This window comes from Orbicella faveolata, unplaced genomic scaffold (genome assembly GCF_042242905.1).
Source record: "Orbicella faveolata isolate gen_17 unplaced genomic scaffold, um_ofav_v1 contig_25, whole genome shotgun sequence".
Classification (NCBI taxonomy): Eukaryota; Metazoa; Cnidaria; class Anthozoa; order Scleractinia; family Merulinidae; genus Orbicella; species Orbicella faveolata.
In genome coordinates, this window is record NW_028301553.1 from 4190848 (window position 1) to 4250263 (window position 59416).

Consider the following 59416-nt stretch of genomic DNA (forward strand, 5'->3'; position numbering starts at 1 on the left):
CAGTTAGATCTTGCCGCGGACTTCCATTCGATGAGTCTGATTTTTTCAATAAATCAAAGCTATGACTACTTTTTTTTAAAGAGAGATCGTTGATGATGATCAATATTTCTCAATTAAGGTAAGAAGAGCTATGTGGATATATAACTATTGACGTTTACACCCTGTCACACCCAAAATACTAATTCCCATCACTGGTTTTCTCATATTGCTTTTATTTTATTTTATGTTGATTCTGAGAATTTGGTTCTTCATAAAAACAAAAACCTCAGGGACTTTCCTGGATTTTGATCATTCTCTCACTTAGACCGCTATCTGGTTAACGAGAGTAGAAATAATGTACTTAACTGAAATTTGGCGATTCCAGTAGTCAACTTGTGCCAGAGTCCAAGAGTATACTGCAATCCAAGATGGCTTTACTTTCTTTCAATACTGATCTGTTTCCAGCCAAAGAAGAAAAGGATCAATAATGACCAACAATAATTAACAATGTGTCAATTCAGTCAGTTGGCTGATATATTTATACTCGTGTTAGATAGTCTGATAATTTCATACATTTTCAGAAAGCTAGTAGTCATTTGCTGTGGTTTTGCATTTGCTTAAGAGATCTCGAAGAAAAGGGAATATACCTTATGGTATCTACCCTACACCCGCCCCCATCTTGTACCTTAACTGATTGTCAAGTGGTTTGAAATTCGAATATTAGTAACACCCTCTAAAAACACTTCCTTTCCTATTTAGATACAATACCTTTTTTAATAATAAACTCCCTCCCTCCTTCACTGACATATGAAATCTAAAATTGATGTCCAAATAATGACTAAATTATCAACATTTTGGGCCTTGCTGATACAAACCATCTTGTAAGAACCGTGGACTTTCATTCGATAATTCAGATCCTTTCAATAAATCAAAGCTATAACTGCCTTCTTTTTTGTAAAAGATGCTTGATGATGATGATCAAGGTTTTTTAAGTTAAACAGAGAACTGTGGAAATGGAGAGATATATTTCTATCATCTTGAAAACTGAATAAGGATAAACTAAACTTTGGTAGAAAAACCTCATTTCACGGAAAATTTATACAAGAGTCAATATAAACACTCCCGTTTTAGAATGTTAAACTTATAAAATCGAGGCAAGATGCGAAACATAACAATGTGTTCGTCTTTTACAAACAGGCTCTTAAATTATCAATGTACCCTTTAACTGAACTCAAGAGCTAGCAGACATCTTATTTCTCCCTGTGATATCAATACTTAATCAAGTAGACAGGTTATGAGAATAAAGAAAGTCATCAACTCGTGGATACGGTCTTGCTTTCCATTAAAATATCTTATTTAACACTTAAAATATTTATATAAAAAACAAAACACTTAAAATATAACAACAGAAATCAAGCCGCCTTGAGAAATAAAAGTTCGAAAACAAAATATTGAGTTGGAACTATAGTGTTCCTTGTGGACCATTTAAAAAAAACTTTTAATTAGCATTTTTTAAAATATATCTGGATGAATATCAATTAGACACTTTGATGTTGTTTCCAGGTACTTTAGCCCTGCCTAACTCTTTAAAATTCAATATCGTGAAATTGTAACTATTCAGCCGCAAAGTTGTCTAAGAACTACCAGTCCACTTTGGGGACTGGTTCCGAAATCAGCCTCCATGTGACGTCAAAACGTTTACAAACATCACTGTAAACGTAAATTGAATTACTGACATTTTTGACGATATTTTCATTTTGCTAACGTTCTCAAAGGAAACATTACTTCGGTTACTGGACTAAACTTCAAAAGTATATTTGTTGGCTTTATCCAGTGAGTAGCTTTGTAGAGGAATTTACTCCTTCTGAAGCTGAATTTTTGAAACGCCCGCGACCTTCAAGCAGCTACCTATTGAAACTATATATCAAACACTCGAGACAGTGTTTGACCACATTTCCAAACAACTCAAAGTTTGTCAAAAATACTACGCAAAGTGTTGTATCTTTAACGCTCTTTTTGGTGTTTCGAAATGTAGTCAAGCAATGTCTTTTCTGTTTGATATATTAGCTGAAAATTCGTTTGGAAATTTATTGGAAAATTCTTTGGAAATTGTGCACCATCAGAGCGGTTAACTCCGATATGCCTATCAAAAGAGAGATGCTCTGAGCGGGATTCGAACCCACGACATTCCGATCTCATGGAAGGTGCTCTGACCACTGAGCTACCGAGGTAAACACAGTGGATGCATTCGAATATCAGCTACAAAGGAAACATCCATATACTCAGTAGTTAGAGCACCATCCATAAGATTAAGACGTGGTGGGTTGGAATCCCACTCGGTACACCTGAAATTTTCCTGCATTTGTTCTATCAGAGTTCAGCTCTCTGATGATACAAATTTGTTCCAAATATGCCGTATTACTTTCTTTGACAAATCTTTGACCATTCTTAGATCATTTTTAACAATTCTTTGATAATATTTGGACAATTATTTGAAATTTTTTAAAAATTCTTTGACAATTTTTGACGATTCTTGGACACTTCATTGGGAATTCTTTGACAATTCTTTGATAATTCTTTGGCAATTCTTTGAGACGTCTTTGACGAGTCCATGACAATTCTTTAAAAGTTATTTGGAAAATGTTTGACAATCCTTTGACAAGTTTTGACGATTCCTTGACAATTCTTTGACAATTCCTTCAAAATTCTTTGACAATTCTTTGATAATTCTTTGAAATTTATTATCCAGCTTGAAAAAGACAAATGACTTGACGTGACTATGTTGCCCTTCACCCCAGCTATATACATTTGTACAAAGCTAGAGAGACATTGTCTGTAATATTTATTATCGTGTACATTACGTACCATTTTTCATTAAGAATATTATCAGTTGTAACAACCCTCCTTTTTTGTACTAGTTTTGTAATTTGTTGCAATATTGTGATATGTTTGTATCAATAAAATAAACTATCAAAAACAAAACAAAACAAAATTCTTTGACAATGTTTGACAATTCTCTGAAAATTTTTTTTTGACAACTTTTGACAAATCCTTGACCATTCTTTAATAATTCTTTGACAATTGCTTAAAAATTCTTTGAAAATTCTTTAGCAATTCTTTGACTTTTCTTTGACATTCTTTGAAAATGTTTGACAATTTTTCACAATTGTTTCACAATTCCTTGACAATTCTTTGACAATTTTTTACAATTGTTTGACAAATTTTGACGATTCTTTGACAATTCATCGACAATTTGTTGACAACTTTCTAAAAATTCTTTGAAAATTCTTTGAAATTTTTTTACTTTTCTTTGACAATTTTGGACGATTCTTTGACAATTTTTTGAAAATTGACCCATGAAGACAATACACCCTAAGTATTATTTCTTCAACACAAGCCACCGTATACGCAGAAAAAATTAGGATACTTCATGTGTACGAAATGATCTTTGTAGTGTACAGCGTCTAAGGAACAAATGATCTGGTGAAGAGTCTTTATAAAATTCCTCTTGAAATGACACCAGTTTTTATTTACGGCACAAGTTTTCGTTAACTGTAGATATTTTCACTTGTAACGTATTTGCAGCATTTTCAAAGTTTCTAGCCATTTTAATCAATTCTCTAACTAATCTATTTAACTGTTAATCGTATTAAATGTTTAGTTTGTTTCGGGACCTTCTCGAACAACTCTTTGGTAAATATAGTCTCCTGTTTTGAATATTGTTATTGAATCATTTGACCTTTAAATTTTATAATGTTTATTCAATAAAATAATATCTCGCGGTTTCACGTTGACCAAGAAAATAACTCAATGGATTTTATTCTTGTCGGAATTTTAGGATTATCCATTTATGTTAATTCTGATAATTTGGCAACACATCAACCTCGCGGAATACATAATGAAATTCTTTGTGTGTGTGACTCTCGATAATAAATAAATTTTCACAGGAAAGCTACATTTTAATTACTTTGAGTTGAAACCATTAAGTGCTTAATGACAGAAGGGACAAAAACAATGAATAGAATTCCATTTGGGCACTAATGCAAATTCTGCAATCTGTTAGGGTTAAAATGGCGACGTTTTCCTCGTTCTTCCGAAGTTTCAGAAAATACGAAAACAGAGACATTCACTGTAACTCGACTTTAAAAGCTGGAAATTGCGGTCAAAATGCTGACAAGCGTGTGAATACAGCTGCAAGCTTCAAAGAACCTTTCAGTGTGCACGATTTTGCTTTAATTAAGCATGCAAACAATCACCCCCAAAGAACCTTGAGCTCATAATCTAATTGTAAATTAAACTGGACTTATCTCAAATATGATGTTTCCAATATTCAACTTGCACTAGAGTCCAAGAGCTGCACGTGTCATCACTTTCATCCAACGGGTTGCACTATAGGAGCACTTGCCTCTTTATTTAGTACATCTGTTTTTGACCGTGAGAAAAACAAAGGAGACTTCAATATAACCTAAGCCTATTTTGCGTAAAAGTAAAGAGCTAATTTCAAATTCCTGAAATTTTGAGGTAGGGTCAAACCCTTAGCTGAAATTTATTCAATTTAGTTTTTGGTGTCGGCGTAAAACATCGGCCCTCAGTTGATTGTGTAGTCTGCCAGGAATCATTAGGGTTTGTTTCACCCATGATGCATTGGCATCTTTGCTATATTGAGCCTTGGAAATGAACTCACCTGCAAACTGATTGATCATTATTTTTTGTAAGAATTTGTTGGTCGAAAACATATTTCTCGTTACTTTGCTCACCAACGCAATTGACTTGAAAGAAAAAATAACCACTCGAAAGTTCGCTTCAACGACCAAAATCAACTTTCAGTCCTAGGCTCGACAAATATCAGTTCTCTCTACTAACTAAGAATTTGATACTACATCAAGATCGTCTTTCATTCCCCGGTTGATGTTTTTTTTTCCCAAGATACTTAACAATTTATGCATTGATATGGCAAAGGGACTTGAAGTTGAGACAGTGTAACAGTATATGACAACAGAAACATGAAACTACCATTCACTTATCTGAAATAATAAGATGTTTTCAATGGCTACCTGAGACGTCATATTGCACACTTTGATCCAAAAACTGATGGTTGTACTCAATCACGAGTCCGCAAAATTTGATACACGACAACAGCACACCACGGCTCAACCTGGAAAATAGGAAAACATCAATAAACAAACCAAATCCTTACTGAGCTTTTCACTACAGACTGAGGTACTTCCAAAAACGCCCTAGAATACCAATGGACACATGTCACAGTGATTTTCGATTCGCGCGAATAAAAGCGCTCCAAAGTCTTCAAAGTGCTTAGGAATGAAAACTCACCTTCATGTAATTGAGACGCCATTAACAAACAAATCCACTGCTATATATAGTCGAACTCCAGAGTGGCTGGACAGCATCTCAAAGCATGTATGCTGCAACTAAAACAGTAAGAGAAAGCATGTTACCATTGTCACTGTCATTAGTACAGCAATTTTTAAAAAATTTAGGTCAATCTACCAAATTTTATTTGAATGTCCAGCGAAGAATCGAAAATCCCTATCGCCCCTTTGGACCGGTTCAGGCTATTGTCCAATACAATGAACAAGACAACACTTCAACAAGACAAGGGGATAAAAATCTGAAAAACAACGCAATTAACTTATCTAAAATTGCAGTGGCTTGCATCACTAAGATGTTGATAAGGAGTGGCTTGTTTTGCTGAAAGAGACTGCTCCAACACAATTCCTTTGGACACGTCTCTGCTGCTCTGTTCCGCTGGATTGTGAAAACAACAACAAAAAATACTTTAGGCCATTTTCATTTAAAGCCTAGCAAAACACGATTGTTAACCTTTAATGAGACTTTTTCACTGTTATTATTGATCTTCTTGGCAGGCAAGGATCTGTACAAACCGTGCTGCTTATGATATAAGCTTATATGAAAAATGAAAAAAAAAAAAAAAAAAATAATAATAAAATAAAACCCTCCTAACTCAGATTCATTCAATCAATCAATTTCAGCTAACGTCCAGAGCTTGTTTGGTAGATTTTCTAGTCTTTGGATCAATGAATCTTGCATGATTTAGTTTAAAGCAGCTTGAAAGAAATAATTCACCATCATAAGGACGCAAACACTGTATTTATGGCTGTGTCTGTACTTGAATCAAAATTTCAGAGAAAATAGGGAAAAATCAAAAGCCTAAAAGCCTAGAGTGTGACCACAAAGTACTTCTGTGAAATCTTGCTTGGAATTAGCAAATATATATACCTGATATACGCTCCTCCTTCATGTCTGGTGTAAAGCACATTTTCAAACCGTTACTGTCAGGAAGGACGGCTGAAGTGACAGCAACAGCGCAGTGAATTCAAAAACTGAGGCAACACTGGCACGGTGCAACGAAAGAAGCACGAAGCAAAAAATATATAAACATCAGCTAACTGCAACACTTACTCGTTCGGAATGTAATTTTTAAGCAACTGCAAATAGTGCTAACTGTGGAAACTGGCAACAGTTCTGATAGAATTGCTTAGAAAATTGAAAATTCATTTCCTAATCATCTCAGAAAAATGCGGTTTGACCGTCAAAGTTTTCATTTATACAAGAATAAAAATAAAATTTCATTTTAACCTACTGGTCGAATTTGGCAGGAAACCAAGCAGAGTCATACAATAATTACTCACTAGAAAAAAAGCATTTGCTAACCCAGTATTGCAACAACCTAAAACAAGTTATCTTCGACGATTCCAGCGGCGCGACCGAAGGACAACTCGCAATGAACTTCACGGCGCGGTCACAAGTCTGTTTAGAGGACAAAATTGGAAAGCTAGGGAAATTTAGAAATAAAACTGAAGCTATAGAACAATTGAATGAATAGATATGATACAAAGAAGATAGAAAAGATAAACTTTTCTGAAGAAAGAACATGAAAGATGTCCGCGCGGCTTTGCTTCACAGTACAACGATGATCAACATCTAAACTAAGGGTGTGTCAGTTGTCGCCTCTTTATATACGTGATTAAAATTCATTCCACGCTGCTTCGCGAAAAAACTTTGAATCAAACACAATGCATTATAAGGCGTCTTCAGAATTTTGTCGTCAGTATTTTTGAGCCTTTAATCACTTCAACAATGCCTTGAGAAAAGCACGCACTCCGATTATTTCATCAATTCGGAATGCAATTTTTGTCGGAATAAGCGCGTCGCTGACATTTAGTTTGCAAGCTTTTAACATCAGTGTGTATTTAGAATTCTCACATGAGATGGATTCTTATTGAATTTTTTTCAAGAAAAGCAAACGAATGAATATTACTGTAACATCATGAATAGATGCAAAATTTCTGAGCGTTGAACATTTTGTTTTATAGCACTCAGCTAACTTCAGCACTTGAAACGGGTGCAGTATTCAGATATCGGAAAAACGCACTGCGTAGCTTTCTGCGCGGTACGTGAGGATGCCGCTCGGTCTATTTTTTTTTATATTTGGGCAAGGCATTTCACCGTTAAGAAAACAAGGCTCCCCTGCATTATCAGAGGTTCTCTTGCTTATATATTCAGTGGTGTGCTTATATGGATGCAATATGTAAAGAGGGTTTGGGGGTAAAATGTGTCTACGCACCGAAATTTCTTGTATACCGCGGGGAAATAAAGGATTCGGTAACCTTCTATAATTTTTTTTTTTTTTGCCCAAAAAATTGATTCCGACGAAACAATACACCAGCTTTCCGTTAGTGACGTGAAAATGTGGCTGTTTACCAGGAGCCATAATCGATTGTGGCTCCTGGGTTTAGCAAGAAAATTAAGAAAGCATGTAAAATTAGTTTACTACAATCAGCCAATAAATCAAGTGCTAAGAAAAAAAAACTTTTGCATGGTCTATCACCTAAGTACTTTTCAGATTTAACTAGTATTCAACAGCCTTCGTCCTACCATTTGAGGCGCAACGACAATGGTCGTTTGTTGGAAAGACCAAGTGTGAAAGCCAAGAAAACATTGGGAGACAGAGCTTTCCAGGTAGCTGCTCCTTTCCTATGGAATAAGCTGCCAAGGTCCGCGCGCGAAGCAACGAACTTAGAATCTTTTAAGACTTTAATTAAGACATTTTTATTTAAGGAATCATTTCAGTTATCTTAGCATATCTATATCTTTATTTGTAATTATCTTTTACCCATTTAATGTAAATATTTTTTATGATTTTGATAGGAAGATTTGTAAAATTTTAGTTATTAATTATTGTTGTGATGCGCTTTTGAATATTTTATAGAAAAGGCGCAATACAAATAATAAATGTTATTGTTATTGTTATTAAAATAAACAAGATAGCTTCACTGGGGATTCACGAGAGGAATGGGAAAGAGCCTTCAAAGAGGTGCCTTTCTCCTTCCCATTCCTCTCGCTTTTTCTGTCCTTTCCTCGCTCTTCTCGCTCGCAGTTTTCCAGTTTCAGCTGAAGTTTATTCCCTGTTATTTTGGTTTTGGTTTCGGCCAAAGCTTTTGTCCGTTTCATAATCAAAAATGTCCTGTCGATAACAATTGACTTAAGCACATCCTTTAGCAACTTAATTAAAATATTACATGCAAAATAGGTCAAAAAGGTCAGTGGCAAATGTCGTTCTGGAGTTGAATACAGTGATGTAATTCGGCTGGAACTTTTGCCGCTTAAAACTTAAACCAAAAGCTTCAAATAAAATAAAAATGGTTACAATACCCGAGTCTCTCCCCAGTGGCTTTTTTCCGGTCGCAGCTATCTCACTGTTAGGGATTTTATCACTACCAACGTCCTTGCTGCTCGTTCGTTCGATCGAAATCGGAATCCGGGATAGCGGCTTGTTTTGACTTTTTCCACCCGACTCCTCAGAATGTGCTGCTTAATATTAACTTCGTCTTTAGAAGAGAAACGTTTTCCGCTGTTGTTGTTCGTTCAAACGAGTTACCCCTCGGAAAACTTTTCGTGTACTTTGTTGTTAGGTTTTCTTCTGTTTTGGAAATTTTCTCTTCGGTTTGACTGTGAAAATCATCGCAATTCCCTTGCTTCGAATCTCAATGCTGACCGCACCGATAGCTAAAGCAAATTATTGAGTTTTGTCACAATTGCCTGGAAACCGTCTTCGATCGTTTCGTCATAAACAACCTGACATATCATACTTGCTGGATTGCACGCGCACAGATTTTTGTAGATTTGACTTCATGATTTAGTTTTAAACACGTCTAAATCTGGCAAAATCAACAAATAGCAATTGTTTCTAGATGCAAAGAATGAATGGCAAATTGGCGAATTTGCTGAAAACGAGATAAACTGCAATTTTATTCATCACTGTATTCAAGTACTGCATGTGCAAAGTCCTTAGCATAAACCAACTGTCTCTTTAGTGTACCTCTGCAACTTACATAAGGTATGAAGAAAGGCAACTGTCCTGTATTGAGCACAATTTTCATCAAGCACAATTCAGACCAAAATGAAAATGAATGAAAGAATTCACAAAATCACCGCTTGAAAGCGGCGATTTGTGCTCTATGGAGATTCGTCCAATTCCATACTTGCTCAGTGTGTAAATGATCGCATTTATATTTTTGATCACCTCAGCAGCTCTTCTTGAAGACTCGCCGAAAGTATGAATTGAACAAACCCTACTAAGTTCGTGGCTGTGACGCTTCAGCCAAAGACTTTTACCAAAGCAAAGGGAAGTTCTTGGCCAAGTTCATTCAAGTTTTCAGAGACAAAGTCTTTTGAGACTCTGGCTCAATTTCATGCAACTGGACACGAAGCAACCGTAGATAAAATTCCAAACACACTCGTCTTCATTTGATAATATTGTTCTTTGCCTTTCACTGATCATTTTCAAACTTTGCAAACCCGATTTTCAAGCCAACTCAGTGCATGTAACGCGGAAACAGCCAATTATTTAGTTTGCTGTCAATCATCGCAGGAAACTTACAAAAATGATAAAAAATGACTGACTTGTCGCCAGCTGATTCCTTCGCAAGTCCAAATGAGTCGTAGCAACTCAAAAAGGGGGCAATAAATCGAAAGAGAACTTACCTTTTCTGTTTTGTTCGAGATGTGAAGTGAGAAGAAGCAGTTTATTGAGGTTACAACAGGCTGCTCTCACAAGTGAAAATGCAAACTTTGATTGAACGGCGAAATTGTCAGTTGCTGTCAGTCAGTCAGTCAGGCCTTGTTAATGGATTGTGCATGTTTTGGAATTGATCATGAAATCAATTAACGAATACATATCACGGGCGTTAAAACACTGGTTTCAAGTTCTTGGCGGTTAGAGAATCCGCTTTTTGGTAATCGGAACAAAAACCCCGCGTTTGAGTACGAATTGCGGGCCTACGTTGCTAGCTCGACAGATGATGCTTCATGTATGCTTGCCCTGACCTGTGCAATGCTGTGATGATTTCGGGTCATCCGACATTCCATGATGTCTAACCTTGTTAACTTTCTCGCCACTCAAAGAGATCGATTTCTTCAGGGATTGAGTGTAATAGTTTTCTACGTCATACTTTCATCTGGGACACTGTTCATTTTTGGACCAATCATCTTCTACGTACTTTATCGTTGTTGTCATTTTATTTGGCCGCTTGTCGTAGCATACTTAACGTGGATATATTTTGTGGATCTGGAGACTTATAACCGTGGAGGCAGAAGAGTGGAGTTTGTGAGAAATAATGGCTTTTTCAGATACATGGGAGATTATTATCCAGTCTCCTTTGTGAAGACATCTGAACTAGACCCTTCGAGGAACTATCTCTTTGGTTATCATCCCCATGGTATGATCCCGGAGGGACTTACTATAAGTTTTGCATCAGAAGCTTTACAGTTCAGTAAAACATTCCCGGGAATTGTACCATACATTGGAGCACATGCATGTAAGCTATTTCCTGATCATTCAACAATATATCTACTTATTATAAGGTAAGGTAGTCTTGAGGTAGATTTGAGCATCCAGATTGGTTCTATCTTGGTTGGCATTTTGCCACACAGGCCGTTTCCATGGAAACAGTTATAAGCCATGTAGTCTTTAATTTCGAAAGTTGGTAAATTCAATTAACAAGCGTGGCCCGAGTGCATACAATAAACTACTTACTAACCTAGTTAACTTGCTCTAGCCATACTTTGTACGGACCTAGCTTGCTGCACTCAGTCTGTACTGTCACAACTTCGGGCCAACATTCCCAAGAAAGGCCCTCGCACTTGGTTAGTAAGAGGTTATTTGAGGGAATATTATTTAATATTAGAGGGAAATACATAGCCATGTACAGTGCTCTCTGAGTTTGTCAAGCAATCTTTTGTTGAGGGGGAAAGATTGTGTGACAAACGCAAAGAGTTTGTGGATAGAGGCTAGAGTTTACTATTTTTCAATTTTTTTAGGGTCTGGAAGTCCCTCACATCCCTGATCTGTACATAACCAACATCATGCAATATATAGACCTTGCGAAGATTCAAATATACCTCGCCAAGATTTGTCTGACCTCTTGACTGCTTGCAATCACTCTTTTTTCTTAAAATGAGACACTTGTTTATCTTTGGGAGTGCAACAACAAGAGGGGGTTGGCTGGAATTCTGTTGTGTCGGTTCCTTCTCAATCACTTCTCTCAGCATCTGATTTAAAGACAAGGACAGACTGCATCTATGCAATATCTTGCCGTTGAAGAACGACCCTTTGTATTAATTGTTATAAAGCCTCATTTTGTTGACAATTTGTTGAACAACAAAAAAGTTGCACATGTTCAGTGTTGCATCTGACCCTAGCTGACTCAGCCCATCACCTCACCATTTTTGATGTTCCAGGTTTATGATGTTGTTCCTGAAATCTCCTGAGAAGTGGGGTGTTCAAACCAGAAAACTTCCATAAAAGGGTATGGATATTTTCTGGAATGATGCAATGTCCCCTTAAAGTTACCATACTATGTAGCCACCTTCAAGTAGTGGAAGGTGCAGGGGCTTCATGGTTAGTGCACCCGACTAACCACATGGTTTGTGCACTCATGTATTGAGCAGTCCAGGTTCAAGTCCTGACGTTGTTTGACATTGTGTTAGTGTTCTTATGGGCAGGACACTTAACTCTCACAGTACCTCTTTCCACCCAGGTGTATAAATGGGTACCAGCCAATATAATGCTAAGGCCTTATGCATCCCATGGTGCAATAAGGTCAAATGATGATGATGATGAATATAATGCTAGGGTTAACTGTGCGATGGACTAACATCCCATCCAGGGGGGAGTAGAAATACTCTTAGTTGCTTCATGCTACAGAAATGGGAATAAGCTCTTGCCTGTTGGGCCACTTGGCTCGTATGCAGACTTAACCTTTTTTTGGAACAAAGTGAAGTGGAAAATGCTTGTAAAGTAGAATTATCCTTAAAAGAAAAACAACAACAACAACCACCTTTATTTGTACTCATTGTTGCAAAAAACATTGATTTTATGGAGAGAAAAAATAAATTAAACAGAGCACTAGCCGCCTGGAATAGCCATAGGGGCCAGTGAAGCAGGGTGCATGGAAAAAACTCTAAGTCATTCTTGACCTCATGTCAAATTCTCCTTTTTTTGTTGTAAAGCAATTTACTAGAAGAATCTTGTAGTCTATCAGACGTAACTATCAAATGGGCCTTTTTTCATGCACTCCTCAAGGTATTATAAAGATAGATAAACTGAAATAAAGGTCACTGTGTATTGATTTTATTCAATTTTTAGTCATGAGATGGTCTCCAATCTTCCGTGATATTGTCATGGCCCTTGGTGTTGTAAATGTACATCGTGACAGCTGCAAGTTTGTGCTAACTCAACAAGGCCCCGGTCATTCCGTTGCCATAGTTATTGGTGGTGTTTGTGATGTCCTGGATACATGCGCCAACTCTTACAACATTACCCTAGAAAGAAGGAAGGGCTTTGTCAAGCTGGCATTGGAAACTGGGTAATATGAAATAAATATCCTCAATATTTTTAAGCAGATTTAGGCCCTTGGAGGGCCAAGGGAGCCTAGCTGTCCCGTTATGTTGGACAAATTTAAAATCTGTCATTTGGACCCTTAACATTTTTTTTTAATGTGCAGTTCCAGAAAATATCCATACTCCCACCACAGAAGGGATTGGAATTTGCTGGTTGGTTAGGAGTTCTCTGAGACAAAAACATTTAAAAAATGTATCAAGTTTAAATGGAATTTCCAGAGGGGTGGTGGGTCGTGGATATAATGCCTTCCGTGGGGGAGTTATGGATATTTTCTGAAACATTACTACACAATCACAACTGCGATCAGAATGTAAGAAATGGTATCTCAGGTAAATTATATACATTTTATGGGAGGCATCCACAAGGTTGTCACTTCAACTGATCAACTGTTTTCGCTCCCTAGATCTGAATTTCCTGAATCTGCCTTTGTTTGTATGATATAACTTTCTAAAATTAATATTTTGTTTAGATACGCATTAAGGATTGTAATTTATCCTTCGTGTTTTGAAGGTCGGAATACAAATCTGTTCTTAACCTTGTGTATAGGCCTGTGTTACAGCCACCCTCCCTGAAAGAAAATGTCTGGGAGAATGACACTCTCTAAATTTCTTCTTTCAGAGAGGGTGGCTTTCTGGGGGTCAAAAGATTTTTAGGGTAGGAAAATGAGACAATTTTATATGCAGGGGGTGGCTTGATTTAATTAGAGATTTTTTTTGGGGGGGGGAGGGGTTTCAAAACAATCTGAAGATTGGTGGTAGTGCCCCTGACACACAGGTCTACAAATAAAGTACATGCACAACCAAACCTTATACAATTTTATTCGTACTGTAAATTTTTAAGACTAGGAAATTTGGCATGGGATTTTGGTAAGTTTAATTTTTAGTTCAGAGATTTTCTTGGGTTTTGTTAAAAGCCCTAGGGTTTTTTTTGCCCCCATCGGATCCTCCCCATCACTTAAAATCTGGGGTATCTCCAGGGTGTAGCTGTAACACAGGCTACCTTGAGTAGGAATGTCATACAAAAAAACTAACAACATTGTTTGTCTTTTCTATAGATCACATTTGGTTCCAGTTTTTGGATTTGGTCAAAACGATGTATTCAGTAGACAGCCTAAAATTAGATGCCTTCAGAGTTATCAAACTGGTTGCAGTAAATGGAAGAAATGGGCAAAAGTATTCATCAAGGGCTGTCTACTGGTTCCATTTGCACGGTTTTGTATAATGCCTGATCCAAGACCTATAACCGTTGTTGGTGAGTTTTTTTTTTTAATTTAGTCCCTTTGTAAGTATTTTTGCTATCAGAGAATATTTATTACCACTTCTGGCAAATCTTCTCAGAATACCCCAGCAAATTGAACTTATTATAGAAAACATACCATTGCAGAAGCCGTTCTCAGAAGGCAATTAATGGTATAGGTTGAGCAGCATTTTTTGTTATCATTTTAAGCGCCCTGGTACCGCTGATTCACCCTGACCTGAGCCAGATTTGAGGCGCTCAGAAACAAAGGGTGCGGTGATTGCGTGACGACTTGTTAAGGAGAGAGAGAGAGACGGCACAGTGATTGCGTGACGACTTGTTGAGGAGAGAGAGAGGGATGTTTTGGTTCATTTGAATGCGTTGTTTAAGCTCAGCGGACTTTTTTCAGAGTCAGAAATGTCAATTGTATGTTGCGACTCCTTAGAAAGAAATGCGGCTTCAAGATCTCACAACCACTAAGGACTCGGCTATTACGAAGTCAATCACTTAAAGTGCCCATAATGTCAAAACTTTTTTTTCGCTCATCTAATTCTACATTTCACCTAATGAGCTTCTGCGAAAAAATTTTTCGATTTGGATAAAACGCAATTTTTTTACGAATCTTTACAAAGTTCAGAATTCTATTTTCTTGCGGTCGACCCCTGCCGCTGATCACAAGAATAACGTGCTCAAAATGGCCACGTGACTGATGCCTGTGACGTAGGTTCAGGAACCTACGATGAAGACTGATGTTGTTTTCTGGATCATTAACGTTGTTACAAAGAGCGGCAACGCACCTTTCCGGCATTTTCAACGAAATGTAGACAACTCTGAAGCAAAATTTCCAGTTGTTTTCAAGTCAGATAAGTCATGACCCAAATCTTGTATTCCTGAATCTACGTCACGACTCACTTCAAACCGAGGAAGACTGATGCGAATGGTGGATCAAAATGGCGGCAAATTTGAACGTCTTTAAAAACTTATAAACAATTGCATTTTATCCAAATCGAAAATTTTTTTCGCAGAAGTTCATTAGGTGAAATGTAGAATTAGATGAGCGAAAATTTTTTTTTGACATTATGGGCACTTTAACGCTTATCCTGGATTTCGACAATCTGAACACTATCTTAAGTTTGCACTATTGCCCTCTTACAGATAATGTAATCTTTGTCTCTTATTATTCCCCTTATTTTGTGATTTTTTTTTTCTTTTTCAGTTGGATCTCCTATTCCGGTGGAAAGAACAGAAAACCCGAGCGCCGAACAGATAAATGAATTGCATTCTGAGTATGTGAAGAAACTGAAGGAGCTATTTGACAAACACCGAGATGCTTGTGGCGTACCAAGGGACACTGAGCTTGTAATTCAGTAGCTTGAGTTGTCAAATACTGAACATTGGACAGAAAAAAAGGTCTGAAAAATCAGGAATAGAGCGAGGACGATCGCCAAGATATCGAGAATAATGCAATACAGGAAAAAAAAAAAATGGGTGCTAGCTTATCTCAGCTGTTTTACGACTCTGGTTCTCGGCTTTCCCGAAGCAACCGAGAGAAAATGAGGAGACTCGTTTTCTCTTCAAACAAGCCATTGTGAGCGAAGAATGCGGTGGAATTGAAAACGTCGAGTGGCAGTAAAATTTGCTGTCAAATGGTTGCCTCGCTCTAAAACGCTGTGCCTAAGTCGAAACGTGAATGAAGATATCCTGAGCCGGCACTTACCCAGAGCTATAAAAGGAATGGAACTGCAATTTTGTTCCGAGTAACCCACTGTAAAACACGTGATGCAAACGAGTTCAAGTGTTCCAAGTGCATAAAGAGCTTTTCACTTGAGTGCCGAATTGCGCATGTGAGAAGGTAGCAATTTAACGTAGTCATTCACAAGCTTATTACGCGTGAAATTAAAAATTGTGTCGCAAATACTAGCTCAGTTGCAGCAAAGAAAGCGCAAATACGTGTGACCTTGTTAGTTAATATAACTAGCATGTGTGTATGAACAAGTTAGTGAAATTCTCTAAGGTTTTTGTTATGCGATCTGTTGTTTTCTGTTCTGAATTTTTGGTGACTTCTGTCCACCTATATTCATCAGAGTTGCAATCTTAAGGTTCGCTTTTCAAACGAATGTTAAGATTGCAACTCTGATGAAGGTGGATAGAAGCCATTAGAAGAGAAAACAACAGATCGAATAACAAAAACCTTAGAGAACTAGATGTCATTTACCGATCGCAACACTGGAAGCATAATTTCAGTCACATCAAGTTAGTGTAAAGTAACGTTTTTTTTTAACGGAATGTAACGTTTAATATTTTATTTTGCACTTGTGGCTACGGTACACAAAGGAAAAGGAAACCGAAGAAATATCGCCAATGTTAGGAAATAATGCACTCTGTGGACGTATGAGTTTCTGTAGCAAGCCGCACACGGCTTATGAACCCAGTCTTTCCGCGAGTTAAATTCTTGTTTTATGAATAAAGAGGTTGGGATAACATTTACTTATTTTTGTAACATCGGCGGCGAAAGCGCGTCTTCAAGCTTCCTGGGTCACTTTCAGCTGTATTTCTAAGCAGCAAAGTTTAACGTGGGAGGAGGAAAGAATGCGCCTGTTAATTGAGGACCAATTGCCGGACAGTTCCTGCGAATGTGGAGGGGCGAGGCTAATATTTGTTTTTCTCTAGGCCTTTTGTACCTCAAGGAACGACATCAGCTCCAAAGTTTACTTGATATACTTAGTTGTGTTGAATTGCGGACGTTAACCTGATCTAAATTTCACTAATGTAGCTTTTTTATGGCCGATAGTTGTAAGTTAACATCGTCTTATAATAACGAAAACTTCCAAAAACGCATGGTCTTCAACACGCCTTATCTCCCCCTCCCCCACTCTGATTTTTGTGGCTTTTTGGCAAAAGTTGATCTTTACCTTACTTCATGTTCAGTTTTGAAAAAATCTGTCAGTGGGCGTAAACGTCTTTAAATTAGGAAAATTTCAGAATTGCAATTTTGCAGTCGCAAAGTGCTATAGCCCTGGAAACTTTCATCGAAAATCCCTAATCTAACATTTCGATTTGCGAACTAAGACCTGAAAGTTTGGATTGGAATGTTGCATCAATCGGGCACGTGTGACCTGTAACTTGTAATTGGTCTATAACAACCTGATTCCCAGGGAGGCAGAGAAGAGGGAGCCTGGGAACGAGGTTGGGTCTATTTAAAATTGACGTCAGTTTCTTTTGGGTCTGTCTTCTTATTGATGATAAATTGCGTCATAACATTGTCAAAGTGGCTGTGGAACCACGAGCCGCAGGTGAGTGGTTCCGTAGTAAACTTTGACAATGTTACAACGAAATTAATCATCAATAAGAGGACAGACGCATAAAAAACTGACGTCAGTTTGTTTTTTTACAATAACAAGACCTCAAAATGGTCCAATGCCGGGAATAAATGAGGGGAAAAGACGCCGTAAACTTGCCGTAAATAAAGATAAGTGAATTTTATTCAAAATGACGCCAACATTGTCTATAGCTTTTCTCGCTTTTTGATTCGCTACTGAAAAAAGTCCATAAAATCTCATTGGTTAAAAAGTCGACAGTTTGACAGCAGAAAGTTGAACTTGAAAGCTTGCATAAATTAAAATTTTATCCGTCTGAGCGCGAGAAATTAGACAGTTATTATAAAAAAACAAATTCTAACAAAACCGAAAAACCGAAGTTTCTTGGCACAAAAACCGTAAAACCGGTCTCAAGAATGGGCAAAACCGCAAAACCGAAAATCCCAACGACCCCGTCAGAATTTAATTGTCCAGTAATATTTCTAAATCTTCCTCGGAGCACTTTCATTTACCATCATACACCTTCATACACCTTCATTCACCATCATTCACCCTCATGCACTTCCATACACCCTCATTCATCTTAATTCACCCCCATTCGCCTTCATACACCTTCATACACCTTCATTCACTATCATTCACTATCATTCACCCTCATGCACCATCATTCACTCTCATTCACCGTCATTCACCTTCATACACCATCATTCACCCTCATTCACCTTCATTCACCCTCATTCACTCTCAAGTACATTAATGCAAAGAATGTTGTAATACATTTTCAAACTTCTGTAACGTTTACACTGTAGCCCAAGAGAATTACATGCAGTGGGAATGTTTTATAAGAACTACATATTGAGCTAAGTCACCCACCCCTGTAAGAAGGCCAGCTGTATCGTGAACAAGTGCACTTATGTCCAGGATTGAGTGTACTTACAAAATTAATAATATACATGAAAAAATTAAACGATTCTGATTGGCTGAGAGCAGTGCAGTTCAAGTGTAACACGAGTGCAAAAAGTGTAACATCAGTGAAAAAAGTGTAACACCAGCGCATTGCCTCAAGAAAATCGTCAGTGAGAGATACCCGTACACGATATTTCGGGCACAGTGGTTCATCTTTTGTCCAAAATTTCCCACTATCTTACCGGGGAATATTGTTAGAAGAGCATTAATTTCTGTTCCTCAAACCTCCACTCCACTGAATGAAACAATCACGCGTGAGGAATAAATTTCTTTTATAATCCTTTACTTTTTTAGGAAGGAGATTTGGAGGGAAGTATATGTCTTAACCATAATCTCTTAATCTTTCCTTTTAAAGTCAAAAGTGGTTACATTTTCAGTAAAACTTCCTCCCAAAGTAATTTTCTTTAAGATGGTCAAGGTTTAGGAAACGGCTGAAAGACTAGACTGCTTATTTATGCCCATAGTGTCGACACAGTGTAGTTTAGTCTTACCGCTACTTCTTAACCTTTAACCCTCTCAGAGAAAAGTACTTTGGGAGGAAGTCTACCTCATATTACAACCCCTTTTTGAACTTTAAAGGGCGAGTGGAGGATTATGGATGAGAGTTAAACTTCCTCTCCAAATATTCTCTCCAGGAAAGTAAAGGATTATGGACGAGATTTAGTCCTCCTTCGCGATTGTTTCATTCAGGGGAGTGGGGGTTTTGGGGGACAGGAATTAAGACTCTTCGAACAATCTTCCCCTGTAAGATGGTGGGGGATTTTTGGCCGAAGATAAACTACTGTGCACAATGGCTCGTGTAGGGGTATCTCCCGATTTTTTTATTATCTGACGATTTTTTTCTGGCATTGCCCTCTTCTTTGGGAATGAGCAATGTTCATTGGATTAAACTGAATTTAAATGCAAAGTAAAGGACAACGACACAGGTTTAACCGCACTCACCTTTCTGGTTCTGCGGCATATTTTTTTCTACAGCTATTTTCTAAATAATATTTTATCACAGGAAGGTGTAAGAGCTTATTGGATTCTAGTCTTTAATTTGCTCTTTGCACCTTCCTTACATCAGCTAAGTTTACTTTCGTTTTTTGCGAAAATCGCTATCTTTTTATTCTTCCCTCATACAGACTTGATATTATATATATTCACGTCCGCTTCATTTGTTAATCAACTATATCATCGTAACTTACTATGAGGATCGACAGATTTACGATAAACGGAGTACAGGTGCTTTTCTTAAAGTTTATTTCCAAGTTCAAAGAGAATTTATTTGAAAGTGTTTCTGCATTTGTCTTTTAGCCAGTTGTTCGCTGTGGTGTATCATTGTTCACTTTCTTTACTATTCCTCAGGCTACCTGTTGATCGAATCAAATATTAACAGTTCATCAGAATGTGTCACGCAGAATCAACATGTATTATTATGCGCTGAACTGTCGGAGTGAGGGTGCTGCTGCGACACCCTCCTACTCGTTCTATATTTTCTTTCCAAATAAAGCTTACTGTGCTTACATACATAATGAAATGTTCACAAGGTAACGTTAGCTTTTGGCTTCAGAAGAAAATAAACAAATACTAAGCAAAATAAACTAGTCGTTTAAAATATAGAACTCTTACTAAATGATTGCCAATTAAATCTCTACACTTTAAAACGTCATCATAGTGTTATCGAGCGCAGAATGAACTGTCTTTTGAGTCCATCTTTCAGCTTTGTCCGAGCGATTATCTGTTTTTTTTCTAAAATTTCGAGTGCTGTGACAGCAAATGGCCTTGTTTCACTGAGCCTTCTGGAGAATTTGATTATCCATTCAATATTTCTAAATCCTCTTCCGAAACTTCGGCGAGACGAGAAAAAATGTCCCTATTTTGCAGACTATCTTCAACCACTGAATAGTAATGGCTGATCGTACAAGGTATACCTTAGCCAATCAAAATGCAGTATTGCATTAGTATAATCCGGTAGATTTGTACTAATGATAAACAGATTACTGTACCGTTGTCAAGCACAATAACTGTTGGTTATTAATTCTTACATAATGATCAAGAGTGATCACAATAAAACGTTTTCATGAAATCATTATGAAGACTGATTGACTTTGTGAATTCTTTTGTTAGAAAACATTTTTGGACCTAGAAATTTTAAAGTTAAAATTGTAAATTTCATTTTCAAAGTTAAAACTTTAACTTTGCAGCAACTATTTACTTCTGCTGGCATGTTGACACGACCTTGTTTCCTTACTTATGATCAACAACACGCTTTGCCTCCATCTGAACCAGTAGGGAAAAAATGACTTGCATTTAATGTCTTTTTTCAGGTTTTCTGAACTGTACTTAACAAATCTTAAGAAAGAAACTGACATATTCATTTCCACTTGTCTTATTCGCATCCTTGGATGGGCCGTGGCTCAATATTTCTCTGCAAACTGAAGTCGAGTGATACAAAACTTAAGCCCTGCTCCGCTGTGTTAATACTTGGTTGGATTATCGCTTACAGAAAACAGCACCTCTTGTCAAAGATAGTTTTTTATGTTTTTGGTATCCTTAAAGGGACACAGTCGGCTTTGGGACCGCGCTGACCTGGACACGAGTTTTCTCACTTTGAAAAAGTTCACCTCAACCTGAAATCAAAGATACTCGTCGAGTACATCTAGAAATCCGCTTCAATCTTCGCAGTGTTTTGCTTGATTTTCAATCGTTTACTGAAAAACCTGTTTTTGAGTGGGCTTTTGCTCATCCTATGTTTTGTATCATATTTGGTTAAAAACAGTATGGATCGTGTCTCTGTGATATGCAAATTAACTATGAAATCAGATGGTATCTAATGCGCATGTGCTCCAGCTGACTGTGTCCCTTTAACTTTTAATAGGGTACCACTGATTCATGCTTCAAAAGTATTCATATTATTGATAAAAGAACGTAAAACCGAAAAATCAAAAACAAAGCCTCTCCAGTCTTTTCAAGGTACTGGACGTTTTTTTAAGCTTTTCGAAATATATGAACTGATTATGTCCTTCTCAAACCTTTTTATCAGCCTAGCGTTTTTGTCAGTAGTCCGACATCACCAAGTCCAATTACATCCTTTACAGGGACAGGATCCGGTACTTCTTTTTTTATTAGGTTACGTCGGTCCTTGCAAATTGACCTTGTGTTTTCACTGCTTACCAAAGCGTGGCTTATTTAACTATCAGAAACCATAGTACACTCGCCTGCCAAGGAGTTGAAAAACAAATATTGCTTCGGAAACAACATCAAAACTCGATCTGCTATTACCGACCAGCTAAGAAATAGACTGACAAATGCGGGGTAAAAATACAACCTTTATCAGCAATGATGTGAAATGATTTCCTGCTGCAAATTATTAACGACCTGTTAACATGTCCACGACTAAATTTCCTCACGGTTACGTGTTTGATTCTCGGTTCCAGTTTCTTATAGGTCATCGATACAATTTCAAGCATATCCTTAAGACAGTTGCATTTGTTCAAATCATAGTTAACAGAGGGAATGGTTAAGGATCCCAGCAAACATCAAAAAAGCAAACAAACAGGCTAAGAGTTATGTTGGAAGGTCTTTGACCCTGTACATCTTTTTGTTTTATGCTCCTAGACTGTGCATGAATTACGTAATCGCAATATTTCTATTGGTTAGCTGTATGAGCACACATAACAACTTTTTGTATTTTTCCAGATTTTGGGCAGGGTCAACCTCCCTCCCCCGCCCCAAACAGCCAACAAAAACATACAACAAAGAAATTTGCCATGATTCATAATCATTTCCCTCTATTAACCATGTTCAAATGTATCGTGTTTAAGTACTTTCTTATCTCACTTTAATTATTAATTGCCTTAATTGCCAATGCGTCTCGAAACAGTATTTAGGTCAATGCTCTTTCCAGTATCTTGATAAAGTGAAAACATTGGAAACTGACGCAGATCAATATAAATAACTAAACTTGGTAACTCCTTGTTAAAACAATCAGGGAACGTTTTGTTGTGTCAATTAGTTCACTGCTTTTCTTGACGCTCCTGTGGCAAACAGGCACACTCAAAGGTGTTTAATGAATTTTAGTGTACTTTTCTAAGCTCAAGTCCATGTTTTAGACATTTTTATGGTTTTTACAAAGTCTTAATTAAGAAAAAAAAATTGAATCGCCATATTTTTTAGTATTTTCAAACTTTTTGACATATTTGCAAATTTTGAAATCCAAGATGGAGGTCCTTTTTAAAAGCACGATATCAGTTTTACCTGACAAGTTATTGCACGAAACTTAACATTTCTAGATGATTTATCACCACATACTGCATATATGTTTTATTACTATACCGCATTTATAATTTGATGAACATGGAAAGAGACGCTCTCAGTTAACCTTCACCCTTTGCAGGTTCTAAAATTTGTTTCATTTTTAAGAACTCCATATAAGAGATAAAAAGGATAGACGAATATGATTAAAATTCAAAAGGTTTGTTCAAAAGTTCCAAAGCAAAAATTAAACCTTAATGATAATTATGTCTTGAAACCTTTCCTCAGGAATACTGCTTGTAAATACTTCTTGTAAAATCACGGTTCCTGCACTAAGTGAGACTAGTTTCTAACTTCTGATAATAACGTTTTCCAATGCAATAACTTTGTACTAATCTTCCTTATGTCGAATCGATGTAAAACTTTTACACTGAGTTGCTAAAATGAGCTTAGATCAGGAGCCATAATCGGGGACGGAGGCCGTAAGCACGCGCCATTTCTAGTATTGGGGCTGTCCCTATGATATGGGACAATTTTTCTATTTTTAGAACAAATTGCGCCATCGTGTGCGGAAAGCGCGCGTACACGCTGCGAGGATTTTTGCGGTTGTAGCGCGGGGGCAATGGCATCCGAAATTCCAGACATGTTTTATGCTTTTGGCCCACAACTCAATACGTTTATGTCTGTTGGAATTTTGCTCAAATATTTTCGTGGTAAGCTGCTCCAATTCGACTGAAGTAAGGCAGTGTCGAATTTAGGTATGTCCCGTTTTATATCACTCAGACCAAGTTGTGTTCCGCTGCTTCTTTTACAAGAGTTCCACATTACTCCACTATAAATTTCACATATGCTGAAGATTAACAGCTTTTCCGTAACACAGCAAAAAAACTGGTTGGAAAAATTTGGATATTGCAGCGTTTTAGGACTTCAAAGTTTCCCTCCTCTTGCCACGCGCTTGGGGGATTTCGCCAGAGTCTATCGCCACCGAAAAGTAGTAAGCAATTGCAAGTTTGCATTTCGCCTGAATTGTAAGTAACACTTGATATTTCATCAAGGCCCAATAAGTTTACGTCAGTAGACACGGCTAGGCTTTGTTTGTGTAAACATTCAATAAATTGTCTGTTGTCGATGAATAAGAGCGCCCGCCGATCCGTGTTTTTTGCAGTCAGTAAACATGACAAATTGGACTTCCGCAATAATATCTCTAGTTTTTAAATATGTTCAAGGTTGATAAATGTTTGAGAACATATTAAACTGCTTAGCTGAAAATATGTGAATACGGCAGGAATAATCACCAAAGTTACGATGACGTTTTCCTTAATCAACTCGAATAACGATTTCGATTTTGTTGGCTGAGTTATCAAAACTCCTTGTCTATTTTATTTTCGCAGCTCACGTAGGGGCCAAACCACCCCCCTAATGTTTCATGAAGACTATATTTGCTTGGTTTATATATTTCTGAACCAAGTTTGGCAGATGAACTTTCTTTGTTCTCCAGTTTATTTTAATTTGGAAGTTGTGACAAAATGTCAGATTATGACGTCATAATTGATGACGTCACCAAAACGTGCTATATTTTTTTGTAAAATCTGATGTAAAGATTATATCATTGGAAAGGCCTTGCCTTGAAGAGTAAAATGCCGGAAACCGTTTTTTGCTATGATGATTATTTTTTGAGATATGGTAAATTAAATTTTTTTTGCTTTCCCCCCCGGAATTTGCTTAACCATACTGTCCTTCTTAAGTCAGTCTCTCTGGTTTATTTTTTTCAGTCTTTTTCTAGGAAGGCTAATAATCTAGAAAAATAGAAAGCTTGATGTTGTCAAAAATCGTATGGTTTTAGAAATTTGATTTTCGGCTTTGTTAGGATAGTATTAACAGTAAAAAAACGGGTGACGTCACAGGTTATGACGTAACAAAACTTATTTTAACGCAATAACACTAGAGGGATAATTTTTTATTCCGATTTTCTTCTTTATTTTTGCTTTAGTCATCTGGCACATCACATGTGCAACATAGCTGCATTTGCTGGAACAAAATTACGGCTCCAATTTGGTGATTTTTCTCAAGGGGAGGACTCCATATTTTGCAGAGTTATTTTTCATATTTAAAAATGCCATATTTCATGTAACTTTTGTGATATGGACAAATTTTTTTCAGGTTTCAACTCCCCTTGATGTCCTCTTTCCAACACATTGTACAAAATATGCATATTAAAAACTTCAAAAGTGGCAAGAAACATGACGTCATCACTGTGACGTCACAACTTTAACATTTACTGACATTTTTCACATAAATATAATTGGCAATAGGTCTCCTGCTATTCTGCCAAGTTTGGTGTAGAAAGAGTTTATATTTTTTAAGTAATGCGAAATAATGTGAAATATCCAAGAACTGATGAAACATTTGGGGGGTGGTTTGGCCCCTAGCTGTGTAAAATTTCACTACGTTGAAGAAACACACATGATAGTAGCCTTTTGGCGTTAGTGAAAATTGTTGCAGAATCTCAGCACAAAAGATAACGAAAGAAATCTTTGTCAAGATTTGTTGCCAATTAGCTACAATTGAAAACACAGACTCGGACTTTAAAGTGCACGCCCTGGAGCTACTTGTACGCGTCAGACGTTCCTTCCAAAACTTGCCAAACGAGCAGAAATAATAAGAAACTATCAAAAACAGGTTTTGGTTATGATTAAGCACTGTTTGAGAAATTCACAAATTACCTCGATACCAGAGTAGAGAGATTTCTTACATAAACTTTATTCTTTAGACAACATCCACGCGAGAACCCATGACTTGTGCGTGGATCCGCGCGGATGTATGTCCGAGTCAGGGTGGCGCAATTTGTTCTAAAAATAGCAAAAGTGCCCCATATCATTAGGTGCGCGCAGATCCCGAGACTTATGGTCTCCGTCCCCGGTTATGGCTCTTGCTTAGATTGAAGATTGTTTATTTTTTACGGAAAACGACATTCCAAGGAAGCGGGAGACTGCGCGTGCAGCAATTAACATACTATGTAAATTCAAAGCTTTCTAAAGTTTTCGATTCTATTTTATCTATTTTCTATTTCACTATTACATTTCATAAGTGTAAACAGTAGTTTTGATACCTTTTGACCTGTGTACTTGTTTTATTTATCTATTTTTCTCTGGGTCCATTTTTATTTATTTATTTATTTATTTATTTTTATTTATTTATTTATTTTTTTTTTGCTGTTTGTTTCAAAATGTTTCGACCATTACTTCAGTTTATCATTACAGCTACCCTGAGAGACTAGCGTCACATATTTATTCTAGCTGGAATGTTATTTGTTTGCTGTTTGCTTGAATACTGACACAAAAACTTTATTCACATGCAACAAACTGTTGTTTTCTTGAGAAAAAGAAAATACTCAAACTACACTTTGAAATCTATGTCAGTGAAACATCGCTACATCGAAAACATGACATTTCTCTAAAGGCTTGAGCCCACTTGTGCCCGGACACATGCAAGTACGTATCGAAACCAAACAACGCTCGTAAATATTTTCAGCCACCTGTTCTCTGTTCTAAACGTTAATTTTCCATGTTAAATGGTGTAGCAAGACACTAATTTGCCCTAGGCGATGATATTTTTTCATTCACCTCCATGTTTAACACTGTACTTATATCAGTTACACAGACAAAAAAGTAGTGCATGTTTATATAGATTGGTCAAGCTTCGAACATTGATGACCGAAAAATGATCGTGTTTGGCAAAGCGCAATTAGAATTGTCATGCCGATAAAGTCATGAGCTCTATCAGTCGTTATAAATTAAGTTGCTGTTCGTTCTTGAATGCCTGACAATACTATTTTAAAACACATTTGATTTTGAGTAATTCCTTCTCTAAATGAATCGCCTTTAAAGTTCATTTGCGGCCTCGTATAAGGAAAGCATTGTTCGCACTGCAAATTATCATTGTACTATTAAACTGGAATTGTTCTCGTAAATTGTCGTACATGCTTCTCTGTCTGCAGCGTAAGTGGATCACTTCCTTAAATCTTCGTTCGCAAAGTCAAGCCGAGAGTAAGCTGAAATGCTACGTTAGAATCTTTGTTTTTCACAATGTTTATATCAAAATAAATTTGTAACAATTTCTAGTACCACCACCACGTTTTTATTCTGTTAAATTTGAATTCAAAATGTTAGGAAAAAGCACTTCAATTTTGCATTGCGGAGAATATTCGGCCGTTTCAAGTTGTCCTTTAAAATAATAAATTGCGATGTTCAACCTTCCACTTCAGTCTCGTACTCAAAATATTAATTTTCCCGATTGATTGTCATACATTTCTTTTGTTGTTAGTTTATGAATTTGGTAACATTGCCTTTGTAACATACTTGACAACGCAACGAGGTACGATGTTATATTTTGATCACTCTTGGACTGAATCCGTTAATGGTAAACGACTAGAGAAACAAGAAAACGACTTATCTGAAGTAAGATATTTCCAGGCCAGGGTCCAAGAGCCAGTACACTGCTATCCAAAATGACTACACATTTCTTTGAAAGGGCATTAAACCTAGAAAGAAAGGAAACATCAACAAAATAGCTGGTTAATATTGATTGTATCACTTAACACTTACTGTTTTCACAATGTTCTTACGAAGGTTATAATAATTAACACCAGCATGTTTTATTCTGTAACTTTGATTCCATTATGTTACTGGACAAGTCTCCAATCTTCAAGTAAAATTCTTCTTACTAGTTACAATATATCCTGATTCCAATATTTTCTCTCCAACTGAAATGCTTATAACAAGGGTCAGGAAGGCATTTATATGGTCAGACTCTGATCACTCTTTGGACTGAAACCGTTCAATGGTAAACAGAGAAGAAAACGACTTACCTGAAAAAAGGTGTTTTTCTGGCTGTCGACTTGAACCAGGCTTCGAGAGCTTACACACTTTGATCCAGCATGGCTACACTTTCTATTGAAACGATGTTTGCATTCAACCTGGTGATAAAAAGAGCAGAAAACAACAAATTAAATTACTTTTCAACGATTATCGGATCTCCAGTTGTGTTAATTTCGAATATTTGCCCCTAAATACACATTTACAGTGCTTTTCTAAAGCTTTACTTTATTGAAATTGATGAACAAATCTCTCGCAATCGTGTACTTTTAAGAATTCGTTCGGACATCAGAACAATTCCTCGTTGCCCAACCGGTATGTAAGAGTTTATGGATTCGAACCCCGTCACGGACGGAGATGTTCAATTCTTTGTCCCAAACTCACCACACGATCAAAATTTCATCTTTCACTACTCCCGATTAGATTTCTCTACAGGATACTTGGAATGACACAGTTATTAAAGTGGTCGACGACAAATTCAAGTAAAATAAGGAAAGGGTGAACTTATCTGAATTAAGATTTTTCCAATATGTCATATATAGTGCACCAGCGTTCAAGAATTACACACTGCAATCCAAAATGGCCTCACTTTCTCTTCAATATCCGAGTTCACCTGGCAAAAAGGGAGATTAAACATAAAACGAACTATTTTTTTCATCAACAAATTCGAGACGTGTTTCTAAATTTAATAACAGGCAATTCTGCAGTGACTTCTTAAAGCAGGTATCAATACTGTACGGTAAAATTATTTAAGAAAACACTAAATTTTTGTTGGCTGGCAAATCTCAAACAAACTTCCTGGTTCTGCCGAGGACATTAAAATAGTTAAAGATTTTCTCTGCAAGATACTTTAAAATGTATTGACATGGAAGGAGATTTTATTAACTTTAGACTGAAACCGAAAAAAGAGGAAAATTTGAGGTGCTGGACTTATTGTAGAGAAAAAGCGTTTCCAGCCATTAGCAAACAATGAACTACTGATTGAAACCACCGAGTCCAAGAGCTAACGAAGTTGTTTTTCTTGCATTGGCGAATTTTCAGTCCTTCGTTTCATAAATTTTCCAGAAACCAAGTGAGGCAAGGTGCAAATAAATTTCTAACACCGGCAAAAAATATTTTATGAACGTTACTGCTGAGCTTTGGTGGTACATTTAGACAACATTTCTCAGTTAATGAATAGAAAACTGCGAAGATAATATCTGGTCTATCTGAACCAAGATGTTTGCAATACTTACATTGTACCAAAGAACATTAGAGCCACGCACTGTCGTACAAAATGGACTTGTTTTCTCTCAGCATATCTTTTTTAAAACCTGCATGAAAAAGAAAAGAGGAAGCTTTGATACACTGACTTTTAAAAACTGCGTTAGGCTTAGGAATTTGGTCAAAAAAATGCAGAGCTAGCGGTTCACAGAGACATTTAAAGCATAAATACTATTCAGACAGCGTTTAAACGCACAAAGCAGTATAAACTTATTATTTTTTTGCTACATGAAGACAGTTTATTTGGTTATTTCCCTCAGGATGTACCCTACATAATAAAAGAAAATCAATTATTTTCTTCCTTGGACTGATACTGTAAATGGTATAAGACAGAAGAGTTAAGAAAATGAGAACGAACTTATCTGACTATAAAATCTTGCAGATGTCGTCTACTTGCATCGAAGCGAAGGGTAAAACACTACAATCCAAAATGGCTGCATTTTCTTTCAATGCACGTGCACTCTGTGTTCAACCTTGGAAAAAAGAGAGCAAATGTCAATAAATGAAGTAAATCTCCTTTATTCAATAGAACAGTCTTGTAGTTGTACGATGTTGCTATTTTCAGGCATATTACATTGTATTCGCTAGCCTGAAATCAAGAGACTAGAGAAATGCATTTTATAGTGGTGACTGGCTTTCTTTTCGCTCAGAAAATTTACTGAGTACAAACGTGTTAGGTCTGGGATTCTGGTGGTATATTGTATTTCGATCAATCTTGCTCTGAATTAAATCGTTTACCAGGAAAACGACGAACAAATGACAAAACTACGATGTACTTATCTGGAATCAGTCATTTCCTGTAGTCAACTACCAGGTTGCGCTAGAGCCCAAGAACTACAACCTGCAATCCAAAAAGGCTTCTGGTGCATTTTAATTTAAATTACAATACACTAGAACAAAAAAATCATAAAATTGCAGCAAGGGTCAAACTGAACCATAGCAATCAATTTGTCGTGATAGCTATCTTAGTCAGAATTTTTAAATCAGACTTTGCAACAAGGTCAGATCATACTTGTAAAATAAAGATAAAGTAAAACCTAGAATTTACCTGAAATTGGAGTTGATCGCAAAATGAAGAGACTGATAAAGAGAGAACGTAGCTTCAAAGCTGAACACGGCTGCTCATAATAGACTACGAGTAGTCCCTCTTTCACTTAGTCCGTCGTGCGTGACGCGAAAGAAATTCGCGAGAGAAAAGTGGCCGCACGATATCCTAGGGGCTAGGAGTGCGCGAAAGGAGGGACTACCGCCTAAACCCAAGGGATTGCCCTTTCACGGCCGAGTGATTTTTCGGTGTAGGATTTCTCATCTTGACGTCCTCTTATTATCGCCTGTTATCAATAGCCCAGGGAGATCTGAATAAAATTGCTCTACTCTACTCTTCAAGTAGCCAGGCAAAAACATATGCCGTGAGAAGTATATCTTCGTTCAGTGTTCGTTCAGCGAAACTGCCAAAGAAGTTTTAAACAGAAGACGGCGAATGAGGCCTCTTGTAAGGATTTTCGCTGCGTCTAAAAGTTATTGCGAAAATTTCAACAGAGTTTCAACCGAGAATTTACATTATACATTATACATTATACATAGGAGATCATCCAACTGCGGTGAAATGTTTGCCGATAGCAGCGGAAAATTGCAGGTGAGTGTCCGGTTTCAAGTGAGAGTCCGGATCAATCTTTCAAATGGGCGGCAGAAAGGCCAAGTTCAGTGAATTGATATTCGCTGACTTAGACAATGCTGTTGAGCGGCGAAATCACTAACACGCTCGCAGTCGGGTTGGAGGCAGAAAGCTTTGCCAAACAAAACACTGGATGAATTTAAATCTTTCCAAAGCCTGTTGGCAGATTCGCAAGAACATCACGGCTTGCGAAGCGCGATTCCAACGCTTCGATTTGCTCTGGTACCGCTTCGATTTGCTCCGGTTCCAAAACATTCCTGCAAGACGTCACAGGTATCTCGAATGTTGACAACACGTTGTCAACGCGCCTAACATAAGCCAATCATATTTTTGCGTTGTGAGAGCAACGCATATAATTCAAACTCTTGGGCTTAGGCGGTAGTCCCTCCTTTCGCGCTCTCCTCGCCTCCAGGATTTCGCGCGGCCATTTTTTTCTCGCGGTTTTCTTTCGCGTCCCGCACGACGGACTAAGCGAAAGAGGGACTATTCGTAGTCTAGCTCATAATGGTTACATTTCCTTTGGGTTCCCCTCTGTTCGTCTAATGCCAGAAGGAGAGAGGAAACTGTCAAAAATATATCACCTTTGAGTTTGAGGTCTTATCAGTCGGTCAATCAGTTTGGTAGTTAGAAACCGGCCATATAACATCGGACAATATCGCCTGCATTAACAAATTTCTTAACGTTCTCTTAGGATTATTTTCTCGCCAGAATTCAACGCAAGTTTGCTCAAAATTGGTTCCATTCGTCAAGTAATTTCTGATTTCACGAAAATGTGAACAATTATGAAAACACGAGGATGAATGAAGAAAAGCCACAATACAATTATAACTCAAATCTGCCTTTATTTCTAAAATTCTAACTAAATATTTTGATATTACTTACCCGAAAATGTATCAGAAATCAATCGTGTGGCGAAGGACAAGGATGGCTGTATAACATCTCAACAAAGTCGCTCTCAAAGTAAAACCGACTAAATTAAACTCCAATTAAAACATTCACGAGCAGTAAGTTCAGCGGTTGTATGGAAACAAACTGTTCCTGCATGAGAAGAGAATTTAAATTCTCAGGGAATATTATTGACGTAACTTTAAAACTGTTCAGTCAGATCTTCATACCCTTAGCAACTCAGAGCATCGGAACAATGGACAACAAGCCGGGTCTAAAACACAGGTCACATTCCACAGGTCAAGAGTAGAAATCCTTACTCTACTGATGAATAACTATGCCAAAAGTTTCCCCTCGATCTAAAACAACATTTACGCAGAGTGCTAGGGTTAATTAGGGCTAGGAGACTGAATCTTGGTGCTGTTTATTTATCTGCAGCACAGTGACTCTGTACTCTGACTTGTGGAATGTGACCTGCAGTTCAGACCCTTCGTGGACAACATTAAACAGTTACAAATACGACGAACAAGAGAGCTAGTATTTCTGAAATGTGGTATTCAGTAAGAAACTTTCAAACCCGCTATTCCGATGTGCTTGTCTAAACGAACTTGGTAATTCTTTATTCCGAAAGTTTCACACCCTCCCAGTATTCAACAATTTCTTCACTGTGTGGAGGTAAAAAATTGCTCAACGAACTGGTTATACTAAACCACTAAACTGCGGAAAAGGGCAAGCGTAGCGAAACGAGGCGAAAAGCGAACAAGGTCAAGAAATGCAAAAACGAAAGCGTATACTTATCTGCGAAGGGGAGCACATCGACGAAGATACTGGTCCACCTTCACAACACACGACGCTCTCTGACACTAAAATGAACGGGATGTCCTTTGAGACTTCCTTACATACTTGATTAAAATTCATTCCACCCACTAGAAAAGTGTTTGCTGCATCAGAATATTTCATTGAGATTTCTGTGCGTCAAACAATAGAGCATACAATGATATCAATAAAAAAATATCGAACAAAGCACGCACTCAGTCGCCAGTTATTTTCTTCTACAAAAGCACAGGTATTTCAAATGAAATTCGCTGAATAGTTTTCAAGAAGTTGACTCTTGAAGTCCTTTGTGATATCACTTAAAACCCCAAGGAAAGACTGAACATGTGTCTTCGGGAGCTTGAAATTCATCGCCGCGTTTTAAATGCACAACGTGTCTTATTCTCAATTGTGGTGGCATTTTACAGAGCCAAGCCCTGAAAACTAAAGGTGTCAGGTGTTTACCATGACAGGCACGGAAGGCAGTGCTCGGACTATTCGGTGACAACACTGGGACTCTAAAATTTTGTGAAAGCAAAAAATATAAACATATCAAAAATAATTCCGATAAATGTATTTAACATCAATTCTGTCTTGAATTCCAAACATGATTTGTTACCCACAATGCAAGGATTTGAGTTAGAGACAAAACTAGAGGTCCAGAACAATGCTTTTCTCTGACTTTCCCTTGATAAAAATAACATTTCTCTAACCAAATAAACAACAGACATAGTAACGGTTTCTAGCCTGCCCTCAGGGGCAGCCCTCCTTTCCGCCCATTCATTATGACTGACAAGTTTTTAACAAATCCTTTTTTATAGGGAAAATGTCTTTTTCCTGACCATTTCCTGACCTTTAGCAGGGTGTCTAAAAAACTCGATTAGCGAATAGTGCAGTGGTGAACAGTCATGGATAGTGGCGAATAGTCGTCAATAGTCACCGCTTTAGTTCAGCACTGATCTGGGTTCGTTGAAACTGATCATGTGAAAAAAAAAAATAAAGTAAAATAAAATAAAATACGAATGTGAGGTAAGTGCTCTGTGATTAGTTTATCAACTGAAAAGACACAAACGAGCTGCTCTGATAACCGGTCATAAAAACAACAACATCTAAGCTACATCTTGCGTTAATTGATTATCCAAACCGGTGGCGAAAGTATATGATTGTCAGCAACTATGTCAGCATACATAGTTTAGGTCAGCGGTTTATTATCAAAAGGCTCGGAGCCATTCCTGTAATTAACGTCATGTTGCAGGCAGGAGTAGGCAAAATTTCCTATTTTCTTGTCAAAAGTTTACACAGTTGTGGAGAATACACATGGCTATACTGCATATGACCTGAATGGAGGGTAAAAGTGTTTCTTCAAGGCTGTCTACGAAAGACGAATGGACATCTCAGGTAGGCTGCCAGGAAGATACATTTTCACTTATAAGCAGCTTTTTTTTTTTTTAAAAAAATAAACTACTTAGTAGCTGAAGCTTATATATGGTATGTATTTTCCTAATATGAGTGTTTTGAATTATATGCAGATTGCAGTGCAGCCGTTGGATGATATTAAGTTAAAGGGCTCGCTACGCGCATTGAAGGATTTAGTTCAGACAGCGCTTGGACCAAATGGAAGGTAATTTTAAGTTCTTACATATAAAATCCCTAACTATATCAATGTAAGCGTAAATTTATTGTAATAAAATAAAACACTCAATTCTGATTGGTCCTCCCCACGTTTTAGTGGTCATTGTATTTAATTTGTTACTTGCATTGTAGCTTAGCCAATAACATGCTGTCAATCATGTTTACTGTAGTGTCGGCTGACACTATAGACCGATATATTGACCGATATGTTGACCGACACTCAGCCAATACAAGGCTGATACAAGGCCGATACCTGGCTGATGTATCGACCGAGTATCAGTCAATATATTGGTCAACAGTATCAACCTGCACCACCTAATTTAAACATGATCCCATTTTGTTAATATCCCAGGTAATGAAGGGTTTAGTCTGCTAGATACCCTGGTCCCTGGGGTTTTCTTTCTTCTTCTTCTATCACAAAAAGCCATCTTTGTGGTGGTCAAAAAGAGTGTAAAAAGACATGTACTTCAGGGCACAAATTCGACCATTAGGATATGAAGAGAGCAAGAAAACCTCTGGAATCAGGGTATCTTCTCCAAAGACCTAGCACTAAATAAAGTTTGCTGATTCATGACCTGTATTTGACTGATTTGATAATGTACATTGATGTCAAACCCAGGAGAGGGGACCCTGGCCATATGTGAGAATTTGACATCTACTACACATCATCCCACCCCTTCAATTATTTTAAATACATGACATTTGTACATGTGGGGTCCGGGCGTGAGGGTCGGGATGCTTGACTTTGTGAGAGGAGTACTGAGCTTGAAGCCTAACCATATGTAATTGTTGGATCATCTTGGGAATAAAACCCATGACAACTGTTGGAAGGGAAGGGTTTGTTTTCCGTTATGCCTCAGTTAATTTATAACTGAAGGTAGATAAATATCCATTCTGCCAGCTAGGTGGCAATGGAATCCAGTGTCACACTGTACAAAGTAATAGCTGTACAGATACAACAATAATTTCATTCAATACTTTTCACTACAATAGATTTGTCTTTATTTTAAAAGCATGTGAAGTTTCCCATCTTTATACTCGTCTGATACTCAGGTTGAAGTTCTTCTAGTCATCCTCTGGTGGTCATGTGACTGTAACATCAACATCAGGCAAGATTCTTCACAGCTTGTCTGGCTTGTCACACCCCATACCAAGGTTGATACTATCTGCTGTGAAGGGCCATCTTGAAGGCTACAGTGATGGTGGTTTGAGAACAGCACTTCTCTTACTAAGGTGCCTATTAACCTACATGTAATTGCATTTCATCTATCAACACATACAACACATTGCATCCATCCATGAAGCGTAACAAATTAAGCACACAGTTTTACTTTTCAAACGTTTCAACAACACGCACCATGACTGGTACAAAGGAATTTTAAAAGAAAGATTTGTCGCGTAAGATTTTAAATTTAAATTTATCGATGACATAATTTTTTATAATATCAATGATTAAATTCTTGAATTTATGAATTTACTTCCATTTTCAACAATGTAATATTGTTATATTTTTTATTGTAAAAAAATCATTTTAATTTTATGTACTTACATTTTAGCTAGGTTGTATTTTCTTTGTTTACTTGTTTATCAATTAATTTATATTTATGTTACTTACTTTAAGAGTGGGCTTCCTGCGAGGTAGGTTTATGGCTAAGCGCAGTTGGTACTATAAATATAGAATTGTCTTTAACCTACATTGAAAGTTTTGTCTGTTATGTAACACATGCAAAAATGTTAAATTATATTTCTCTTTCAAAGATGAAACTAGTAAGATGAAAGCCCCATATTTGGTACAGAACATGTAAAAAAAATGTAATGTAGTTGGAATGATTGCCACAACAACTTGCTCACACCTTGGGTTTAACACCTTAAAAAAAGGTGGAAAGAAATGCTTTGAAAGTAGAGAGTTGTATGAGACCTCATATAATCTTGCAATAATTATAGTCAGGGACCAAATCTTCTAGTTTATCTTTTTTTGTAGAATACTGTTACTGGTAATTGTAGAGGTGTGCATAGATTTATTGATCCTTATTGTTTCTCTGTTATAGTCTGATACAGTCATCCCTTGATCTGCCTGTCCCAAGAGCCCTCATCACTCAGATCAGTCAACATTCACTGCAAGTCATTACCAGTCACCTACAGTCATGTCGATGGAAAATGAACATTGATATTGGTAACATGAAGACCATGCTGTCCATTGTAAACAGCATAATTGGAACAAAGCCTGTTTGTCGTCTTAGTGAATCTGACAAACAGTATTTAAGTGTGCTCGTCATCAAGGTACAGGATTTAATATTTTTTGTGTGTTTATCTAGCGGTGGATACATGTTCAAGGTGCCAATGCACTCACTTAAGTACAAGTTTTTATTAATACCTCAAACATGACTTACACAAGCTAAAGAGATATAACTACCCAGGCCAGTGCTTCAATCATTGAATGTTTGTTAATATGCTATATGGTGGCTTTACTAATAGACTCAAACTTAGAAAGACACATGTTTGATGTGAAATTTGACTCTGATCAGGGATGGTAATAAGAGGACGTAAGTGGTATTAACTTGTGAGAATCGTTACAAGCTTATTGCATGCAAATTATAAAGAAAATCTAATGACTTTATTTTCTACAAATAAACAAAACCGATTTTAAAGGCCTGTTTATATTTATTCATGTTGCCATGGCAACGGCACATTCGTCAGCTTAACCATCAAAGAACCAAAGTTTGTGTTGTAAACTTGCTTGCTGCCATTTTTTGGCGACCGAGGTATCAAGGGTTTTAGAGAAAAAGGTGAATGAAACAAAGGTATCAAAAACTGTGTTCAGCCACCTTAAAGTGCACCTAACCCCAAAATATTTTTTCGCTAAAATGAATTAACTTACTGTTAAAACTAATTCGGCGAAAAAATTTTTGAATTTGGTTGAATCCTCAATTTGCTATGGCCCGCCGAAAACGCGAAAATCGCCCTAAATCGGCGCCATTTTGTTTCACGACCGAGTTCTGGGGGGAATGGGTCCAGCGGCAGTTGTGACGTCTACCCAGGAACGAAACGTGTTTCGCCGCTAGTCATTTCACTGTAGTGGCTGTGTTGCTCGTGAAGAATTTGCAGCTAAAATGCCTACGAGGTGTGTTGCAGGCGGTTGCAGCAACACCCCAGACTTAGAAAATGGAATAGCGCTTCACTGTATTCCATATTTTGGTGACGATCGGCCACAAGCGAAAAAAAGACGAAAAAAGTGGGTGGACTTTGTAAAGCAAGAGAGAGCGAAGTGGGAGCCTTCGAAGAACTCGGCCATCTGTTCAGTGCACTTCAAGCCAGAAGATTTCCACCTCAGGTATGAAGTTTATATCAGAGTCATCTGAATAAAAACTCATCTCTGACTCTGAGGAGGAAGACATCTTGATCTTCTAGCGAAAATTTGGGCGTTTTAGAGCTAAAATATGCAAAAGCGAGTATTCTACACTACGACGTCCAAAGAAAGCAAAGAGAAATGACTGAGGGCTGTTCTATTCGGTACCTGGGTAGACGTCACAACCTTGCTCGACCCAGACTCCCTAAAACGCGGTCGTGAAACATCTCGAGCACGACTTTGGCGGGCCATAGAAAATTGAGGATTCAACCAAATTCAAAAATGTTTTCGCGGAATTAGTTTAAACAGTAAGTGGATTCGTTTTAGCGAAAAAAAAATTTGGGGGTTAGGTGCACTTTAAGCCTCGCGGAGCCAAGTTAGAATTTTAATATATCAAAATTGGCCTATTAACAACAAACATAGCATAGTCGGATCAAAATTCCTTTCAGGTGCGTGTTTTTCACAATTCAAAGCACATAATCTTAACGTGGGATGCATTTCTTTTGTTCAAAGCATAATTCTCGTGGCTGTAATGAATTTTAATGTGGGTATATATAAAGAAGTGTAGAATGACACACCCATTTTAGCGTCGGTTGCCGTTGCATTGAAGGCAAGGGCGAAGACATCTTAGTCGCTGTGCTCCCCTCAGGCAAGTCCATGTTTTCTTTATTTATCGCCGTTGAATTGAAGGCAAGGGCGAAGACATCTTAGTCGATGTGCTTCCTTCAGGTAAGTCCACATTTTCTCTAGCTAGTTACGCGTCCTAGCTGTTTCCCTCGTCTTTCAATTTGATCATTTAATGGTATAATAAAACTTTCCTCAATGCTGTGAAAGCTTCGAGGTGCATGTGTTTTTCCTTGACACCGAAGACTGTATTTAGGCGAAGTTGAAAAACCGAATAGCAAACATTTCTCTTGTGAGTAACTGAATGGATTATTTTTAATAAAATGTTTGTTTACAGCTTGATAATCTGCTTGGTTTGCCGTTTGACTTTGTCATTCGCAATTTGTTTCGTCACCTCGGAGCGCTACCATGTACACTCTTTTTAACTGTTATACAAACAGAAAATTCCAACCGCCTTTGCCTTTGCTCTGATACGAAGAGAACAGTTATGTAGTTATATCAGAACCTGTAACTAATCTTCAGTTCGTTCCCACTGCAGTGCACCACTTTGTTGGTAGTCGTTTAAAAGTGTTATTCCTCATTTTGAGGGAGTTTTGTTACGTGCAAGGCCGATAGACGTCCGTTAACTGATACTAATACTCAATCAAGTCAGTTTTGCTTGAGTTAACACGCGAAAAACTTAACCATGACTTTCCTGTTTGTTCACAAGAATTGACCACAGGCAGCAAAGTTGTATCCAAAGGAATTGAATTGGAGTGACAGGCGTCATTCTCCAATTCAAATCAAGTGTAGCACGACCAGCTATGGACTCCTGGCAAGTTTCATGTTGACGACAACTTCGTTGAAGTTCAGATAAGTGAATCACAGTTGTCGCTAGATTTTATTTAATATAATCCTTTGAAGTTTTGCAGCTAAGTCCAGTTTAGGGGCATTCAGACGTAACATTAGAACCGGTTTGCAATTTAATAAAGAATGTGATCGATTTCAAAATGAGTGCATGTCGCTGGTAATTTTGTATGCCTTGGTGCTGAATGTTTCGTAATTTTAATGGACGAGTCTCGTGTTTGGACGTATTTTTGCTTAAAATTAACCCACAGACAAAAGTGACACGTATTATTTATTTCGTACTATTAAGTTAAAACATTTTTCATTTATCTTACAAATACAGGAAATCGAGTACCGAGTCTAAGATCTTACGATTTGGTGGCACTAAAGTTTTACTGTTTTTTTTTTTTGTCTGTTTTGCTTTTCTTTTTGCTTTTTTTTTTACATAATCCATTCGTAGAATGCTTCAGTTTATCGTCCTGCGATCGTGTTTTTCTGTTGAAAAAAAGAAGTTTTTGAAATCCATAGCAAGAATCTAAGAACTTCTAACTTATTGACTACACTGGCAAATTCGTTTATTAATTCTAAAAAAAAAAAAAATTATCTGAGCTGAAGCTAACTGACGAGCCTATAGGCGTAGTTCAATGAGGAAAATGAGCAAAAAATAGCAAAATTCTCAGCGCAGGAAAAGATTTGCAAGCTCGTTAGGCTAGCTATATTGTTATTTGTTCGCCAACATGAGAGCAATTGGCTTTTGAAACAAAGAGGTGTTTGGTTGTACAAAAATTGAATTCAAAACAATTGACGTCAATGTCTGCAAGCAGTGAATATTGCTCTTTATCTCTGATCCGTTGACAGAAAAACTTATTGCCAGAATGTTGTCATGGAAATCAAACGCAGATGAATCCGATGGATTGACCACACACTTCCCAAGGTTGCCTAGAGGCGGACACCAACTGGCAACAGCGAACCTGGTTGGCCAAAAACCACCTGGCGCCTGTCATGAGCTCAATGAGGAACAACATATCGTACAAAATAGAGATGTAGATGGATTGTGGCTGCCTTGTGTCCCACAGAGAACGAAGATGATTAATTAAAAAAGTAAGTAAATCTCGTTATCAACCTTACAGCAAGTCTTTTATCGTAAATGGCGGCTGTCCTTCATTATCAACTCATTCTTACGCTACCAAGTTGAATAGAAATACATGAAAGATGAAGAGTTGTTCCAAATCGATTGTCTTAATTTGTGACGGCCATTTATTATGGTTCAACTTTCTGACCACAACATGCGAACAAGTTTTTGGAGTGAGCAAGTTATCTGTCCATGAAATAATCATAAGCAAACCTAGGTGATTAAATAACTAAAGTTGCTGCCGTTTGCTCTGCTATCTCCAGGATGACCAAAGATGTGTTAAAGGACAGTTCACGAGTTTCTGGATTTATTCATCAACCTTAATTAATTGAATTTCATCAACGTTAACTGAATTTTGGATGGCAGTGTGCAGAGCTTCACTTCTAGCGTACGATCGATGACTGTTGGAAAAACATCTCAGCTCAGATAAGTAGATTATGGTTTTCCTATCTTTACACTCCAAGAGTGTTAAAAATCTTGATTCTGATTGTAAAATTGATAGGTTTTCAAGTTTCGTACCATTGCTGCATATAAGCGTACGGTTGTCTTGTTGTCCAGAAAATACCATAATTTATATCAGTACAATACACGTACACTGTGTTATGTTCGATAATAATTATTATAATGAGACTACCGTTTGTTTGGAAGGACTTTGGGTCGAACTTTTGTTGGCTCAGATCATTTTCGCGTGGGGGATGGAGTTATTATGTGAAGGAACATCTTGCACTTTTCATTTTACGTTCTTGGAATTAAGCGTCTGAAAACGTTTAGGTGAAGAGGAGAATACCACGACGTAAATAGTCATAAAAAAGATTTTTTAATGATCATTTAATCCAATTTTGATAGCTAGCTTATATTATAACCAAGTTAGAAAGCATTATCCTTGATTCTTAGAAGCGCGAACAATACAACCCATCTTGGATTCCATGGGAATTCTATTTCCTTTTTGAAGAAAATGCTAAAATTCGAAAACACATCAAAACACTACTGTTTTCTGAAAAGTTACATAGTTATCAATTGAATCTAACACTGCTGTAAATTTATTAGTTGACAAGGTAGTGTTGATTTAATATTCTTTTTTCTCTGTCTCTCTCGCTCCAGGCGGCTGATATATCACTGTTGACAGAAAGGGTAGCCATCTTAGATCGCAATGTACTGTTGGACTCTGGCACAAGTTGACTATTGGAAACATCAAATCTCAGATAAGTACATTATTTCTACTCTCGTTAACTTTTAACAGTTTCGGCGTAAGAATTATGAAAATCTCAGAAACTGTTTAACTAGAAGATATTGTCTTGATGAAGAACCAAATTCTTAGAATTAATATTAACAATATGAGAAAATCAGTAACGAGAATACACATTTTGAGCATGGGATGTACTTAGGAGTTACCACTTAGAAAAACTAAATTCTCAGAGTTAACATTTAAAACAATATGAGAAAACCAGTAATGAGAATATACATTTTGAGCATGGGATATGTTAAAAGTTACCACTCAGTTCGTTATGCTGAAGGTCAACCTGAAGCTATCGAATATTATATCTCGTAATTCTTGTTTTTTTTTAAGGCATTGATGAAGACCATAACCAAAAGTTGTGGAAATTGAGATAAGAGAAAAAAAGTATTTTGCTAAATTGAGAACAATGGTGGTTTCTTTACGAGAAAAATTTAAATGAAGAGGAAGGGGTAGTAAGTAATTAATACATGGCCGCAGCTTATCAATAAAATCATGTCGTGAATGCTCACTAGTATTCCCATTAAGCCGAGATGAATGACACAACGAACTGTCGTTTTGCATGTATATATCCTTTGCATTTGAGTAGTATTCTCAAGAATATAAAGTGAACTATCTCAATTGAAAGTTTTTAATCTGCCAGTTCGTCACTTCTCATACATTGCAAACTTCATGTAAGAGTGCTGTTTGTACAGCCGTATAACTCTTGACGGTATCACAATGAGCCAAATTAAAAGTAAGATTGCTCTAAAAAGGACTTCTTCTGTTTTTTGTTTGTTTGTTTGTTTGTTTGTTTGTTTTTGTCAAGTAAAGAAGGATTTTAAATCTTGAAAAAAATCTTGGAAAGGCACAGCTGGTCAGATAGCCGGACTACAATAGATCGTTTTCACTGTCGTGCAATAGAAAAAAAACAAGGAAATTCGATCTTATTGAAGATAAATAAAGAAGACTCCTCTCCAGGTTTTAGGTCTATGCGCCGTCCCAAACTTCAGTTATTTGCCTAAATGTTTTGCACAAATTTAAAGAGCTCAGTATGGTGCCGCCATATTGGTGTACCTCCGTGGTACACCAATTGGCGAATCTTTGTTTACAATATTTGCCCCATAAGTGATACAGTTTCTGATGGAAATTCTGAATGTTGAAAGGGCATAGCACGATCAACTGTGTCAAGGAATTTGAGCGCGATGTATTGCATAATTTTTGAGCGACGCGGGTTTAAAAACTCAAAATCAGGAGCCATAATCGGGGACGGAGACCGTAAGCGCGCGCCATATCTAGTATTGGGGTTGTCCCCATGATATGGGACAATAATTCTATTTTTAGAACAAATTGCGCCATCGCCTGCGGCACACGCGCGTACATGCTGCGAGGATTTTTGCAGATGTCGCGCGGGGGAAATGGCGTCCGAAATTCCCGACATTTTTCATGTTCTGGCCCACAACTCAACGCGTTTACGTCTGTTGGAATTTTGCTTAAGTATTTTCGTCGTAAGCTGCTCCAGTTTGAGTGAAGTAAGACAGTGTCGAATTTAGGTATGTTCCGCTTTAAGCTTAGATATATATCGCTGACCAAGTTGTGTTCCGACGGATGCTTCTGTTACATGAGCTATACATTACCCCACTTTAAATTTCACATATGTTGAAGATTGACAGCTTTTCCATTACACAGCAAAAAACTAGCTGGATATATTTAGATATAGCAGAGCTTCAGGACTTCATAGTTTCCTAGCTCCTCTTGCCACTCGCTTGCGAGGAATTTGCCAGTCTATCGCGACCGAAAGGTAAAACAAAATTTGCTAGTTTGAGTTTCGCCTGAATTGTAAGCAACGCTTGATGTTTCATCAAGGCCCAATAACTTTACCTCCGTAGATACTGCTGAGTTTTATTCGTGTAAAATCCAGTAAATTCTCTGTTGTCGATGAACGAGAGCGCCCGCCGATGCGTGTTTTGTACAGTCAGTAAACATGACAAATTGTACTTCCGCCGCACTTTCGTGTGAAAGCGTACATCGAACTCGAACAATAACTCTGTAGTTTTGAAATATGTTTAAGATTGATAAGTGTTTGAGAACATATTAAAAGCTAAGCTGAAAATATGCGAATAAGGCAGAAATAATCAGCAAAGTACGAGATGTACGATGACGTTTTCTTTGATCAACTTCGAATAACGATTTCGATTTTGTTGATCGAGTTATCAAAACTCCTTGTCTATTTTCATTTTCGCAGTGTAAAACTTCACTATGCTTATGTTGAAGAAACACACATGATGTTAGTAGCCTTTTTTGCGTTCGTGAAATTTGTTGCAGCATCTCGACACAAAAGATAACGAAAGAAATCTTTGTCAAGATTTGTTGGCAATTGAAAACACCGACTCGGACTTGAAAGTGCACGAGCTGCACTATGCAAATGAGCTAATTGTACGCGTCAGACTTTCCTTTCAAAAACTTTTGCAAACACACCAAACAATAAGAAACCATCAAAACACGTTTTGGTTATGATTCACCATTGTCTGAGAAACTCACAAATTAACTCGATACCAGAGTAGAGAGTTTCTTGCTATATTCTTAAGTCAGAACGAACGAAAAAACATACGCGTAAGCTTTCAACTAGCGCGAGCAGATCTTATTATCCATTCTCAGCGGGAGATTGAAGTCTTGTTTTCGACCCTGAAAAGCCCACCTTTTCCGTTAGCTCAGAGCGTAAAACTACATATAAGCGCCCTGGTTCGTATTCCCTGCCTTATTCCCTACCTACGCTGTGAAAAATACGCAAGATAATCCCCAAAGGTCTTTCAACTCCCACCATTTGATCACGCAACGTGACAACATCCACGCAAGAGCCCTCGACATGTGCGTGGATCCGCGCGGAGATATGACGTCAGGATGGCGCAATTTGCTCTAAAAATAGAAAAATTGTCCCATATCATAGGTGCGCGCGGATCCCAAGACTTACGGTCTCCGTCCCCGATTATGGCTCCTGCTCAAAATTTAACAAAGAATGTAAATGCTCATTAGGGCGTTTGCCACCCAGAAATTTGGCGGTTTTTTAAGGCCAATTTCTCCTGGAATATTACAGCCAAAGAGCCAAAAGTTTCACCAATTACTAAGTTTCACAAGCTCTTTAAATTGTTGTAGTCAATTCGTGTCTAGCGTGATACCTTCTCCGTGCATAGTAGTATGTCAATGAGGAAAAATGTAAAAAATGACCTCAGCAAAGATTCGCCAATATGGCAGCCGGAAAATAGTGTGACAATCTGGATCTTCTTGGTTATCTAGGCCATTGATTGACTATTCTGCACAAACCAACATATTAACACTTAACTGCTACTTTTATTTCACGAAGGGCTAAAAATCATGAGATAAGTATATATTTTTCGACAAACGCGATGTTCCGCACTGCCATAACTCTAAAATTCAAAATGCACTTGTTACCAAACGAAGGACACCATTGCGCTGAAATGCTGTCAAGATGTATAATTTTCGCACCTCTTATGCCTGATGAGGATAGAAACTCTGGTGGTTCTTTACGTTTGGATTTAAACGCTTGATGACGTCACATGAAAACGTTCCACTGAATTGAGCATAGAATAATTAAAGTTGCCTTATTCAGATCTAATCATTAATTAGTTCTACAATAATAATTAAGACAAAATCCGAGAGGAAATCGAGCAATTTCAGTTTTTATTGGACAAAAAGCTCCATCCAGAGTAATTCTAAGTATCTTGCAGTCCTTTCTGCATTTTCTAAAAGGTTACGATATAAATAGTTGCTTGAAATAACACCGAAAACCATTTCCCATGGAAATGTGGGAAAATAAGTTTCAAAGTTTAGAGAAATTGTGCAAGCAAAGGTAAACCTTCATCATCAGTTTCATTTCACCAGTAATTTCAAGTATTTCATATGAACTTCAAAATCTGTTTCAGTCGACATTTGGTGTCGTTAGAAATAATTTCCTTTGAGAAGATGTTTAGAACAGTCGCACAGCCGTTTGCAATACGATGTGAATAATCTCGGTACAAAGTTTTTTTCCACTTGTTACTCAAACGTCTTGTAGATTCCTTCTTAATTGCTCGGAGGAAGATTATTGAATGAACTTGGTGAGCAATTGTAAAAGGAGACCATGAAACAACTTTCATACCGTTACTGGAATTTGTTAACACAGGATTTGGCAATATGACTTCTACCAGTACCAGAGTATACAAGCTTATTGAAGTGCCTTTGCAATTAATTTTCGACTTGTTTTTTTACTTGCATAATGTTTACATTAATGGAGCCCTGAGTAGTTTCTTTTTTCATCACGGCATGCTTATGGAAGCACGTAAGGATACTTTTTTGAATATTTTAACCGACCCACCCCTCCAAAAGAATGAAAAACGGCCTTTCAGAATATATTTAGGTAATTTCAGAATATATTTGCACATTGACCATTCAAAATCTGTGCAATGTCTTCTTTGGGGGGTTAAATCTTTCACGGACTCGTAGATAGATCAGAAAGAGAAAATGTTTTTAAAAAAAAATTGCTATGAATTAATTTAGGTCTATGGGTTAAATTTCACGGAGAAAACGTTTTTTCGCAATTTGCGATGAGTTCTCTTTCATCAAATTTTCTCTCATCAAATGTTCGTGATACAATGTTAACCGAAAACTGAAGTTCATTTAAAAATTTAATAAAGCAAAATTGTACTTATTAGAGTGTTTCATGTGAAAAAACGTTTTGAATGACATTCCAATGGGGGAAAGTAGCATTGTTGACTGGCCGTATTATCTATTGGACGAAACTTTGTGCTAAAATATTCAGAAAATACAAATTTTAAAGAAGACTCATGAATTATTATAACTGATCATAAAACGTAAATTGAAACTGTGTTAACACAACAATATTAAAGACATGATACAAGGTCAGCTAGACTTCGAACTGGAAATCCTTGAAAAAAAACGCGGATGATATAATTAATAAATGGAATTTCTGTCGCTTATTTAAATCGACTTGAAAGATTCTACTTCTTGACTGGTTTTAAACTCACTACTTTGTTTTCAATTTCATTGGAAACTGCATGCGAAAACCTCTGTTTTTTATACATGAAAGAATGAATTTTGAGTTGTGGATAAGAAATGAAATAGTTAGCTTAAGCAACGACGATACCTACGGCAGGGACGACTCCTAGAAAGAAAAATGATATTTCTAATCTCCTAACAATCTGGATATCTGCTCCGTACCCCAATCAGTACTTAAAACTTGCTCAAACTAAATATGTAATGCCAGCGATCCATTCCAAAAAGAAATACAAAAAATTTGCCATCCCGACCTACGTTCTTCAAAATGCGCAGAACCTGTTCATGTCACATTACGGCTACAAAATGCACAAAGACTTAAAACGCACGCGCACAGCCATTGTTCTACTCAATAAACTTTTTGCTTGGTGACGTTTTCGTTGCTGTTTTATGTTTTTTTTTTCTTCATTTGGGATTTTTTATTTCCACAATTACATCAATTACAATCCTTTTTTTAACAATTAATTTACAGAAGAACGAATAAAGTTTGGTTTACAGAAGTTAACAATGACACCGTATTGAATTAAGAAAAAAGATTTTGTCAATTCTTATCTTCATACTTATTTAACTTAACGATTTTCCTTAATGATAGCGTTGTCTACTATAATTATTAGTTAAAATTGTTCCTCAAAGATCTTCTATTATTCTTTAAACAATTTAGTTTTATTCGATTTGAAATGTGTTTTTCAGTTTCATATTTAATTACCTAAATTCTTATGAAGTGGCTCAAGGAAGGTAATGTTTCTCTACATCGACAAGTCCACAAGAGAGATTTTCCTAAAATTACTATCTAATTAAATAGATCCATCTCCTCCTCAAAAGACCCAACAATAACATTGCAATATGTAAGCGAGAGGCTTCTGCAACTCTTGATTGTGCTCAAAACCTTTTTCATTAACCTCATGCCAAAAAGAATATGAAAAAGAACAACCGAACAAAATATGGGATATTGTTTCCGTTTGCTGATTACAGATGCAGTTGGGATTAGAAACGTATCCTATTTTACACAGGCGGTCATTAGTAAACAGAACAGAATTCAACACTTTGTACCGAAAGGAGCGTAGATACGGTTCATTAGCAGCCCTCACTGGCAGAAGAAATGCCTCTGAAACTTGCTTGTCATCAAGGCTAAATTCTTTCTTTAGCTTGACCCATTTACTTGGTTTTCCAATTTTTGTTTTATAGGAAAACAATAGTCAAAGTCACATTAGCGTTTGCCTGTACTGTGCTACGCAATGTTAGAAGATTGGAAAAAAAATAAGCAATCATTATCAACACAATATTAAGATTAATAAATTTCTACGTGACTGAGACTGCCCTTCCGTCCAAAAAATTTTCGTTGCCGTTGCCGTCGTGGTTTGCTTGAGCTCCTTAATGTCCGGAAAGTTAGAACACACGGGTAACTGGGAGCGTAAGGCGGTGTTTCGTAAGACATTTCCGTAAATTCAAATTTATAATCATATTACCTTTGTGGGATAACTGCTTGCAAATGATTTGTTTCTCCGCCTCTTTTAGCGTAACTCCGAGAGTAGTTAACGCAATTTTCCTGTGTTTATTTTTCTTTGGTGACATCAGACAATAAGTGTTTCTGATTTTCGTGAGTGGATAATTTCCAGCTAGAACTGATACGAAAAGTAAGTGTTCCATGAGTGGTGAATTCAATGTTTGGGCGTTAACAGGGTCTGAAGACAGATGTCAGCGAGGCATCAATTCTAAACCAAACCCGGTTGTTCACTGCATCACATGACTAAAAAAATGTATTATGGTTATGTTTGACAAAGGGAAATTGTGACAGGCGAGAGAGTTTACAAAACTGTTTGGCTATGTATATACCAGCCCAAAGGGAAATAAATAGACGGCTTTCTTGTCAATTTCAAATTAAAAACTGACTCTTCGTATATCACTTGCATAAAAAAGTGACTTGACTCAGCTCGAAAGCTCATTTCAAGGGCACCGCTTTAAATATTGCAAATGAGCCAACGGATAATAAAGTTATAAAATTGACAGTGGATCAGCAATTAAATCTCTTGACTGAATTAAGACATTGCCAACGAGTCAGGTGATTAGAATAAATAGTAAATCAACTATGACATATTGTCTTGATGTCAAAATTTACAATATTTATTGCCAAATTTTCATCTTTCGCATACAAAAATCTACGAGAAAGAATGTAGCAACTAAGTATTGAATGTTTCATACTTTTAAGTGGAAAAAATATCAAACGTAAGATTTATTTTGCCAAATCGCTCCCATTGTGGGCTGAAATAGCGCCACAAAACATCAGCAACAGATTGTTTTCAGTCGTGTGTCGTGACGAAAGCTGACTCTATGCATTGTTAAAGAGGAGGCTAGGTAGAAGAAATGTACAATTTACCATCTCTTTGCGGCGTTCTTATTGGAAAAGGTCAGAGAAAAGAATTGGATTTACGTGTTTGAAAACTTTGTTTAAGTTCAATCTTGACACCAAAATTGCAGTACATATTCAAGAAGGGAAATCGATGCCCCCAGAATAACCATTACGTTTGATTTAGGAATTCTGGCTTTATAAATTACCCACAGACAGGTTGTAAGAACTGTTCCTGTGGCATATTGTGTAGATTTCATCTCGATACAGTCGCATTAAAGAGCATTAAGTGAAGGGGCTGCAATTTGTGGCAGCTCGACTTAACATGTTTTTTTAAAAAACTAAATCAGTGACGACTAAGATGTTCAACGACAAAATAGGAAAAAAATTCCAAAGTAATACCAGGAGTGCGAATTTAATTCCTTACATGGTACAGTCACATGAAAAATGATAAGGAAAAACAGTACTTTTGTTTTAAGCGTCCTGTCCAAAAAAAGTTAAGGTTGTGAAGTTCTTAACCAGTGATTTGTAGAAGAAAAAGTGAGAAACTTGCTGAACTGTAATTCAGAGGTGGATTGTTTATAAATTCAAGAGAAAGATATCTTTGCCATTTCGGTGCAAACGAAGATGTGATTTTCCAGCATACGCTCCGCTCCAGTTTTCACGTATTGTTCCTAGAAAGCGGTAACAAATTCAAGTTAAAAAGTCGTTCATCACTGAAACGTGTTATGTCGATTATAGAAATGGACTCTATTATTTCTAAGAAATAGTGATCAACAGCTCATTTCTCCTTTCACCAGATGATGAGAATTTCAATTAATTTCAGTTAATTACAATAATATTAATTTCAACAAGATGATGAGAAAAAAGGAAGTCATCAACTTTGGATCATTGTCTTGCTGGAGCAGTGAATTGGCCATTTCCGAGTTTACCTTGTCCTTCTGTTTGAAAACGAGTTCTCGTGCAAAACCACTTTTGCGATGGAAGGCAAATTTCACTCTCGATTTCTGATTTTTTTCTAATTTCTTTGTGTACGATGACAATTAAAAAATAAGATGGTCAATACGCAGACACGTGAGTTAAGTTATAATTATCCATTTCCAACGTTCAATAGTGCTGCCCACTTTGTTGCAAAAGTAAACAAGAAGTAAAGTTATATTATTCCATGATGATGATTAGTTTTCGATTTTCCATTGTTTTATTGTAACCAGAAATAATTTGGCAACACTCTGTTAGAAATGCTGCGGGATAGCTTAAGGCATTTTAAAATTATTCGGTACCTTTAAGATTCCTGGAAGGAATATAGCCTAGAGTAATAAAATATTTCTGTTTGTCGTGAACGGATATTAAATTTTCCAGTTAGTACCGATAAAAAGTGGTAACTCCATACATGTTTGGAGCGTTTCTAGCTACGGTCTTGAGAGAGGTGTCGGCAAGGCATCAAATTCCCCAACAAACCCGTTCTCTGTATAAAATGACTTACTATACACGACAAGTTCAGTGAGAAAATAAAAGCACTCTGTTTAACATTTCCGACAGTGGGAAACTGACAAGCGAGATAGTTTACAAATCTGATTTTGCCATCAGTCTCCAAAACGAAATAGAGCTTTTCGTCTACCAATTTTGAGTTTAAAATATGTTTCTTCACACTTCAGTTACACAAATAAACAGTAATTTGAGGCTCACTTAAAGAATGGCTTGATTTAGCTGGAAAGATCATTTCATGGGCACTTTATAAAATAGTAAATGAGTCGAGTCAAATGCTTTGTCTTACGGATAAAAAGGGTTTAAAATTGACAGGGGAAGAGCAACGTGTTCGTCACGTATAAAATAGCGGCAAGGTAGAACTGAATGAACTTTTCAATTCTCAAGAACTAGAAATCAACATACAATTTCTCCTAGCTGTTTTTAAGGTAGCTGAAGTAGATCTACAGTTCTTATTCATTTTAGCAGAACACGTTGTTAACTTGACTTTCTATAGAATGATAATAGAATCCTGGTTAACGGATTTTGTGATAAAGAAGAACCCAAATATTGATGGCATCCTATCAAACCCAAACGATACGAATAGCTTGTGTATATGAAAAGAAATTAAAGAAAGAAAAAACTTGACATAGAGATTTGAAATTTTTGCGCTCATTCTTGTTAAACCAGTACAGTTGGCAAATTAACATATAACGTCTCAGTGCACGTATTTTCAATTGTCTAGATAGCACTTACACTTGCCTTCTGACTGATCAATAATGATAATTCTTGTCAACAGGATCACAGATATTAGACGGATCCGTTAAGAAAATGGACTGCAGCACTTATCAATATTACATTCAACCACCTTAAAATAGTGTTAAAAAAGGAGGTCAGCAAGTCTTCGAAAAGAGTTAAATATTACTGACTTTTTGAAAGCTATTTCATCAATAAACAAGACTGGCAAGGTAGCTTTCATCAGCATTTTCTTCTCTGAAACAATGTGAATCAAAGTATAATACTTAAGTGAAATTTCGCAAAGCCTTTCCTGGTGTTAAGAAGGTGTAAGGGCTAATTAAAGGACTCACAAAAAAGAGCTCTTGAAACCTTCTACAACATTAGATCATTAAATAACGAAAACAAGATATATAAACAAGCCGCAAACTAAGTTTCCGGCCAAATCTTGTGTCCTTGTCCATTACTTTAAAACTTAAACGGTGTGTTAATAAATAAAGATCTAACCTCCCCCCCCAATGATCGCAACATGTCAATCCAACATATCATAACATTTTGTGCGTAACATGTTGCACGCGCTTGGCCACCCTCTTGAGACATGTTCAATCATATTACGTGCTGATGGCTAATACTTCACCAAAACACCAAACATGTCACAACAGGGTAGATAAACGCACACAACATGTTGGGAGGAGGTAGTAGGGAGCACGATAACTCTTTTTTCCCTCCTTCCTCCTCCCCAGAGGAGGTAGTAGGGAAAAAGAGTCATCTTGCTCCCTACTACCTCCTCTGGGGAGGACGAAGGAGGGAAAAAGAGTCATCCTGCTCCCTACTACCTCCTCCCAACATGTTGTGTAAGTTTGTCTCGATGACTCTTTTTCCCTCCTTGCTCCTCCCCAGAGGAGGTAGCAGGGAGCAAGATGACTCTTTTTCCCTCCTTGCTCCTCCCCAGAGGAGGTAGCAGGGAGCAAGATGACTCTTTTTCCCTCCTTGCTCCTCCCCAGAGGAGGTAGCAGGGAGCAAGATGACTCTTTTTCCCTCCTTGCTCCTCCCCAGAGGAGGTAGCAGGGAGCAAGATGACTCTTTTTCCCTCCTTGCTCCTCCCCAGAGGAGGTAGCAGGGAGCAAGATGACTCTTTTTCCCTCCTTGCTCCTCCCCAGAGGAGGTAGCAGGGAGCAAGATGACTCTTTTTCCCTCCTTGCTCCTCCCCAGAGGAGGTAGCAGGGAGCAAGATGACTCTTTTTCCCTCCTTGCTCCTCCCCAGAGGAGGTAGCAGGGAGCAAGATGACTCTTTTTCCCTCCTTGCTCCTCCCCAGAGGAGGTAGCAGGGAGCAAGATGACTCTTTTTCCCTCCTTGCTCCTCCCCAGAGGAGGTAGCAGGGAGCAAGATGACTCTTTTTCCCTCCTTGCTCCTCCCCAGAGGAGGTAGCAGGGAGCAAGATGACTCTTTTTCCCTCCTTGCTCCTCCCCAGAGGAGGTAGCAGGGAGCAAGATGACTCTTTTTCCCTCCTTGCTCCTCCCCAGAGGAGGTAGCAGGGAGCAAGATGACTCTTTTTCCCTCCTTGCTCCTCCCCAGAGGAGGTAGCAGGGAGCAAGATGACTCTTTTTCCCTCCTTGCTCCTCCCCAGAGGAGGTAGCAGGGAGCAAGATGACTCTTTTTCCCTCCTTGCTCCTCCCCAGAGGAGGTAGCAGGGAGCAAGATGACTCTTTTTCCCTCCTTGCTCCTCCCCAGAGGAGGTAGCAGGGAGCAAGATGACTCTTTTTCCCTCCTTGCTCCTCCCCAGAGGAGGTAGCAGGGAGCAAGATGACTCTTTTTCCCTCCTTGCTCCTCCCCAGAGGAGGTAGCAGGGAGCAAGATGACTCTTTTTCCCTCCTTGCTCCTCCCCAGAGGAGGTAGCAGGGAGCAAGATGACTCTTTTTCCCTCCTTGCTCCTCCCCAGAGGAGGTAGTAGGGAGCAAGATGACTCTTTCCATGGTTAATTTATTCATATATTCAATTTAGGTAATGACTCCAGAAATCGTAATAAACAAGGTGGAAATGCTTTTATTATTTTGCTTTACTTTGCTTGGAAGGAGAATTACTTTGCATTTAAATTTAGTTGAATGCAAGATACAGTTTTTATTCCTTAAGCGGAGCGCATTGCCTCAAGAAAATCGTCAGTGAGAGATACCCGTACACGATATTTCGGGCACAGTGGTTCATCTTTTGTCCAAAATTTCCCACTATCTTACCGGGGAATATTGTTAGAAGAGCATTAATTTCTGTTCCTCAAACCTCCACTCCACTGAATGAAACAATCACGCGTGAGGAATAAATTTCTTTTATAATCCTTTACTTTTTTAGGAAGGAGATTTGGAGGGAAGTATATGTCTTAACCATAATCTCTTAATCTTTCCTTTTAAAGTCAAAAGTGGTTACATTTTCAGTAAAACTTCCTCCCAAAGTAATTTTCTTTAAGATGGTCAAGGTTTAGGAAACGGCTGAAAGACTAGACTGCTTATTTATGCCCATAGTGTCGACACAGTGTAGTTTAGTCTTACCGCTACTTCTTAACCTTTAACCCTCTCAGAGAAAAGTACTTTGGGAGGAAGTCTACCTCATATTACAACCCCTTTTTGAACTTTAAAGGGCGAGTGGAGGATTATGGATGAGAGTTCAACTTCCTCTCCAAATATTCTCTCCAGGAAAGTAAAGGATTATGGACGAGATTTAGTCCTCCTTCGCGATTGTTTCATTCAGGGGAGTGGGGGTTTTGGGGGACAGGAATTAAGACTCTTCGAACAATCTTCCCCTGTAAGATGGTGGGGGATTTTTGGCCGAAGATAAACTACTGTGCACAATGGCTCGTGCAGGGGTATCTCCCGATTTTTTTATTATCTGACGATTTTTTTCTGGCATTGCCCTCTTCTTTGGGAATGAGCAATGTTCATTGGATTAAACTGAATTTAAATGCAAAGTAAAGGACAACGACACAGGTTTAACCGCACTCACCTTTCTGGTTCTGCGGCATATTTTTTTCTACAGCTATTTTCTAAATAATATTTTATCACAGGAAGGTGTAAGAGCTTATTGGATTCTAGTCTTTAATTTGCTCTTTGCACCTTCCTTACATCAGCTAAGTTTACTTTCGTTATTTGCGAAAATCGCTATCTTTTTATTCTTCCCTCATACAGACTTGATATTATATATATTCACGTCCGCTTCATTTGTTAATCAACTATATCATCGTAACTTACTATGAGGATCGACAGATTTACGATAAACGGAGTACAGGTGCTTTTCTTAAAGTTTATTTCCAAGTTCAAAGAGAATTTATTTGAAAGTGTTTCTGCATTTGTCTTTTAGCCAGTTGTTCGCTGTGGTGTATCATTGTTCACTTTCTTTACTATTCCTCAGGCTACCTGTTGATCGAATCAAATATTAACAGTTCATCAGAATGTGTCACGCAGAATCAACATGTATTATTATGCGCTGAACTGTCGGAGTGAGGGTGCTGCTGCGATACCCTCCTACTCGTTCTATATTTTCTTTCCAAATAAAGCTTACTGTGCTTACATACATAATGAAATGTTCACAAGGTAACGTTAGCTTTTGGCTTCAGAAAAAAATAAACAAATACTAAGCAAAATAAACTAGTCGTTTAAATATAGAACTCTTACTAAATGATTGCCAATTAAATCTCTACACTTTAAAACGTCACCATAGTGTTATCGAGCGCAGAATGAACTGTCTTTTGAGTCCATCTTTCAGCTTTGTCCGAGCGATTATCTGTTTTTTTTCTAAAATTTCGAGTGCTGTGACAGCAAATGGCCTTGTTTCACTGAGCCTTCTGGAGAATTTGATTATCCATTCAATATTTCTAAATCCTCTTCCGAAACTTCGGCGAGACGAGAAAAAATGTCCCTATTTTGCAGACTATCTTCAACCACTGAATAGTAATGGCTGATCGTACAAGGTATACCTTAGCCAATCAAAATGCAGTATTGCATTAGTATAATCCGGTAGATTTGTACTAATGATAAACAGATTACTGTACCGTTGTCAAGCACAATAACTGTTGGTTATTAATTCTTACATAATGATCAAGAGTGATCACAATAAAACGTTTTCATGAAATCATTATGAAGACTGATTGACTTTGTGAATTCTTTTGTTAGAAAACATTTTTGGACCTAGAAATTTTAAAGTTAAAATTGTAAATTTCATTTTCAAAGTTAAAACTTTAACTTTGCAGCAACTATTTACTTCTGCTGGCATGTTGACACGACCTTGTTTCCTTACTTATGATCAACAACACGCTTTGCCTCCATCTGAACCAGTAGGGAAGAAATGACTTGCATTTAATGTCTTTTTTCAGGTTTTCTGAACTGTACTTAACAAATCTTAAGAAAGAAACTGACATATTCATTTCCACTTGTCTTATTCGCATCCTTGGATGGGCCGTGGCTCAATATTTCTCTGCAAACTGAAGTCGAGTGATACAAAACTTAAGCCCTGCTCCGCTGTGTTAATACTTGGTTGGATTATCGCTTACAGAAAACAGCACCTCTTGTCAAAGATAGTTTTTTATGTTTTTGGTATCCTTAAAGGGACACAGTCGGCTTTGGGACCGCGCTGACCTGGACACTAGTTTTCTCACTTTGAAAAAGTTCACCTCAACCTGAAATCAAAGATACTCGTCGAGTACATCTAGAAATCCGCTTCAATCTTCGCAGTGTTTTGCTTGATTTTCAATCGTTTACTGAAAAACCTGTTTTTGAGTGGGCCTTTGCTCATCCTATGTTTTGTATCATATTTGGTTAAAAACAGTATGGATCGTGTCTCTGTGATATGCAAATTAACTATGAAATCAGATGGTATCTAATGCGCATGTGCTCCAGCTGACTGTGTCCCTTTAACTTTTAATAGGGTACCACTGATTCATGCTTCAAAAGTATTCATATTATTGATAAAAGAACGTAAAACCGAAAAATCAAAAACAAAGCCTCTCCAGTCTTTTCAAGGTACTGGACGTTTTTTTAAGCTTTTCGAAATATATGAACTGATTATGTCCTTCTCAAACCTTTTTATCAGCCTAGCGTTTTTGTCAGTAGTCCGACATCACCAAGTCCAATTACATCCTTTACAGGGACAGGATCCGGTACTTCTTTTTTTATTAGGTTACGTCGGTCCTTGCAAATTGACCTTGTGTTTTCACTGCTTACCAAAGCGTGGCTTATTTAACTATCAGAAACCATAGTACACTCGCCTGCCAAGGAGTTGAAAAACAAATATTGCTTCGGAAACAACATCAAAACTCGATCTGCTATTACCGACCAGCTAAGAAATAGACTGACAAATGCGGGGTAAAAATACAACCTTTATCAGCAATGATGTGAAATGATTTCCTGCTGCAAATTATTAACGACCTGTTAACATGTCCACGACTAAATTTCCTCACGGTTACGTGTTTGATTCTCGGTTCCAGTTTCTTATAGGTCATCGATACAATTTCAAGCATATCCTTAAGACAGTTGCATTTGTTCAAATCATAGTTAACAGAGGGAATGGTTAAGGATCCCAGCAAACATCAAAAAAACAAACAAACAGGCTAAGAGTTATGTTGGAAGGTCTTTGACCCTGTACATCTTTTTGTTTTATGCTCCTAGACTGTGCATGAATTACGTAATCGCAATATTTCTATTGGTTAGCTGTATGAGCACACATAACAACTTTTTGCATTTTTCCAGATTTTGGGCAGGGTCAACCTCCCTCCCCCGCCCCAAACAGCCAACAAAAACATACAACAAAGAAATTTGCCATGATTCATAATCATTTCCCTCTATTAACCATGTTCAAATGTATCGTGTTTAAGTACTTTCTTATCTCACTTTAATTATTAATTGCCAATGCGTCTCGAAACAGTATTTAGGTCAATGCTCTTTCCAGTATCTTGATAAAGTGAAAACATTGGAAACTGACGCAGATCAATATAAATAACTAAACTTGGTAACTCCTTGTTAAAACAATCAGGGAACGTTTTGTTGTGTCAATTAGTTCCCTGCTTTTCTTGACTCTCCTGTGGCAAACAAGCACACTCAAAGGTGTCTTATGAATTTTAGTGTACTTTTCTAAGCTCGAGTCCATGTTTTAGACATTTTTATGGTTTTTACAAAGTCTTAATTAAGAAAAAAAAATTGAATCGCCATATTTTTTAGTATTTTCAAACTTTTTGACATATTTGCAAATTTTGAAATCCAAGATGGAGGTCCTTTTTAAAAGCACGATATCAGTTTTACCTGACAAGTTATTGCACGAAACTTAACATTTCTAGATGATTTATCACCACATACTGCATATATGTTTTATTACTATACCGCATTTATAATTTGATGAACATGGAAAGAGACGCTCTCAGTTAACCTTCACCCTTTGCAGGTTCTAAAATTTGTTTCATTTTTAAGAACTCCATATAAGAGATAAAAAGGATAGACGAATATGATTAAAATTCAAAAGGTTTGTTCAAAAGTTCCAAAGCAAAAATTAAACCTTAATGATAATTATGTCTTGAAACCTTTCCTCAGGAATACTGCTTGTAAATACTTCTTGTAAAATCACGGTTCCTGCACTAAGTGAGACTAGTTTCTAACTTCTGATAATAACGTTTTCCAGTGCAATAACTTTGTACTAATCTTCCTTATGTCGAATCGATGTAAAACTTTTACACTGAGTTGCTAAAATGAGCTTAGATCAGAAGCCATAATCGGGGACGGAGGCCGTAAGCACGCGCCATTTCTAGTATTGGGGCTGTCCCTATGATATGGGACAATTTTTCTATTTTTAGAACAAATTGCGCCATCGTGTGCGGAAAGCGCGCGTACACGCTGCGAGGATTTTTGCGGTTGTAGCGCGGGGGCAATGGCATCCGAAATTCCAGACATGTTTTATGCTTTTGGCCCACAACTCAATACGTTTATGTCTGTTGGAATTTTGCTCAAATATTTTCGTCGTAAGCTGCTCCAATTCGACTGAAGTAAGGCAGTGTCGAATTTAGGTATGTCCCGTTTTATATTACTCAGACCAAGTTGTATTCCGCTGCTTCTTTTACAAGAGTTCCACATTACTCCACTATAAATTTCACATATGCTGAAGATTAACAGCTTTTCCGTAACACAGCAAAAAAACTGGTTGGAAAAATTTGGATATTGCAGCGTTTTAGGACTTCAAAGTTTCCCTCCTCTTGCCACACGCTTGGGGGATTTCGCCAGAGTCTATCGCCACCGAAAAGTAGTAAGCAATTGCAAGTTTGCATTTCGCCCGAATTGTAAGTAACACTTGATATTTCATCAAGGCCCAATAAGTTTACGTCTCTAGACACGGCTAGGCTTTGTTTGTGTAAACATTCAATAAATTGTCTGTTGTCGATGAATAAGAGCGCCCGCCGATCCGTGTTTTTTGCAGTCAGTAAACATGACAAATTGGACTTCCGCAATAATATCTCTAGTTTTTAAATATGTTCAAGGTTGATAAATGTTTGAGAACATATTAAACTGCTTAGCTGAAAATATGTGAATACGGCAGGAATAATCACCAAAGTTACGATGACGTTTTCCTTAATCAACTCGAATAACGATTTCGATTTTGTTGGCTGAGTTATCAAAACTCCTTGTCTATTTTATTTTCGCAGCTCACGTAGGGGCCAAACCACCCCCCTAATGTTTCATGAAGGCTATATTTGCTTGCTTCAGAAAGATTATATCATTGGAAAGGCCTTGCCTTGAGGAGTAAAATGCCGGAAACCGTTTTTTGCTATGATGATTATTTTTTGAGATATGGTAAATTAAATTTTTTTTTGCTTTCCCCCCCGGAATTTGCTTAACCATACTGTCCTTCTTAAGTCAGTCTCTCTGGTTTATTTTTTTCAGTCTTTTTCTAGGAAGGCCAATAATCTAGAAAAATAGAAAGCTTGATGTTGTCAAAAATCGTATGGTTTTAGAAATTTGATTTTCGGCTTTGTTAGGATAGTATTAACAGTAAAAAAACGGGTGACGTCACAGGTTATGACGTAACAAAACGTATTTTAACGCAATAACACTAGAGGGATAATTTTTTATTCCGATTTTCTTCTTTATTTTTGCTTTAGTCATCTGGCACATCACATGTGCAACATAGCTGCATTTGCTGGAACAAAATTACGGCTCCAATTTGGTGATTTTTCTCAAGGGGAGGACTCCATATTTTGCAGAGTTATTTTTCATATTTAAAAATGCCATATTTCATGTAATTTTTGTGATATGGACAAATTTTTTTCAGGTTTCAACTCCCCTTGATGTCCTCTTTCCAACACATTGTACAAAATATGCATATTAAAAACTTCAAAAGTGGCAAGAAACATGACGTCATCACTGTGACGTCACAACTTTGACATTTACTGACATTTTTCACATAAATATAATTGGCAATAGGTCTCCTGCTCTTCTGCCAAGTTTGGTGTAGAAAGAGTTTATATTTTTTAAGTAATGCGAAATAATGTGAAATATCCAAGAACTGATGAAACATTTGGGGGGTGGTTTGGCCCCTAGCTGTGTAAAATTTCACTACGTTGAAGAAACACACATGATATTAGCCTTTTGGCGTTAGTGAAAATTGTTGCAGAATCTCAGCACAAAAGATAACGAAAGAAATCTTTGTCAAGATTTGTTGCCAATTAGCTACAATTGAAAACACAGACTCGGACTTTAAACTGCACGCCCTGGAGCTATTTGTACGCGTCAGACGTTCCTTCCAAAACTTGCCAAACGAGCAGAAATAATAAGAAACTATCAAAAACAGGTTTTGGTTATGATTAAGCACTGTTTGAGAAA

At 37.4% G+C, this 59416-nt stretch overlaps 1 protein-coding gene and 4 long non-coding RNA genes across 5 annotated transcripts; 3 read left to right on the top strand and 2 right to left on the bottom strand.

Moving 5' to 3' along the window:
* The first annotated feature begins 10348 nt into the window (after window positions 1–10348).
* On the top strand, window positions 10349–16641 carry LOC110061873 (2-acylglycerol O-acyltransferase 3-like). The gene is made up of 4 exons (XM_020768732.2): window positions 10349–10838; window positions 12668–12887; window positions 13977–14173; window positions 15375–16641. Exons 1-4 carry the CDS (start codon window positions 10388–10390, stop codon window positions 15527–15529), a joined length of 1023 nt encoding a protein of 340 aa, XP_020624391.2. The 5' UTR covers window positions 10349–10387; the 3' UTR covers window positions 15530–16641.
* A 3025-nt stretch (window positions 16642–19666) lies between these two features.
* Window positions 19667–23383, bottom strand: LOC149108635 (uncharacterized). Its single transcript, XR_016208719.1, has 2 exons — window positions 21456–23383; window positions 19667–19793 (listed from the first exon to the last, which is right to left on the bottom strand). It is a non-coding gene; the product is annotated as an uncharacterized LOC149108635 (long non-coding RNA).
* Window positions 23384–33336: 9953 nt separating this feature from the next.
* LOC149108636 (uncharacterized) lies at window positions 33337–33892 on the top strand. The gene is made up of 2 exons (XR_016208793.1): window positions 33337–33585; window positions 33717–33892. It is a non-coding gene; the product is annotated as an uncharacterized LOC149108636 (long non-coding RNA).
* Window positions 33893–36697: 2805 nt separating this feature from the next.
* Window positions 36698–38603, top strand: LOC149108637 (uncharacterized). The gene is made up of 2 exons (XR_016208577.1): window positions 36698–37894; window positions 38499–38603. It is a non-coding gene; the product is annotated as an uncharacterized LOC149108637 (long non-coding RNA).
* Window positions 38604–53847: 15244 nt separating this feature from the next.
* Window positions 53848–56608, bottom strand: LOC149108638 (uncharacterized). Its single transcript, XR_016208826.1, has 2 exons — window positions 55636–56608; window positions 53848–53974 (listed from the first exon to the last, which is right to left on the bottom strand). It is a non-coding gene; the product is annotated as an uncharacterized LOC149108638 (long non-coding RNA).
* Between the last annotated feature and the right edge of the window lie 2808 nt (window positions 56609–59416).

Excerpts from the sequence above, each read along its gene's own strand:
- LOC110061873 (XM_020768732.2), top strand. The coding sequence starts at position 10,388 with ATGATGTCTAACCTTGTTAACTTTCTCGCCACTCAAAGAGATCGATTT. Across the intron at positions 10,839-12,667 it reads ATACATTGGAGCACATGCAT|TCATGAGATGGTCTCCAATC; the intron begins GTAAGCTATTTC and ends TTCAATTTTTAG. Across the intron at positions 12,888-13,976 it reads AAGCTGGCATTGGAAACTGG|ATCACATTTGGTTCCAGTTT; the intron begins GTAATATGAAAT and ends TCTTTTCTATAG.